Source organism: Pleurodeles waltl, chromosome 12 (assembly GCF_031143425.1).
Source record: "Pleurodeles waltl isolate 20211129_DDA chromosome 12, aPleWal1.hap1.20221129, whole genome shotgun sequence".
Classification (NCBI taxonomy): domain Eukaryota; kingdom Metazoa; phylum Chordata; class Amphibia; order Caudata; family Salamandridae; genus Pleurodeles; species Pleurodeles waltl.
In genome coordinates, this window is record NC_090451.1 from 582,487,985 (window position 1) to 582,560,073 (window position 72,089).

A 72,089-nucleotide genomic window follows, 5' to 3' on the forward strand; every position below is an offset into this window, starting at 1 on the left:
ACAGGCAGACTTGAATCAGAAAACCCAATTTTTCAACACAATTTTGGCATTTTACTGGGGCATACCCCATTTTTGCAATTTTTTGTGCTTTCAGCCTCCTTCCAGTCAGTGACAGGAATGGGCATGAAACCAATGCTGGATCCCAGAAACCTAACCATTTCTGAAAAGTAGACAAAATTCTGAATTCAGCAAGGGGTCATTTGTGTAGATCTTACAAGGGTTTCCTACAGAAAATAACAGCTGAAAAAGAAAAATATTGAAGTTGAGGTGAAAAAACCATCAATTTTCCTCTACGTTTTACTCTGTAATTTTTCCCTGCAATGTCAGATTATGGAAAGCAATATACCGTTACGTCTGCTGGACTCCTCTGGTTGCGGGGATATATAGGGCTTGTAGGTTCATCAAGAACCCGAGGAACCCAGAGCCAATAAATGAGCTGCACCCTGCAGTGCGTTTTCATTCTATACCGGGTATACAGCAATTCATTTGCTGAAATATAAAGAGTAAAAAATTGCTGTCAAGAAAACCTTTGCATTTCCAAAAAGGGCACAAGATAAGGTGCTGAGGAGCAGTGGTTATTTGCACATCTCTGAATTCCGGGGTGACCATACTAGCATGTGAATTATAGGGAATTTCTCAAATATATGTCTTTTTTACACACTCTCCTATATTTGGAAGGAAAAAATGTAGAGAAAGACAAGGGGCAATAGCACTTGTTTTGCTAATCAATTTTCCCTAAAGTCTCCCGATAAAAATGATACCTCACTTGCGTGGGTAGGCCTAGCGCCCGCGACAGGAAACACCCCAAAGCGCAACGTGGACACATCCCATTTTTTTGAAAGAAAACAGAGGTGTTTTTTGCGAAGTGCCTACCTGTAGATTTTGGCCTCTAGCTCAGCCGGCACCTAAGGAAACCTACCAAACCTGTGCATTTCTGAAAACTAGAGACCTAGGGGAATCCAAGGAGGGGTGACTTGCGGGGCTCGGACCAGGTTCTGTTACCCAGAATCCTTTGCAAACCTCAAAATTTGGCTAAAAAAACACATGTTCTCACATTTCTGTGGCAGAAAGTTCTGGCATCTGAGAGGAGCCACAAATTTCCTTCCACCCAGCGTTCCCCCAAGTCTCCCGATAAAAATGATACCTCACTTGCGTGGTTAGGCCTAGCGCCCGCGACAGGAAACACCCCAAAGCGCAACGTGGACACATCCAAAATTTTGGAAGAAAACAGAGGTGTTTTTTGCGAAGTGCCTACCTGTAGATTTTGGCCTCTAGCTCAGCCGGCACCCAGGGAAACCTACCAAACCTGTGCATTTCTGAAAACTAGAGACCTAGGGGAATCCAAGATGGGGTGACTTGCGGGGCTCGGACCAGGTTCTGTTACCCAGAATCCTTTGCAAACCTCAACATTTGGCTAAAAAAACACATGTTCCTCACATTTCTGTGGCAGAAAGTTCTGGAATCTGAGAGGAGCCACGAATTTCCTTCCACCCAGCGTTCCCCCAAGTCTCCCGATAAAAATGATACCTCACTTGCGTGGGTAGGCCTAGCGCCCGCGACAGGAAAAACCCCAAAGCGCAACGTGGACACATCCAAAATTTTGGAAGAAAACAGAGGTGTTTTTTGCGAAGTGCCTACCTGTAGATTTTGGCCTCTAGCTCAGCCGGCACCTAGGGAAACCTACCAAACATTGCATTTCTGAAAACTAGAGACCTAGGGGAATCCAAGGAGGGGTGACTTGCGGGGCTCGGACCAGGTTCTGTTACCCAGAATCCTTTGCAAACCTCAAAATTTGGCTAAAAAAACACATGTTCCTCACATTTCTGTGGCAGAAAGTTCTGGCATCTGAGAGGAGCCACAAATTTCCTTCCACCCAGCGTTCCCCCAAGTCTCCCGATAAAAATTATACCTCACTTGCGTGGGTAGGCCTAGCGCCCGCGACAGGAAACACCCCAAAGCGCAACGTGGACACATCCAAAATTTTGGAAGAAAACAGAGGTGTTTTTTGCGAAGTGCCTACCTGTAGATTTTGGCCTCTAGCTCAGCCGGCACCTAGGGAAACCTACCAAACCTGTGCATTTCTGAAAACTAGAGACCTAGGGGAATCCAAGGAGGGGTGACTTGCGGGGCTCGGACCAGGTTCTGTTACCCAGAATCCTTTGCAAACCTCAAAATTTGGCTAAAAAAACACATGTTCCTCACATTTCTGCGGCAGAAAGTTCTGGAATCTTAGAGGAGCCACAAATTTCCTTCCACCCAGCGTTCCCCCAAGTCTCCCGATAAAAATGATACCTCACTTGCGTGGGTAGGCCTAGCGCCCGCGACAGGAAACACCCCAAAGCGCAACGTGGACACATCCAAAATTTTGGAAGAAAACAGAGGTGTTTTTTGCGAAGTGCCTACCTGTAGATTTTGGCCTCTAGCTCAGCCGGCACCTAGGGAAACCTACCAAACCTGTGCATTTCTGAAAACTAGAGACCTAGGGGAATCCAAGATGGGGTGACTTGCGGGGCTCGGACCAGGTTCTGTTACCCAGAATCCTTTGCAAACATCAAAATTTGGCTAAAAAAACACATGTTCCTCACATTTCTGTGGCAGAAAGTTCTGGAATCTGAGAGGAGCCACAAATTTCCTTCCACCCAGCGTTCCCCCAAGTCTCCCGATAAAAATTATACCTCACTTGCGTGGGTAGGCCTAGCGCCCGCAGCAGGAAACACCCCAAAGCGCAACGTGGACACATCCCATTTTTTGAAAGAAAACATTGCCTACCTGTGGATTTTGGCCTGTAGCTCAGCCGGCACCTAGGGAAACCTACCAAACCTGTGCATTTCTGAAAACTAGAGACCTAGGGGAATCCAAGATGGGGTGACTTGCGGGGCTCGGACCAGGTTCTGTTACCCAGAATCCTTTGCAAACCTCAAAATGTGGCTAAAAAAACTCATGTTCCTCACATTTCTGTGGGAGAAAGTTCTGGAATCTGAGAGGAGCCACAAATTTCCTTCCACCCAGCGTTCCCCCAAGTCTCCCGATAAAAAAGATACCTCACTTGTGTGGGTGGGCCAGGTGCCTGCAACAGAATAAGGCCCAAAACCTGAAGGGATAGAAGGGATAGCACAGCAAGTTTATAAGGGCATATTCTTTTATACATCTTGAGACGGACTCTGCTTTGGGGACCCACATAAGTGAGGTGTCATTTTACTTGGGAGACTGAGGGGAAAACTGGGTGAGTAGGAATTTTGTGCTGGAGCGGTGATCCTACTAAGAAAAATCAGGAAAATATGCTTTTTTATGCAAATTTTGAGGTTTACAGAGGAGTCTGGGTAAGAAAATGTTAGGGGAGCCACGCAAGCCACACCTCCCTGGACTCCTTGGGGTGCCTAGTTTTAAAAAGTTTCTGGGTTTTGTAGGTTTCCCTACATGAAGGCCGCACCCAGGACCAAAAACATAGGTGGGCCCTCCCCCCCAAACACAGGTATTTTTGGAATATATATCACTTTGATGTGTGCACATACATCCGTGATGTGCCAAACACTAAAATTGTGAAAAGAAACACACTTAGGTTATGTGAAGAAGACCCCTCACCCACCAACCAAGTTGGTGGCATGCTTCATCATCGGGTCCCACCCGAGGCACCTAGCGTGTCACAGGTGTGCTGCGACGCCTGATTACAGCGGAGCAGGTTTTGTCATTTTTTACAACACATACTGGTTGGATTTGGCACGAGGGTGAGTGATGGTTCAGTGGATCAAATTTTATTAACAAGAGATTTCACAAAAATGAAATGCACTGCTAATAAGTGAAAGGCAAAAAAGTTAACCAATGACTCACAGCTCGTGAGCTGTAAAGCCGCGACAAGGCACCAACCGCTTTACAGTCCATTCACACACCTTTCATACATGACACGCACAAGACCATTCACACCGCCAGCCACGGGCCCAGCACATTACAACACTCACATCGACAGACCGCGCCACTCAAGGTCCCATCACTTACATACGCCCACATGCCTGATACAAGAATCACACCAGCTGATGGGAGTGTGGACTGCCGTTTGGCTGGCACCGCCAGCCAAGCACCACCCCACGCACACCGCCAGCCAAGCGCCACCCCACACACACCGCCAGCCAAGCGCCACCCCACACACACCGCCAGCCAAGCGCCACCCCACGCACACCGCCAGCCAAGCGCCACCCCACGCACCCCTCCAGCCAAGCGCCACCCCACGCACACCGCCAGCCAAGCGCCACCCCACGGACACCGCAATCACTTTTTTTTATTTATAAACAACAAAGAAACTACTAATTATAAAATAAGCACAAAACTACAAACACAAAAGCTCTAACTAAATACACAACAGATGCCAACCGTGAAACATATGAAAATATAAAACAGACAGCTTACGCTCACGGTATTTCCCAAAAGTTTTTCCTTGTGTGGTAACTTCTAAAACAGCTGGGCACACACAGCCCAGGCTTTGAAGGGCATTCGGGGCAGTACATCCGGCTCTCCCTCCGGATTGATCTCTGGGCACATACTCTACATTTCTTTGTGGGCATGTCTTTTTTGGGAGTGGGAGGAATGTGATCTGGAAAGTGCCGATCTTTCAATCTAGCCACATCCTCCACCACTTCTACTCTAGGAACTCTTGCCGGTTCCACCACAATAAGACTTTCTATCACCGACTCCTGAAATTTAACAAATGTCATCCTTGACTCGGGTGAACAATCCGTGTATACAATAAAGGCATTAAAAGTTGCCAAATGAAATAAATGTAGGGCCAACTTTTTATACCACACATATGACTTCCGAAGAGCAGTGTAAGGTTCTAACCTCTGATCTACTCTATCAACACCACCCATGTGCATATTGTAGTCCAAAATGCACGCAGGTTTGCGCACTTCCGCAACCTGACCCCAAACAGCCACAGGGGAAGTACTCTCATCATGGATGGTCGATAGCATGTACACATCCCTCCTGTCTGAAAATTTCAGAGCTAGCAGCTCATTATTCCGCAAGGCACTGCACTGTCCCCTCTCAAGTTTTTTACAGACAAGCTCCCTTGGATAGCCTTTCCGGTTAGAACGGATTGTGCCACAAGCAACAGTGTCCACCCTAAACAACTCCTTGAACAACTGCACTCCAGTGTAGAAATTATCTACGTACAAATGGTGACCTTTGTTAAACAGCCGTCTAGCAAGTTCCCACACAATTTTTTCGCTAACTCCAAAAGTGGCCGGACAACCAGGAGGGTCAATACTGGAATCCCTACCAGTGTAGACCCGGAAATTATACACATATCCTGTACTGCTTTCTGACAGCAGATACAATTTAATCCCATACCGTGCCCTCTTACTAGGAATTTACTGCTTAAAAACTAAACGCCCCTTGAAAAGGACCAACGACTCGTCCACACTTATCTCTTTGCCTGGGACATAGACCTCTGAAAACCGATCCACAAAATGATCAAGGACAGGCCTAATCTTAAAAAGGCGGTCACAATCAGGGTGATCTCGTGGCAAGGCTAAAGCATTGTCTACAAAATGCAGCATACGAAGAAGAAGCAAATACCGATTACGTGTCATAGTTGCAGGAAATATAGCAGTTGCCATCAAGGGACTAGTAGACCAATAAGAAGCCAGTGACGGCTTCCTGATCAACCCCATCAAAAAAGACAAACCTAAAAACCTTTTCATCTCTTCCAGATATGTGGGAACCCAATGAGTAGCTCTAGACTGAGGCTTAAGTCTGGCAGCGTTGTCCCGCAAATATTGCTCTGCATACACATTTGTCTGCTCCACAATCTCTTCCAAAAATACATCGTCCATAAACAAGTGAAAGAAATGGACAGGCAGAAAGTTTTCCGTATTAACTCTACACCCTGGGAGACCAGTAAATGCAGGTAACTGTGGCTGCTCCATGTTTGGGGCAATCCAGGTGTCAGGTCTTCCAATGGGAAACCCTGCAGCCCCAGGCTGCTGCACTCTTGGCACATCAATGTCCTCCTCTAACACAGGCCCTTCATCTGCACTGAGAGTAGCTTCCTCATCAGAATAATACTCTCGGACAGAAAACTCACTTCCAGAATCTCCTGCTTCCTCCTCTGCCTCAGATGCAGAGTCAGTGTCGTAATCATGGTCTGAAGACGACTCAAAGAGCATGCGAACAACCTGCTGAGCGGTCACTTTGCGGCTAGCCATGATCCTAACAACAAATGGATTGCCAACAACAACTAGCACTAAAATAAGTAATAAACAAAGTGTAGCTTTATCACAAAGAGTTATGTACTACAAAAAACTATACCACACAGTTGCCTGAAATAGCTACTCACCAAGCAACTACTCTGCACAGACAGCAATCACCAATGATATCCCACTAAAAAGAAAAAAGAAAAAAGCAATTTAGACATATGACAACACAAACACCACTGTGCTCAAATCTAAGGACAATGTCAAACACACAATACTGCATTTAGTACACCACCTACAAACATGTCAACAATACTCCTTTGGAGTAAATTGCGTTCACTTACCTAAAACATGCAACTATGCAAACCACAGGACAACTACTGCCAAAACCGCAAAGATCCACAGCAAAGGAAGCAAAAGCGTTGAACTAGAAGAAAAAGAAGAAATAAATTGTTATAATCACAAATACAAATACTTTGCCAGTTGACAAACACCCCACCACCAAGAACTTAGAAGTTGTCCCTGGTACCTAAGTGGATCCTGCCCCCCTCGGGGGAAGATGGGCGTAAAAAAATTGGCCAATCTGACCCCAAGGGGGGCAGAAATGGGCAACACCTCTGTGCCCCCTTTCAGGGGGCGACCCTTCCCAAAGGGGGCACCCCCAGCACAACACAAAACAAAAAAATCCCTGCTGTATTGGTGGTCTCTGCCCTCCTTGGGGGCAGATGGCCCTACAAAATTACGGGCAGAGACGGGCAATACAAATTTTCCCCACCTTAGGGGCCCAAGGAGTTGCCCCCAAAATAAACAATAAAAACAAAATCCCTGGTGTCTAGTGGTTTTCGCCCCCCCCGGGGGCAGATCAGCCCAAAAATCGGCTGATCTGCCCCCAGGGGGGGGCAAAATACAAATAAAAAGTGCCCCCAGGGGGGGGGGTGACCCTTGCCCAAGGGGTCGCCCCCAAAAACACACATAAACAAACATATCCCTGGTGTCTAGTGGTTTTCGCCCCCCCCCCCCCCCCCCCCGGGGGCAGATCCGCCGAAAAATCGCCGGATCTGCCCCCGGGGGGGGGGGGGGCGAAATACAAATAAAAATTGCCCAAGGGGTCGCCCCCAAAAACACACATAAACAAACATATCCCTGGTGTCTAGTGGTTTTCGCCCCCCCCTGGGGGCAGATCTGCCGAAAAATCGGCAGATCTGCCCCCGGGGGGGGCGAAATACAAATAAAAATTGCCCCCGGGGGGGGGGCGACCCTTGCCCAGGGGTCGCCCCCAAAGACACACATAAACAAAGATATCCCTGGTGTCTAGTGGTTTTCGCCCCCCCCCCTGGGGGCAGATCCGCCGAAAAAACGGCGGATCTACCCCCAGGGTGGGGCGAAATACAAATAAAAATTGCCCCCGGGGGGGGCGACCCTTGCCCAAGGGGTCGCCCCCAAAAACAAAAAAAGATATCCCTGGTGTCTAGTGGTTTTCGCCCCCCCCCCCCTGGGGGCAGATCCGCCGAAAAATCGGCGGATCTGCCCCCAGGGGGGGGGGCGAAATACAAATAAAAATTGCCCCCTGGGGGGCGACCCTTGCCCAAGGGGTCGCCCCCAAATTTAGCCAAAAAGAAAATCCCTGGTGGCTAGTGGAGATTCCTGCTCCACGATCGCGGGCCCTGCCCGCGATCGTGGAGCAGGAATCTTGAGAAAACAGACACAGGGGGAAAGGAAAAACCCTTTCCTTTCCCACCGTGTCTGTTTTCTCAACCCCCCCGCCCCCCAAAAATGGAGAGGACTCACCTTAGAGGTCCTACTCCGAAGACGCGCTGGAAGCAAATGGCTTCCAGCGCGCCGGCAACACTAGATGACGTCAGCGCGCTGTGTGCGCGCTGACGTCATCGGATTGCCGTGGAGGGGGGCGGGGGTGGAAGGGGAAGGTCTTCCCCTTCCATCCCCGCCTGGGGGGGTGCACGGGGGGGGGGGCGCGCTAGCGCGCCCCCAAGTTCCCCTGTGCCTAGGACGAGATGATCTCGTCCAAAGCACAGGGGAACTGTAGCCTTGGACGAGATCATCTCGTCCAAGGCACAGAACCGGTTAAATATGGAGGAGTTTTACAGAGTCTGAAGCATTATCTTATTACTAATAATAATAAATGTTTGACACCTCACAGTCTTCATAATCCCCTTCACAATAGACACATTCCTAAAGCCATTCAGCCAACAGATCTGTGCTACATATTGAATTACTTTGAAAACAGTATTTACAATGCTCTCTTGTTGTGCTTATGTAGGGGAAAATACGGAGGAAAACACAATACAAAGAACTTATATCTCTGTAAAGATGACTCAATATCTATGTTATATTTATCACAGAATATTAATTACTACTGTAAAGTCTAAGAAATTTCCCGTCCCTTCTGAGGAGTTTTGCTGGTCCTGTCATTCCACAGAAGGTAATATGGTCATGCTTTTTGAGTCTTAATCTGGTACAAAATTAATGAAATCCTTTATTTAAATAGTCCCCTTACATTTTACAATATGTTTCTTGTCTCTATTGCAATTAACACTCTAGGAATGGTTGGAACAAGTTTGAAGTTTAGATGATTCATAATCATTGCCTTTAAACATATTACCTTCTGTAGGAAAAATGTGGTCAGCTATCTCATGGTTCTTGGTGGAATGGGGTTTCTAATAATCATAAACCTATATTGTTAAGTGTGGTGCAAATGGCATCAGAACACCCACAGCCATTGCAACGCCTCACCATGCTAATAGAAGTAGAGGGAGGGTTGAGTAGGACAAGAAGGTGGCAACACACAATTTGGACAGAACCTACACCTAGAGGATGTGACTCAGATAATTCCCCAAACTGCCCACACTACATGTGACATGCAGGTGGGGCATAGGCCTGTGAGAATGCTAATACTAATGACAGGACAATGAACAGGAACCAAGATTACAATGTCCCATTAATAGGAAGTCAGTGATGTCACATTGCAACTGCCACAACACAGACATACTAATTGTACAATATCTCATTGCAGAGGACGATGGCTCTCCTTTGGATAAGCCTGTCCTGGACTTCCCTGATGACAACCATTAGACAGCAAACCCTCCAAGATATCCTTGGAACCCTCCAGGTCCCAACCTTCAGTCACAAGGAGGAGCACAGATGTAGCAGCCATCACAGAGGACCCACCCACCACCCCAATAGTACGATCTACCAGCTCAACACAGCTGAGGACACTGACGACACTGGTACCACCTTTGAGAGGACAGCAGTGGGAGTACAGTGGGAGCTGGCCAAGGAGGTGCGGGTGAGGATGCAAAATATGGCAGCCAGCCTTAAGGGGATGCGCATGATGTCATCTGCAGTACAGTCAGCAGCCATGCAAGTGCAACAATCCCTACTGCAAGGACTGCAACAGTGTGTGAGGGATTTCACCACAGCAGTTAGGGAGTTGCCGCAACACCTGGCATCCCAAACATTTCACTGCGTGCACGACTGTAATCATGACCCCCTCAGGGCTGTCCTGGCTGTCTACCACAGCGATGTAGCTGCTATACTCAAGAACCAGCAGCTCCTCCTTGCACCAGCAATGCCCTTAATAGCCCCACAGTTGGCAGCTACCGGGAATTCTGAGTCCACTTCTTCAAACACTGAAGTGTGTGTTGCCCCTTCAAACCCACCACCACCAAGGGCAGAGGAGACAACACACACATCAGAAGATGAAGACGTGGAACAGATCACCTTCCCCCGTAGGAGTACCCGGTAGCACCAGTCCATGCCACATGGGCACTGATTTCCTATGTCCTGTGCTTGTTAACATGCCAGTCTTGCTACAGTTGGTAACGTGTACTGTTCTCCAGCATACTGTTTACCTTACCACTATGCACTGCAATTGTCTGTCACTACCTCATTGGCAATTCATGTTCCTCTGCACTGAATGACACTTCAACAAACACAGCATGTTCAATGACATGTCCCTCACCATTGCACTAGTGTTGCTTCACAATAGAAGGCGTCACACTAATGGACTTACAATCCTGGACTATGTAAATATTGCACTACAGCACTTTAAAATAAATAGCACTTACACAACCACTTTGTCTCTGTGTAATGTGACACATCAACTGTGTAGGAGATTTGTGATGCATGTAACATGTCAATGGCCACAGAAGGTCAATACAACAGTGTAGAAAGAATGTGGGCTGATAACTATGCACAAGTGTCTGGATTTTATCATCATCTGTGCTTCCCTAGGCTTATTTCTGAAGTTAAAAGATCACAAACAGTATAATGCTGTGTAGAACTGAATATGTCAGGTCCAAAGTACGTACAAGATGAAACTCAATGTGGCCCACATTCCCTTCAAGACAATCATTATGTATGTGACATCTGACTCTAAACTTTAATCACACACACACACCATACAGCAGGAATGGATGTGTACGAGTGTATGGACAATTACGTAACCAGGGAGTACGATGTAAGAAATCATAGGTGTGAGTTATGTATACTGAACTTCATAAGATTATGACATCATTCATCTTATGAGGGTTCACATGAACATCAGGCTGCAGGCAGACGTACCACAGTGCCCAAGATTGCAACACAGGACTCAAACAATGACGGTTTTAAAACCACACCAACCTTTACAACACATTGGGAACCATAGTTACCTTGAGTGGTGGGTGCAATGGATGGCAGATGCATAGAGAAGTAGCTTTGTTGCAGTTGCCAATGTGACAGCTCATTTGGAAGTGGGAATAACTGTGTCAAGAATGGGATTTGGATGCAGGATGGAACACACAGGCAAATACAAAATTGACACTGTACACTCAAGCAAAGGCCCTGATCCCCAAGCATATGACACATACTGTAAAGGAGTACATAAAACTTCATTATATCAGTAGGAAAGGAAATTTAAACTATGGGAAACACCTAAACTAACCTAACCTATCCTATACATTACCCACAACTGGCCCTAACTACCCTAAGCTAAACTTACTTACCACATGTAACTAAACAATCGAAACATCAACCCCCCACCCCCCTTATATGATGGGACATGTGTAGGACAACATATACCAACCTAAACACATACTAACTTATCCTAAACAAATATATATTTTATTTTTTATTTTATTTTGTTTATACACATAAACCCCAACATCATCCCCCACCCACCCACCCACAAACAAACATGTAATAATATAACACCCCTCACCCCCAACCCACCCACCCACAAACAAACATGTAATAATATAACACCCCTCACCCCCAACCCACTTATCCTAACTAAACTAACAGCCTACTCTAACCTAAAACTAAGCCCCCTAAACCCACTAAAGAAAAGAACGAGGAAAGAGGAGGGAGGGGCAGAATTATGGGTGAGGATCAACAAGTCATAAATTGGCCCTCCTCAGGACCTTCTTAATCCCCCGCAGTCTTCTGCTATTGAGGGCCACCTCCTGCTGCAGCCTGTCCATCTGGCACAACATACATTGCATGTCACGTTGTAGTGTCCTGAATTCGGTCATGTCCAATACTGCAGCTGGGGTCGTCTGGGTAGCACTTGTTGGATCTGGTGCTGGTGCCGTGGTTGGAGGGGGAGGTGCAGAAGGTGCTGCTTGTGGGCCTTGGACTGACAAGGTTGAGGGACCTGCGGGAGTGGCTGTCATCCCTGGGGCCATTGTGGTCTGAGCTGTGGTGGTGGTGGCAGTTGTGGGCAATGCTGGCCCCCCTTGGCTAATTGCCCTCCATGCCCCTGTGGCTCTCTCATGACGATATCTCCTTGTCATATTACGGAACCCAGCCTCCACATCGAGTATGTGGTGGTACCGCACTGCATGCCTCTGAAATTCCTGTATCTCCTGGGCATTCATGTTGGCAGCTGTAAAAATAGAGACAGGCAAACATTAGTGACATCATTGTGTGATACATGTATAGATGATATTCTAACGCTTCATCAAAAATAGCACATGCAGTCCAAATCACAGTACAGATGATAGAATGTCCCTGAGGAATGACATGCCAACATAGCCTACCCATCAATTATCTAACAGCACAGCAATGCACAACAAGGTGTGTACTTAATTAAATTATCTGTGCATATTTGTATTGCTATTAGTCACATAACAAATGCTGCAAGTACTCAACATGTGCCAAGCTGACTAATCACTATCTTCTGGATCAAATTCAAGGCTCACAAGACCTGTGATTTGTATATGGAACTGCCAGGACGGTATGCAGTTGGTAATCATGAGGGGGCTTTGTGGTTTGGAACACATGAATGCTTGAATTACATGTCTGTCATCTACACTGTGACCCTCGCACCTAGCTACACATATTTTCTACCCCTAACCCGGTGCCTCGGGTGGGATGGACATGCAACACATACTTTCAAACTTAAAGGACAACCACAAAGCTTTGGACAGCTATACATGGGTTTAGCCAGTCCACCACAGGTAAGAAGGTCTGCCAACTAGGATTGAGTCAGCCACTGGACAATCACATCTACATTCATTTTTCTATTTGCTGACAATTGTCAACATCATTAGATATCACTGACACATTTCCAAAATCAAGCACATTGATGCAAGCACCCATCTGGCCTTGACCTGCATGCACGCCCATGACATTTCACTCAAGTGCCACGTGAATGGAGTACAACTTGTGGAGCTCGATGCAGAGGGACAGTCACCCATACAGTCCTGCATGTTCATTACTTAACAGGGATGTGCAAGTCTGTGTGTAAAACTGATGCATCACTGTTCTGTGTGAATTAGGGCTGACTAAATTATGACACTGGCCACCTCCAAATCAATTTTTGGCATACATGTAGCAACAAATCACCTTGTTCACCTGCCCATGCCTATTGCACGGCACTCGACTCCCAATATATGACTGTCCGCCACTGAATGTCTAACTCTTCCATGGAACAATATGTCAACCTCCAGTCAAGTCACATATCAGATCACGTGCCAGCACATCATATCTTGCAATGAGTCCAACACACAGGAGTCAATCATACAACAGTTGCAAACAAAACACAGGACAAACATATTAACACTTACTGGATATGTCTGGGTCTGCAAATCGAGCCACTTCACCTATTGTGTAGGGGCTGGTCCACCTGTAAAACATGGAAGGGTAATATGTGCTCAATGTCTGCTCACTGTACAGAAGCTGGAACAACAAATCACTGTTTGTGACATTTTATACGATAGAGCTGCACATCAGGCATGTAGACACCCCAACAGACATACCACTGCAAACATGCATTGACACTGTCACTCCAGTGAGTGATAGACACACATATGCACACATGCACTGTCCCTAACAATCATCTGGTGCCAAAAATGAATACTCAATTTTGTGCTTAATTCATTCCAGAGGGTACTCCATTTCATGATTTGTAATTGGGAGACACATGCAATGTCATATTCCTGGTGCACTGCAATACCAGTGACTCAAGTATTGTGGCTTGTGCATCAAGGAACAATGAGTAACTGCGTGATGTTTATGGGGGTTGATTTGCGCTCAGGAATTATTGTGCTTTCAGTGGTCCATAATAGGTGTGCCAGTGTTGTATGTCGGTTACATATGCCACTTTGGCAGTGTACCCTGAGCTGTATATGCCCCCTATGACTACATGATGGCAGGGATCCTGCGTGTTACTTGATGACAATCTCATGCTAAACATGGATTGGCCACTTTTCTGATTCAAAACAACAAAAAAATGTATGCTGACACTGTCTTAGTTGATCATCCTTGACAGAATGCATGGGCACAGGTGTAGTCATTGCAGCTGAAATGTGTTACTCTGGGCCCTGTGTACCTATATCAGGTATTGTAAATCACACTTTGGCAGAATCAGCAACTTAGAATTGGCAAGTTGGGTGATCAGTGGTAGTACAACCAAACTGACAGTGTCCGCTAATAAAAACATGGGTTAGCAAATGTCCTACTTCTGCTATCATGATGGGGTAGGTCTCTACTTGAAAGCACCTTGGGAATGGCGGCACTCACAGGAATGCTGGCCTGCTGATCTAACCAGAAGTTAACATTTGTACAAATGCTGCATTATATCAGCAGGGGTGTACCAAAAGTAACATAACAACCTATTTCGTCACTAAAATAGTATCATGGAAGCAGTCAGTAGTCCCGTGCACAACATCATGCTCAAAAATAGTTTGTGACCATGCATTCACAAAGAGCAGGGATCCCATGATGACTCATTTACTTTACAAAATAGTTTGCCACTAAAGTGATACAGATGGTAACTGCACTAGCTCAGTACCAGCAAGTGCTCCCAAGCCAAAAATGTTGTTGGGCCCTGCTACTCAATGATAGGACTTAAATGCCTACCTGTTTTGTGCTACTGCAATCTGGTAGAATCCTGGCCCATTTGGGTTTGGTCATGTGAAAGATTATCTGTCCAGACGAAAACACACAAAAACAGTGAACTTAGGGCCAGATGTGTCATTTTTTAGTGTTGCATTTGCTTCATTTGTTGACGCTACAGCTATGGAAATTAGCAAAATTAATTTGATTGTAGCAAGTGTGCTATACTTTTGCGTCCAGAAATAATGCAAATGCAGCACAAACAAAGTAGAAATATGGGCCCTAAGATAATAGAGAAGGTTATGAAGAGCTTGGTATGTATGGCCATGAATACTGTTTGGACATGGATCGCAAAAACTGGGGACTACATTGGTTCCTTGCATTACCTTGTGAAATACATCCCATTCCTAGTACAGTCAAAGACCTTGATTCATAATTTTGTTTGTGCCATGTTACCATCATCTATTGACTGAAAAGTGGCACTAAATTACAAAATAAATTTGTCTTTTGTAAGTTTGCAGGCTTTTGCGTCAACAAATGACGGTAATGCATTGCAAAACTTATATAAATCACGGCAACAGTTTGTTCCACTTGCATTCCACATGTCCACAAACATTGCATGCAGAATGTCACAAAATCTGCTCCTGTCACTCCAGAACATTGTACCGCACACATTAGTCAATTTTGTACTCAGCAACAGGGCGACCAATCACCACACCCAGGTGGTCCAGCAGGTCCTGCTCTCGGGCCACCAGGTCAGCCCAGCGATGCTTCAGCTGGTGGTCGTTGTGCTGGTTGTTGAATATGCACCGCAGGTGGAACAGCACCTTTGCCCACCTGAGCATTATTGCCTCTGTGTGATACCCCTGCATCACACTGCCCCCAACCTCCAACATCAGGGGGAGGAAGTGGCATACCAGCCACACAAATGCCCCTAGCTCCTCCTCACCCATTCGCCCCAGACGTGGCCTTCCCAACATCTCAACAAAATTAGGAAAGAAAAGGGTGAGAGGGAAAAATAGGGAAATGAGGTAGGAAAAGGAAACTTAACTAACCCACAGACAGCCCAACAATACCCCAACTAACAATACCCACAAACAGAATCCCAACAGTACAAAGACACATCTGATTACAAAAAATGACAAACAAAACACGTACACAGGATACCACAGACACTTACAAAACACCAAAATACAATATTATTAGCACACAGGAGACAAATTTACATTATTCACAGAGACAAGTCAAGACACAGCTACACAGTCTAGAATAATCACAGACTTCAAAGTGAAAGTGAAAGTACACCCACTGTACCATTACTGCAAACAGGATATCCTATTACATCATTTCCTGTCTCAATTGCGGTCCGTTTTTTTTGTATGGCGTGTGATTTTATAACGCTTACGGGGTTTGCGTAAATATTTTTTTACGCATATGCCTGAAAATTCCCACACATTCAAGGACCAATACATTTTAAATGGATAACCACATTCCTGGGGTGTGTTGGTGGAATTAACGCTGGGGACCAATTGATGTATAGTGTGTGTGAGTGTCATTTTTTAATGCAAATGCATAATATTTTGACGCATATGTGTCTTTTTTGATGCATTTGCGTCAAAAAATCTGTCTTAAACTGTGTTTAAGTGATTTTTTTATTTTTAACATGCATTCAGCCTATAACTATACAAAGATAGGATGGTATGACCTGCGGTGTGTGTTCTAGTGTTTTGGCACATGTTGCAGACCATACTACTGCAGCCCATAATACTCATGTTGTTGTGTAGGATTAGCTTTCTTAACTGACGCAACAGCAACACAAACTTTGGAAATAAAAAAGGAATTTTCTAGTTTGAGCAGGTGTTGCATCAATAGAGGACAGCAAGGCTACGCTACTAAACAAATAGACTCATGGCCTGTTCGTTTATGTCTGTGAATTGTCTGTTCCAATTATTGTTGTGCTTCTGTGGGAACGGCATGCAAAGAATTTGACATAATGTGCATGTATGAATGTGTTATAAATGGGTATTACCATCAGATGCCATTAATTGAGGTACATCAGTCATGATATGTGTTTGTAATATCTGTTGCGTCTTATGCTGTGTGTACTTGCTTGACAGTGGGAACAAAACATTTCCCATGACTAACTACATACAGGAAAGATCGAGGACGGATGATAATGGCTATGTCAGATATGTTACCCCTCACATGTAATGAAATGTTGGATACCACTTCATGGTCACTTGTGTGTATACTACCCATGAGTCAGGCATTTGAACATGCTAGGTAGGTATAGTGATTGTGACACACAGTCTCAAATCCAATCCTTAAATTGTTATGTACACCACAGTTTGAGTCATGTAAATGACCTATGTTTCTCCTGTGGCTGTGGGGGACCAGCAGACCATGCTGCATGTGTTCACATATCTCCAGTAGTTCATTGCACAAAGGTGTCTAGTTCAAGTGGGTGGATATGTGTACCCTGTGTCAGTTATGGCCTCCATGTTGTCACAGTTACGTGCAGGTCTAGACATGAGCCTGTGGAGCCAACCCTTGAATTAACAGAATATCCTTTAAAGCAGATTTGACCAAAAGCCAAAGATCAACTAACGGCACACATGTGGATAGTCCAGCTATGGCACAGCAGAACTTTTAGAAGGCTGACGACAAAGCAACCTTGGGGTGCTCAAATACGTTATGGATCAGTAATAGGAAACAGGCAGGTTTCATCACAATATTTGTACACAGGGTGGGCTCTAAAATTCCCACTGCAACAGGGAACATCAGTGTCTCTGTGCTGATTAATCTCACAGCTAGTCACCATGCAAGCCCCATCAAAAGGTGGCGGGACACAGTGAATCTGTGTCTGGACTGTCAGGGCACAAACATGTTTTGTCCTTACATACACATTAGCAACCCTTGTTTGTTGTGCTGGAGGCACAGTACCAAATCCATGCATACAATAATAGCACACTGTCACTGTTTGGCACTAATGAATACATGCAAAACCAGACAAGGGATGGGGACTGGATTAGGCCATTTGAATACATGTCCCAGAACAAAATACGATAAGAAAACTGATTAAACTATACTATATATTTGCGGATTCATCGTAAACCTACCAGACATAATACCCCAGGAGGAAACTGAGGGCATGGAAACCAACTATGAGGCAAATCTAGCCACAGAGAACGTCTCTGGTTAACCCAAAGACTGGAACCAGTCTGGCTAACAGGATGCAGGCTCTGTCAGGAACAAACATGAACAAGGCATATACACAGTGAGCAGACTCTGACTGTGACAATCAGGAACAACACTGTGGGAACAAAGAACAGTTTCTGCTGTGGTCTGCACTGTTACACAATCCCCCAAGGGCTCTGGTACACAAGTGATTTGTACGCCAATGCATAAGGAGATTCAGAAAATGGCAGCTTCTAAGTTTCAGGCAGCAGCAAGGGCAGGGCAGGTTCAAATGGCTGGTCTGCATGGAAGTGCTCACAGGTGTGTGCAGCTTCAGTCTCTCACAAGTCCTGGAGTTCAGAATCAAGTTCAAAGGGCCAGCTGGACCTTTCACATGGGAAACAATAGACAGCTGATTACAGGTCCTACCGACTACCAGGCAGTGCATAATCGGACCTGAAGTCCCTGCAGACTGATGAACTATGACTATGGCAAGCCATACTGAAGAGGGAAGCACACAGGAGTGAGAATTGGAGTCTGGGTGAGTGTAGATGAAGATTCTCAGAGTACAGATAGTCCATTCACAGCACACCCTAGGGTGGGAAGAGACTTAAAACATGGCAGTGGCAGGACTTATTACCTTGGATGGACCGCAGAGGGAATCTCTTGTGAGCAATGCTTGTCATACCTGGGGCACTTGTGCTATCGATTTTCAGGTTTGATGCACTTCTTGTCACATATGCTCCTTGCAAAGATAGCTGATGTCACACTTACTGCTGTCAAGGGTCTAGTCAAACATTCCTGTTACCAATGCAATTGCACATCCACTGCCTCATGTATGATGCACTTTTTTACCTTATGATTGATGGTGTGTTAGTTGGGTGTCATATGCTGCAATGGACCATGTTGGCAACATGAATGTGTCTCATAGCTGTGGTCTTCTGATATTGCCCTGTGAAATAGACAGGATATATGTCATTAACACTGTATGTGACATTTGCTGTACATTCATACCCATTAAATGTGATGTGGCTTTTGCAGTATGCAAATTTGTATTTCTGCAATGCTCCATGAGGCAAAACTCTGATTATGATTCCTAGAGATCATGTGGTGCATAAATAATTACCCAGAGCATGATTGAGTGACGAAGTGAGGTATTTAATTCCATATGATAACAAAGTGGTGATGGTGACTATAGTTAGAAGAAGTTTTGTACGATCTGTTGTCTGTGTCGCAATCATGCAGCTGTGTTTGGATGTTCCTCCTCATTTTCCCAGACAGCATTCTCCTCTTACTCCTCTTCAGGCATTTGTTGATCCAGTTCATAGAGGTTAATGTTCCTCCTCACACAAATGTTGTGCAGGATGGCACAGGTCAGAATGATCTTGCAGACCATTTCAGGGGAATATAGGAGGCTGCCTCCGGTGATGTCCAGGCACCCGAATCTGGACTTCAGGATGCCATAAGTCCACTCAACTATGGTGCGTGTCCTACGATGTGCCTCATTATAGGCACGCTCTGCTGCTGTGCTTGGGTTGGCAATTGGGGTCATGATCCATGGCTGGATCCTTTAACCCTGATCAGCTGAAAGAGAAAATGAGGGTAAGTATTTTGTTGTTGGTTGCACAGTGATTGTCACTTTGCATGGCAGTTGTTATCTTGTGTCATCTGTGACTCATCTGTGTTTGTGGTATTGTGTGGGATCCTAGGCTTCTGTGATGTTCTTTCTGCATTGGGTTGTTTGACTAGCAAAATTGGTATTTGGCTGATTGACTTGATATCTGTGGTCTATTTAGAAACTTGCTGTTCAGTGTGTATCTCCGATGAGTTATGTAGTGAGAAAGAAGTGTCTGTGTGCCTTCACTGGAGGTGACATGATACTTCCACACACACAATAGATTCCACTGTGGTGGTAACATGGTTGCACTATATGGCCTGAACATCCCTTCCAATTCGACATATGTAATTGCAGGTGAAATACAACAGTTAGGGCCTTTGATTTGGCTAGGTGACAATGCACAACACATCTCCATAGGTTGGCAGCACTGAAGTGTTCACAATTGACAATGCACATTTATCTCATGTGTGACAAGTTCTATACAAACCTATTTTTGTTCCCTCACCGAGTTGGCTCATGTGCAAACGTGCACCTACACTACTGAACTTGCTCCAGGTAAGCTGGCTAACTTGGTTGTGGGGGTGAAGGTTTTAGTGTAGGAAGGTCCATCTCCCTGTACATGTTATGTATATGTGGAATGTCTCAATCCGTATGTGTGGCAGTGTGTGTAGGAGGCTGGACTGGCTTGTAGTGAGTACCAAGGGGTACTTGCACCAGGCCCATTTATCCCTTATTAGTGTATAGGGTGTCTAGCAGCTTAGGCTGATAGATAATGGTAGCTTAGCAGAGCAGCTTAGGCTGAACTAGGAGACGTGTGAAGCTACTACAGTACCACTTAGTGTCATATGCACAATATCATAAGAAAACACAATACACAGTTATACTAAAAATAAAGGTACTTTATTTTTATGACAATATGCCAAAGTATCTTAGAGTGTACCCTCAGTGAGAGGATAGCAAATATACACAAGATATATATACACAATAGCAAAAATATGCAGTATAGTCTTAGAAAACAGTGCAAACAATGTATAGTTACAATAGTATGCAATAGGGAAACATAGGGGTAGGGGCAACACAAACCATATACTCCAAAAGTGGAATGCAAACCACGAATGGACCCCAAACCTATGTGACCTTGTAGAGGGTCGCTGGGACTATTAGAAAATAGTGAGAGTTAGAAAAATAACCCTCCCCAAGACCCTGAAAAGTGAGTGCAAAGTGCACTAAAGTTCCCCTAAGGACAAAGAAGTCGTGTTAGAGGAATAATGCAGGAAAGACACAAACCAACAATGCAACAACTGTGGATTTCCAATCTAGGGTACCTGTGGAACAAGGGGACCAAGTCCAAAAGTCACAAGCAAGTCGGAGATGGGCAAATGCCCAGGAAATGCCAGCTGCGGGTGCAAAGAAGCCTCTACTGGACAGAAGAAGCTGAGGTTTCTGCAGGAACGAAAAGGGCTAGAGACTTCCCCTTTGGTGGACAGATCCCTCTCGCCGTGGAGAGTCGTGCAGAAGTGTTTTCCCGCCGAAAGAACGCCAACAAGCCTTGCTAGCTGCAAATCGTGCGGTTAGCGTTTTTGGACGCTGCTGAGGCCCAGGAGGGACCAGGAGGTCGCAAATTGGACCAGCAGAGAGAGGGGACAAGGAGCAAGACAAGGAGCCCTCTCTGAAGCAGGTAGCACCCGGAGAAGTGCCAGAAACAGGCACTACGAGGATGCGTGAAACGGTGCTCACCCGAAATCGCACAAAGGAGTCCCACGTCGCCGGAGACCAACTTAGAAAGTCGTGCAATGCAGGTTAGAGTGCCGTGGACCCAGGCTTGGCTGTGCACAAAGGATTTCCGCCGGAAGTGAACAGGGGCCGGAGTAGCTGCAAAAGTCGCGGTTCCCAGCAATGCAGCCCAGCGAGGTGAGGCAAGGACTTACCTCCACCAAACTTGGACTGAAGAGTCACTGGACTGTGGGGGTCACTTGGACAGAGTCGCTGGATTCGAGGGACCTCGCTCGTCGTGCTGAGAGGAGACCCAAGGGACCGGTAATGCAGCTTTTTGGTGCCTGCGGTTGCAGGGGGAAGATTCCGTCGACCCACGGGAGATTTCTTCGGAGCTTCTGGTGCAGAGAGGAGGCGGACTACCCCCACAGCATGCACAGACAGGAAAACAGTCGAGAAGGCGGCAGGATCAGCGTTACAGAGTTGCAGTAGTCGTCTTTGCTACTATGTTGCAGGTTTGCAGGCTTCCAGCGCGGTCAGCAGTCGATTCCTTATCAGAAGGTGAAGAGAGAGATGCAGAGGAACTCGGCTGAGCTCTTGCATTCGTTATCTACAGTTTCCCCAGAGACAGAGACCCTAAATAGCCAGAAAAGAGGGTTTGGCTACTTAGGAGAGAGGATAGGCTACTAACACCTGAAGGAGCCTATCAGAAGGAGTCTCTGACGTCACCTGGTGGCACTGGCCACTCAGAGCAGTCCAGTGTGCCAGCAGCACCTCTGTTTCCAAGATGGCAGAGGTCTGGAGCACACTGGAGGAGCTCTGGACACCTCCCAGGGGAGGTGCAGGTCAGGGGAGTGGTCACTCCCCTTTCCTTTGTCCAGTTTCACGCCAGAGCAGGGCTAAGGGGTCCCCTGAACCGGTGTAGACTGGCTTATGCAGAATTGGGCACATCTGTGCCCAACAAAGCATTTCCAGAGGCTGGGGGAGGCTACTCCTCCCCTGCCTTCACACCATTTTCCAAAGGGAGAGGGTGTCACACCCTCTCTCAGAGGAAGTTCTTTGTTCTGCCATCCTGGGCCAGGCCTGGCTGGACCCCAGGAGGGCAGATGCCTGTCTGAGGGGTTGGCAGCAGCAGCAGCTGCAGTGAAACCCCAGGAAGGGCAGTTTGGCAGTACCAGGGTCTGTGCTACAGACCACTGGGATCATGGGATTGTGCCAACTATGCCAGGATGGCATAGAGGGGGCAATTCCCTGATCATAGACATGTTACATGGCCATATTCGGAGTTACCATTGTGAAGCTACATATAGGTAGTGACCTATATGTAGTGCACGCGTGTAATGGTGTCCCCGCACTCACAAAGTTCAGGGAATTGGCTCTGAACAATGTGGGGGCACCTTGGCTAGTGCCAGGGTGCCCTCACACTAAGTAACTTTGCACCTAACCTTTACCAGGTAAAGGTTAGACATGTAGGTGACTTATAAGTTACTTAAGTGCAGTGTAAAATGGCTGTGAAATAACGTGGACGTTATTTCACTCAGGCTGCAGTGGCAGGCCTGTGTAAGAATTGTCAGAGCTCCCTATGGGTGGCAAAAGAAATGCTGCAGCCCATAGGGATCTCCTGGAACCCCAATACCCTGGGTACCTCAGTACCATATACTAGGGAATTATAAGGGTGTTCCAGTAAGCCAATGTAAATTGGTAAAAATGGTCACTAGCCTGTTAGTGACAATTTGGAAAGAAATGAGAGAGCATAACCACTGAGGTTCTGATTAGTAGAGCCTCAGTGAGACAGTTAGGCACCACACAGGGAACACATACATATAGGCCACAAACTTATGAGCACTGGGGTCCTGACTAGCAGGGTCCCAGTGACACATAACAAACATACTGAAAACATAGGGTTTTCACTATGAGCACTGGCTAGCAGGATCCCAGTGAGACAGTGAAAACACCCTGACATACACTCACAAACAGGCCAAAAGTGGGGGTAACAAGGCTAGAAAGAGGCTACTTTCTCACACAACCCCCCCCCAAACGAAGGACAATAAGGCTAACCTTGGCCAGTTGAGACTTTATTGTCTAAGTGGTGATAAGTAGAGAGTAGCTCTGCAATAGACTGGTTACTCCCGTTATCATCCACTATATGGTTACTTCCCTGTGGGGATGTAAACCACCCTGTTTGAAGTTTTTTAGCTAAGCATCAATGTGAGGATGTATTTTCAGAGTTTCTATCAGTAAGTTTTAGTTTAGAGCAGTGGGAATTGTCCACTGAACCTATTTGTAGTGATGGAAATGCCAGACAGGGATGCTGTCTCAGAAAAGCCATAGCTGGACAAAAACGTTGTCCATATGGCTGGAAGAGAGAACAGGGATGCTGTTTCTCCTGGGTTGGAGCAGGGCAGGGATGCTGTCCTATGAGCTCCACACTAGGGCAGGGATGCTGTCCTAAGTGTTGTGAGGCAGTGCAGAGTTTCTGCACTAAAGTTTCTCTGGGAGTGTTGGAGGGATGCTCCATGTTAACTAAAATGGTGCTCTTTTTCTCACCAATGTTAGTTATCCCACAGAGAGGTACTTCTACCTCAGGGAGTACAGCTTTGCCAGCTGATGTTTCCCTTGGAATAGGTGCCACCCCAGGAGAGGTTTCTCCCACCACAGGAATGGTATCCTGAATGGTAGGGTGGTTAGGGGATACTGTGATACCCTTATTACCTGTTGATGGAGAGGGATCCTGAGTTTTCAGGCCTTCTCTCCTTTGCTTTTTCATTTCAGTAGAAATGAGAGGGAACAATTCCTCAGGGATGCCCAGCATGGCTGCATGGGCATAAAACTCTACATCAGCCCAACCTGAGGCCTCTAGGTCATTACCTAAGAGACAGTCTACAGGTAAGCTAGGTGATACCACCACCTGCTTAGGGCCAGTAACTCCACCCCAACTAAACTGAATTATAGCTAAGGGAAGAAACTTAGTGGAGTTATGGACATCAATCATTTTATACTGTTGTCCAATGATGTGTTGTTCAGGAGCCACTAGGTTTTCAGTCACCAAAGTGATACTGGCACCTGTGTCCCTGTAGGCCAAGGCCTCAACACCATTTATTGAAACTGTCTGCCTGTACTTATCCATTGTAAGGGGACAAGCAGCCAGTGTGGCAAGGCCAATGCCACTAGGTGTGACAGAAACTGTCTTGGGACTGACTACCCCAGTTTCTATGATGGACCCATAAGTGAACCCAACTACACCCTTTGCTTGACTGTTGCCAGCAGTCCCACCACTAGTAGCACTACTGCTAGGGGCACTAGAGCTTGATGTATTAGTGGTGGTAGGCTCAGGGGGTTTACCTGGACATGACTTATCCCCTGGCCTATGGCCTCTATTTTTACACACAAAGCACCAAGGCTTTTTAATGTGTGTGGGTTGAGAAGAAGAGGAAGAATTAGTTTTATCCCCACCCTCTGAAGAGTGTTTAAGATTTGAAGTGGGATCTTTGGTTTACCCTTATCCCCATGCTTATCTTGAGATTTTTCACCATCTTTCTTCTTATTGCCATCTTTGTCACCCCCTGTATGAACTTTTCTGTTCACCCTTGTTCTGACCCATTTGTCTGCCTTCTTTCCCAATTCTTGGGGAGAGGTCAGATCAGAGTCTACCAGGTACTGGTGCAACAAATCAGACACACAATTATTAAGAATATGCTCTCTCAGGATCAAGTTATACAGGCTGTCATAATCAGTAACTTTACTGCCATGTAACCACCCCTCCAAGGCCTTCACTGAATGGTCAATGAAATCAACCCAGTCTTGTGAAGACTCCTTTTTGGTCTCTCTGAACTTTATCCTGTATTGTTCAGTGGTTAAGCCATAACCATCCAGGAGTGCATTCTTAAGAACTGTAAAATTATTGGCATCACTTTCTTTCACAGTAAGGAGTCTATCCCTACCCTTTCCACTAAATGATAGCCATAGGATAGCAGCCCACTGCCTTTGAGGGACATCCTGTACAACACAGGCCCTCTCAAGTGCAGCAAACCACTTGTTAATGTCATCCCCCTCCTTATAAGGGGGAACTATCTTATGCAGATTCCTGGAATCATGCTCTTTTGCAGGATGACTATGGGGAATACTGCTGCTGCCACCATGGGTTTCTAAACCCAGTTTCTGTCTCTCCTTCTCTACTTCTAAAGTTTGTCTATCCAAATCCAGCTGTTGCTTCTTGAGCTTCAGTCTGGTTTGTTCCACTCTCAATCTATTGAGCTCCCTTTCTAACAATCTGTCATCAGGGTGGGTGGGAGGGACATGCCTTGAAACAGAAGTATGGTGAGAATGGACAGAAGGAGACCTGTCCCTTACAGAAGCCACCCTAACAGCTTGGCTAACAGAAACATCACTACCAGTATGGTGAGAATAAATGCTTTTGCTATGATGTGAGACAACACTATTTATATGGTGTGGCTCATCATCATTACCAACTATGCTAGACTGTCTAGTAATGGGCAGGCTAGGAAGTTTCTTTCCTGAATCTTTTCCTGGGGGAGTCCCTGGATCAGATTGAGAACCATTAGCTACTTTTTCAACAGATGGGGCACTTCTAGCCTTATCCTGTTCTCTAAGCATGTTAAGTAACAGTTCCAAGGAAGGATTCTTCCCTACACTCAAACCTCTCTCTACACAGAGACTCCTTGCTCCTTTCCAGCTAAGGTGATCATATGCAAGTTTGGACAGATCAACATTTTGGCCTGTGCCAGACATTTTTAGAGAGAGTTAAAGTGATAGTAAAAGATAAAAAGTTTGTCAGAGCTTTTAGAAAGACAGAGAAAAAAAACTTTTTAAACTTTTTAGAACTTTTTAGAAAGTTAGAAGTACTTTTCAGCACTTAGAAAAGAGTGAAAAGAGGAAATGCAAAACTTTTTGGCTATGTGTATATACACTGACCTTGTTTTGTATATTTTTCTCTTATGAAAAGTACAATGACAAGAGTGGTAAGTAGTCTCAAAGCACTTATCCCACCGCTGCACAACCAATGTAGGAGGCTGGACTGGCTTGTAGTGAGTACCAAGGGGTACTTGCACCTTGCACCAGGCCCAGTTATCCCTTATTAGTGTATAGGGTGTCTAGCAGCTTAGGCTGATAGATAATGGTAGCTTAGCAGAGCAGCTTAGGCTGAACTAGGAGACGTGTGAAGCTACTACAGTACCACTTAGTGTCATATGCACAATATCATAAGAAAACACAATACACAGTTATACTAAAAATAAAGGTACTTTATTTTTATGACAATATGCCAAAGTATCTTAGAGTGTACCCTCAGTGAGAGGATAGCAAATATACACAAGATATATATACACAATAGCAAAAATATGCAGTATAGTCTTAGAAAACAGTGCAAACAATGTATAGTTACAATAGTATGCAATAGGGAAACATAGGGGTAGGGGCAACACAAACCATATACTCCAAAAGTGGAATGCGAACCACGAATGGACCCCAAACCTATGTGACCTTGTAGAGGGTCGCTGGGACTATTAGAAAATAGTGAGAGTTAGAAAAATAACCCTCCCAAGACCCTGAAAAGTGAGTGCAAAGTGCACTAAATTTCCCCTAAGGACAAAGAAGTCGTGTTAGAGGAATAATGCAGGAAAGACACAAACCAACAATGCAACAACTGTGGATTTCCAATCTAGGGTACCTGTGGAACAAGGGGACCAAGTCCAAAAGTCACAAGCAAGTCGGAGATGGGCAAATGCCCAGGAAATGCCAGCTGCGGGTGCAAAGAAGCTTCTACTGGACAGAAGAAGCTGAGGTTTCTGCAGGAACGAAAAGGGCTAGAGACTTCCCCTTTGGTGGACGGATCCCTCTCGCCGTGGAGAGTCGTGCAGAAGTGTTTTCCCGCCGAAAGAACGCCAACAAGCCTTGCTAGCTGCAAATCGTGCAGTTAGCGTTTTTGGACGCTGCTGAGGCCCAGGAGGGACCAGGAGGTCGCAAATTGGACCAGCAGAGAGAGGGGACGTCGAGCAAGACAAGGAGCCCTCTCTGAAGCAGGTAGCACCCGGAGAAGTGCCAGAAACAGGCACTACGAGGATGCGTGAAACGGTGCTCATCCGAAATCGCACAAAGGAGTCCCACGTCGCCGGAGACCAACTTAGAAAGTCGTGCAATGCAGGTTAGAGTGCCGTGGACCCAGGCTTGGCTGTGCACAAAGGATTTCCGCCGGAAGTGCACAGGGGCCGGAGTAGCTGCAAAAGTCGCGGTTCCCAGCAATGCAGCCCAGTGAGGTGAGGCAAGGACTTACCTCCACCAAACTTGGACTGAAGAGTCACTGGACTGTGGGGGTCACTTGGACAGAGTCGCTGGATTCGAGGGACCTCGCTCGTCGTGCTGAGAGGAGACCCAAGGGACCGGTAATGCAGCTTTTTGGTGCCTGCGGTTGCAGGGGGAAGATTCCGTCGACCCACGGGAGATTTCTTCGGAGCTTCTGGTGCAGAGAGGAGGCGGACTACCCCCACAGCATGCACAGACAGGAAAACAGTCGAGAAGGCGGCAGGATCAGCGTTACAGAGTTGCAGTAGTCGTCTTTGCTACTATGTTGCAGGTTTGCAGGCTTCCAGCGCGGTCAGCAGTCGATTCCTTATCAGAAGGTGAAGAGAGAGATGCAGAGGAACTCGGCTGAGCTCTTGCATTCGTTATCTACAGTTTCCCCAGAGACAGAGACCCTAAATAGCCAGAAAAGAGGGTTCGGCTACTTAGGAGAGAGGATAGGCTACTAACACCTGAAGGAGCCTATCAGAAGGAGTCTCTGACGTCACCTGGTGGCACTGGCCACTCAGAGCAGTCCAGTGTGCCACAAACACCTCTGTTTCCAAGATGCAGAGGTCTGGGACACACTGGAGGAGCTCTGGGCACCTCCCCTGGGAGGTGCAGGTCAGGGGAGTGGTCACTCCCCTTTCCTTTGTCCAGTTTTGCGCCAGAGCAGGGCTGGGGGATTCCTGAACTGGTGTGGACTGGCTTGTGCAGAGATGGGCACCATCTGTGCCCATCAAAGCATTTCCAGAGACTGGGGGAGGCTACTCCTCCCCAGCCTTCACACCTATTTCCAAAGGGAGAGGGATTACACCCTCTCTCAGATGAAGTCCTTTGTTCTGCCTTCCTGGGCCAGGGCTGCCTGGACCCCAGGAGGGCAGAAACCTGTCTGAGGGGTTGGCAGCAGCTGCAGTGGAGACCTCAGAAAGGCAGTTTGGCAGTACCCGGGTTCTGTGCTAGAGACCCGGGGGATCATGGAATTGTCCTCCCGTGAGAATTCCATGATCTTAGACATGTTACATGTCCATGTTCTGAGTTACCATTGTGACGCTATACATAGGTAGTGACCTATGTATAGTGCACACGTGTAATGGTGTCCCCGCACTCACAAAGTCTGGGGAATTTGCCCTGAACAATGTGGGGGCACCTTGGCTAGTGCCAGGGTGCCCACACACTAAGTAACTTGGCACCCAACCTTCACTAGGTGAAGGTTAGACATATAGGTGACTTATAAGTTACTTATGTGCAGTGGTAAATCGCTGTGAAATAACATGGACGTTATTTCACGCAGGCTGCAGTGGCAGGCCTGTGTAAGAATTGTTAGAGCTCCCTGTGGGTGGCAAAATAAATGCTGCAGCCGATAGGGATCTCCTGGAGCCCCAATACCCTGGGTACCTCAGTACCATATACAAGGGAATTATATGGGTGTACCAGTATGCCAATGTGATTTGGTAAATTTAGTCACTAGCCTGTTAGTGACAAATTTGGAAAGCAGAGAGAGCATAACCACTGAGGTTCTGGTCAGCAGAGCCTCAGTGAGACAGTTAGGCATCACACAAGGAACACATACAGGGCACATACTATGAGCACTGGTGCCCTGCCTGGCAGGGTCCCAGTGACACAACGACTAAAACAACATATATACAGTGAAATATGGGGGTAACATGCCAGGCAAGATGGTACTTTCCTACAACTGTTCGAGTCGTTTTGGAATATTTTTAGGTTTTTAGGTTTCTACACAATATTTCAATCCTTTTCACCCTTGTGATCTCAGCGTGCTTCTCCTAATCTTCATATTTGTATTGCGCTTTCTGTTGGTCATGTCTCTCAAGCAACTTTTTTTAGAGATATAGTTAAGGCCACTGGAATTTTTCTGCTACATTGTTTGCTGCATAAGTATGGATTTTCCACATTTGCCACATAATCCACCAGCTGCCGCAAAATTTAGTGATTATTACCAAAAGTTTGCTTCCAGCTCACACTGCTCAAAAACTAAAAACATAGCGACTTGTGTTGCTGCACAATGGAAAGCCCTTCGCAAAGATTGAAGGTCAGATTTCTCTTGCTGATGGCTGCATCTGACAACAGACTAGTTCTAATAAGCTGAGACCCTTGCCCAGATATTGCTACCATGTGTAAAGTGCACAAAATAATTAGGTAACTGTATTACAAAATCTGTCCCATTACTCTGCATAACTTAGATTGCTTTGACACATACTTTTGTCCTTGCATGCCACATAATTCCAGTAGCCCTGGGTATAGTATGGTTTGAAATATACAGGTCCATAGAACTAGCCCATGAAACTTCAGACTTTGTTCTGTTTTATATATTCACCAGAAGTGGAACAAATACACTGTCATAGTATAAACTCTCACACATGCACAACTGGGTCCCAAACATGTGTACACTGCCCTTCAACATTAAACAGACACAACATCCATGCTTCCAAGACAGCTTCAATTCATCCCCAAGCTATTCTCTCCAGCCCGCCCTTATATTCCATAAAGTTCGCAGTTCAGACTACATCAGTCTTCATCCTATGCTTGCATACTTCAACAAGCTTAATATTTCAGCAATGAAGACTCCTGTCGAGCGCTGGGATGACAGCACTTAAGAGATTCACAAATGGTGTTATTATAGCACATTTTGGACTGGTCATATTAAAAGGAGGTTGGGGAGAAAAGGCAAAAAATAATTGTAGCACATCACATCCATCCCATGGCCAGCTTGCAAAGTATTTATTGATGAAAATGCTAGTAGTAGAATGTGAATAACCTCAGCTGTTCTGGCCTGGACTACTGAATGAACCATGCCTCAGTCAAAGTCTAAGTGTTTCACATTCTTGTGAGGCAAGTTTTTTTAATTGTGCGATTTGTAGTTATGTTTTCAGCTTTCGCCTGCATAGTGCTTGAGCTGTTTGTAGAATCTCTTGTATGTAAAAACAAATCTTAAAATTAAAATACGGTCCCTTACATCACTTACCTTTACTTACCATTGGCTGACTTTCATGTCACTCTTGCTTCCTTGCTTCCTATTGGTCAGGATCTCCTGGGCTTCGAGTCTTCGTCCTGCGGTAGAGCCTGGCAGTTACTGTCTAAAAGCCATTCTTTGTTCAGTATATACAGAGTCCTAAGTATTTAATTGTGACCGTTTCACCAAATTGTGACTGGTTCAGCCTGCAGGGAGTCCCCTAATGCAATAGGTTTGCCCCCCTTGCTGCATCCGCAATAGGGTAGGCACAGGACTTCTTCCAATTGACCAAGAGACCTGACACTGCACCAAACTGTTTCAAGGCTCTAAAAGCCCCCTGCACATCCTTCATCACTATTTTCATATATAGCAGCATATGGCAATAGGTGCCGGGGTGGCCGATAATCACAAGCCCTTGACAGGGGGGTGCCCTGACACAGGACACATGCTAGTGATTCTAGTGCTATCACGAATAACACAGGGGAGAGCTGGCAGCCCTGACTGGCATCCCTAGCCACTGCATAATACAAAATGAAACCACCCATTTTCACTCAGGCAATTGGCTTTTTGTACATCATCTTAGTTTATTTGATGAAGCCACTTCTCCAGTTAGACATAACTGTTGTTTTTTAACATTTTTGTAAAATCTTTATGATTTATCAATACATTTCACATTGGCACTTGAGGAACTATTAAATTATGACAGTTTTGGTAATAATTTAAGTTCCCAGTAGAATTCTATCATCCTCTTCAAAGCAACACATATTTTTTCATGTAAGACAGAGACATGAGTTATGTTCCCATGGGTGTAACATGTCAGCACCCTGATTAAAATATAGCTAATATCCAAGATCAACATTTATTTGTGTTGTGTTGTTTTATTAATCATGGACTTACTCTGGAACCTCAGCAACATTGGATATTGTGAGGAAAACAGGGTTACATTCATATGAATTCACTTCCTGACGAGATTCAGGGTCAAAGGTCATAACATCACTTTCTGTGATGTCTCTGAGATCAAAAGGTGTTAAATGCTGTTTCCACTAGAACAGGCATTTTGCTGAATCGGAGTCCATTGCATAGTGGGGAGTGGTACAAACGGTGGATACAGATGTGCAAGCACAGGTAGGCACAGGAGGCATGTAGAGAAATAGTGGCATGGAGATATAGTGAAAATTGACTGTAAAGAAACAGAGAGGACAGGCAGAGTGGCAACAGGAGGTTCTTGGGACACGAAGACACTAAAGCTCAATTGAAAAATTAATTGCCCTGCCTTATCTATTTTGATGCAACTGGTATCAATGGTGGGGTGATACGGGTATGGTTCTGTGTTGTGCCGGCTTGTTGTGCTTCTAAACACTAGAAGTAATATATGGTCAATAAAAGGGGGAAGTATACCTAGACTTACACAGTAAAATTAATCTCACAAGGAAGGGACTACATTTATTTTAAAATCTCTCCGCCAAAGTGGCGTCTTTCGTTGCGCTGGATTATACTATGAAAAGTTGGGAACTCTAAATCAGTCGCCACTATTGTTATAACTTGAAATATACAAAGTGATGATTTGATCGAGAGATTTTAAATATGGTGAAGACTGCAAAGATAAGGCATCTCTTAAAACGACTACAATTGTAAAGAATCGCTAGTACTGAAGATGACCAATAACTCTGGCAACTATTATCAAGAAAAGAATACATCAAATCTGAACCAATAGGTACTCCAAAAATAGAGAGATTTCCAGTCGTGATGATGACTCATTGTTGATTCATATCTATATATACAGGGTCGAAACGTAGACAAAAATTGATTGTGGATTGATGTTAAATTATGTAGTGACTTCAGGACTCCTGGATTGAAGGAGCCTTTGGAAGCTCACGATTTATTGTTTTTAACCACATATTTTGTATATATTGTATCTAATGCTGACACTTTTTTTCACAATATTCACTTTCACTGTGTTTGTATCTTTAGGAGCACCTAGGAGTTTATAATAATCATAAGAAGTCTGTGATTAGATTAAAAGATTGTAGTAATTGATTTGATAAAGGAAATAAAATATAAATTAAGCCAAGGATATTGGATGAAATAAATGTAGTACCTTCCTTGAGAGATTAATTTTACCGTGGAAGTCTAGGTATACTTCTCCCTTTTATTGACCGTATATTACTTCTAATGTTTATGTACCTAGGTCTAAGGGTTATTTGGATTTGCCTCATTTTTTGAAAACGTGCTTCTAAACACAGCAGACCCTAGTGATCTCTGCACTGTGCGGCATAACAGTATAGAGGCTAGAAAGTGACAGTTAAGAGCTCCACTCTCAAGCCAGGTGGTTACAAGGTATGTCCTGTGTGCAGAAGTGACACAGCACTGCACCACATGCATTGCTTTAGTTTTCTTTTTTGTATGAGGTCAATTTCAACCCACCCCCACAGAAACTGGCAGCATAAGCTACTACCTAGTATTACTGTAAAAACCTAGCACCTGTAAAATGTATCGCTTAGCGGTTTCTGGGCAGAAAAAGGACTCCATTACCCAGCGTCCCAGTCAGGAGGCCGGGGGCAATAAAAGGCAGCAGACACACAGTGGTGCGGACGCGCTTAGTGGTTTCGGGACAGCAAAAGGACTCCATTAACCAGTGTCCTGGTCAGGAGGCCTGGGCCGCTAAAAGGCAACAGGCACACCATGGCACTGGACGTGCTGAGCGGTTTCTGAGTAGCAGAAGGGCTCCATTATCCAGCGTCCCCTTCAGGGCTGAAAGTGAATTTGTTGTGTAGCACCAGTGTGCATGTCTTTTCTTAATAGAGACCTGGAAATCACCTTGTCTCTTGCTAGGGGGAGGTAGGGAGCCTGTAAGTCAGTCTCCAGAGGTTTCTTAAACCACTGTTTTGATTATTTTTGCATACTGAGAATTAGCTTCCTGCTAAGCGAAAAAAGGTGGAAAGTGTTTGAACGAGAGTTGGTTAAGAACATAAGCATTTCTGGAGACCCAGAACACTTACCTTTGTAAAAAAAAATAAGGAAATGCAGCCTGGTCCCTCCGGAAGCCAGCGTGGGATTTCTTCTAAGGAAACTGTGGCCAAGGCAGGCGGGCTTACATCTGATTCTGGTGAGCTTCTCACGTGGGAAATCCCGAGATGTAGAAGTGTCACAACGTGTCCTTAACTAAACGTATTACGCGTCTCTCAGCCTTGAATCGGACGATACAAACATATCCCCCTCGCTGCAGTCTGTGCGGCAAAAATAGTTATTTGTTGTTGTTACTCTGTAATATTCACAAGGCCCCTTTTAGAGAACAATCGGATCTTCAGCACAGAAAGTAAAAGTAACAAAAGTATGAGCCACAGTTTGTCGTACGTGAGTTAACGTACGAGACGTGTGGGGACAGTGCTTGGTCCTTCCTCTATGTCGGATCGCCTCCTGACGTCACGGCCAATCCGGATCGAGGATGGTCGTGACGTCGGGGGGCGGCGCGAGGGGGAAAAGAGCGGAGCGCGAAGACGCGACCGGGTCGTGTTCTTGCCGGCTCCTCGTGGGCCTTATTGTTTGTGGCATGAATAATAAAGAATGATTCAAACGCAACGCGGCTGCTTCGCATCCTTCATTCTTGCCACTACAAATGGCGACGAGGTTCACAACTTCTGACAAGGCCCACGAGTATAGCCTACCATGCCTGATGTCTCCTGATGCTAGCAGGGCGCGCTGATATGTCCTTGCCGATGACCACGTGCACTGCCCCGGTGAGCTGATGCTGGGGAGCTCCAGGCGATTGATTTTGACGACCCCTGCCACGTGGGGACCAGACAGTAGGCCCGAGCCCCGGGTTTCCTGTCCACGAGTGTACACCTCATTGGAAGTGGCCGGTGTACTGGTGGTTTCCGTCTATCCGGCGTCCTGGGGGTCCTTCCGTGCCGCCTAGGAGCCATTCAATAGTTGCTGCTGCACCTGCATCACGTGATCTCCCCCGATGTGGTGCCCGCTTTCCGGCTATGTCACAGACCAGTCATATTTGCGTGCCTCCTCTCTTCCTGGACTCTCCCGGTAAGCCGTGCATGAAATGGAAGGGATGGCTGCGCGCATTCGAGAATTATATCGTCTCCATTGATGGTAAAGGGTACAGCCCCGAGCGGAAAAAGTCACTGCTATTCGGACTGTTGGGGAAAGCTGGCCAGGAGGTTTTTGATAGTTTGCCGGTTTATGTGAATCCCCCCGGGGCTACAGCTCCTCTGAGTGAATACCAGGAGGCCGTTAAGCGGCTTCAGCTGCAGTATGCTGAGGAGTGTAACATCATGGTGGGGCGCCATAAATTCGCACTGCGGAAACAGGAGGAAGGAGAGACTATCGAAGAGTATATTGCATGCCTACGAGTTTTGGCCCAAGATTGTGAATTCGCGGAGATGACTGATACGTACATAAGAGACCAGGTGGTGTTCTACTGCCATTCAAAGAAGGTGCAGGAACGTTTGCTTTCATGCAGGAACCCTTCACTGAAGGAAGTGATGGCCATCGCAAAGGCAGTGGAACGCTCCATGGTGTCTTCTAAGGAGCTGGCGAGCACTAGTCAGGCTTCAAATGTGTTCTATGTGCAGGACAGACATAAACATGCGCCCAAGACTCCAGACAGGGCGGCGAGCGATAGAGGGGGAGGCAGGAGGCCGCTCGCTTGTTTTAGATGTGGGTCAAGGGACCACTTAGCGGACAGCAGGACCTGCCCTGCCTTGTACAAAAGCTGTTCTAAATGCAGGAAGATGGGCCACTTTGCGGCAGTATGTAAAGCCAAGAAATACAATACGGGCATGAAAGTGAGCTCGGTGAGCGAGAGCGACATGGATGCGGATGCGGACATCGTGTTGTCCATTGATGATGAGGACGGTAGAGTGAAGGGGCCCATTGGCTCCGTCATGATTGGTGCGGTAGAATTGCCATTTACGGCTGATTCTGGTTCCCCCCTTACCCTGATCTCTGATAGGACATTTGAATTGAAATGGCAGGATGTACGACTGCATGAGACGGATGTGAATCCAAAGGCCTTCAGGGAACATGACATAGTGATGAGGGGGTACTTCTGGGACTCCCTCACCTTTCGAGGGCGCACGGTAAGAACAAAGATATATGTGGCTGAAAAAGGGAGGAGCCTTGTGGGATGGAAGGACCTGGCGAAGCTGGGTGTGATGATAGTCCCTGGGGCAGATGATCCCATAGTTCTGAGGGATGATTGGATCAATTACGTGCAGCCTGAGGATTTGCATGAAGGATTGGCTGAAGTTCTCGAGGAATTTGATTCCGTTTTTGAAAACAAAGTAGGGTGTGTAAGAGGATTTGTGCATGCCATACAGTTGAAAGAGGGTGCCATACCAATTAAGCACAAGGTCAGAACGATCCCTCTTTCTGTAAAGGGGGAGCTGAAGGCTGTTCTCGATAGGCTGAAAATGGAAGGAGTAATAGAGGAAGCAGGTGCATCAGAGTGGGTGTCCGCAATCGTGGTGTCCAAGAAGAAGAGGACAGGGGACATTCGGTTGTGTGTAGACCTGCGATCCTTAAACAGAAATATCCTGGTGAACTGCCACCCTCTGCCCAACATTCAGGAGATATTGTCTTCCACATCAGGATCAAGGTTTTTCACCCTGATAGACCTGAAGTCCGCATACCACCAGGTGTGTCTCACGGAGGACTCCAAGGAATTGACCACCTTCATTACCCCGTTTGGAGCATACAGATACGTCCGTCTTCCGTTCGGCCTTGCATCGGCCTCGGGGGTCTTTCAAAAGCTGATGGACCTTCTTTTCTGCGATATGAAAGGGGTCGAAGCCTTCCAGGACGACATTCTGATACACACGGAAGATGAGGAGGGGCACCTGGAACTGCTAGGCAGAGTGCTGGAGGTGCTACAAAAAAGGGGGATGACGGTCTCCAAGGACAAATGCAAGTTCATGGAAGGGAAGATAGAGTACTTAGGGCACGTGCTTACTCCAAATGGCATTGCGCCTAAAGATGATTTGGTGAGGGCCATACGAGATGCTCCTTGCCCAGGAGACAAAGACGCCTTGCGATCGTTCCTGGGACTTAGTGAATACTATTCCAAGTTCATGCAAGGATACGCGACCACCATGGAGCCTCTAAGGAAACTGCTACGGAAGAACGAAAAATACACCTGGACGCAGGAACAAAGCGCTGCCTTTGAATCCGTCAAGCAGGCAATAGCTGCAGCTCCAATATTACAGCTGTACAACAAGGATCTCCGGAACGTAATCACGGTTGACGCCAGTGCCAAGGGTATCGGTGCAGTGTTTTGCCAATTCCAAGGGAAGAAAGAGAACACAGTCGCATTCATATCCCGGTCATTGAACGAAGCAGAGAAACACTATAGCACCATCGAGCGGGAGACGCTCGCGTGCGTCTGGGCCGTGGAGAAACTGAGGAACTATCTGTGGGGCAGGGAGTTCGAACTGGTCACCGACCACAAACCCTTGATATACATGATGGACGGTGAAGGACGTGGCAATGGCAAAGCCAGCTCGAGGCTCCTACGTTTACTGTCCAAGTTGCAAGAATATCACTTCGTCATCAGACACATCAAGGGTGGCCTCAACTGCAGGGCGGATTGCCTATCGCGCATACCGGTCACGGGTGAGGAGGACGGTTCCCTGGATGACACGGAATGCGTTGTGGCAATGGTTGACGCAACAGCCATGTGCGTGGGATCCATATCGGAGGAAGAGTGGTTGATGGCTCAGGAGAAGGACACGACTATTCGAAAGGTAATGGACCACATGACGGCTCATTGGCCCCCGGTCCGGAACTTGCACGGAGCACTCAGGAGTTTTCAACAGGTCAGCTCTGAACTCACCATTGAGGGCGGTTTTGTGAAGAGACACGAGCTATTTGTACCTCCGGAAAGTTTGAGACACAAGCTAATCAGTATTGCCCATAAGGGTCACCCGGGCAGTACCGCTACAAAAAATCTTCTCAAGCAGTACTACTGGTGGCCAGGGATGTGCAGCGACGTCAGCAGCTTCATAGATCGGTGCGGACCGTGCTTAAGGGCCGACAAGCACTGGAAGACGGCAAAAGGGGAGCTGCAATTGGTGGACATTCCTGCTGGTCCATGGAACAAGATTGCCATTGATTTCGCAGGCCCATTTACCCTGCTACCAGACGATTGTAGACATCTCATCGTCCTTACGGATTACTTCTCCAAATGGATTCACTACAAGTTCGTCAGGGAAGTCACCACTGAACGAGTGATCAAGGCGTTGACAAAAATTTTCGCGATTGAGGGGCAGCCGAAGATCATGGTGTCTGACAATGGCACCCAGCTAGTGTCCAGGCAAATGACGGATTTTCTGTCCAGGTTAGGGATTAAGCAGGAGAAGACCCCGCTGTACAGCCCGAAGAGCAATGGGCAGGTTGAGCGGATGAATAGGTTCCTCAAAGAGGGCGTGCAACAGGCAGTCGCCTCTAACATGGATGTGAAAACGTTTCTGGCGGACAAGGTGCACACTTTTCATAACACGCCCAGTGAAGTTACGGGACACACTCCGTTCTACTTGATGAGAGGGAGAAGATGCATGAGTGAACTTACCCCCAAATTCAATAAGTGGTATGACATGAGGGAGGAAATCGAGGTGGCGTCTGATGAGAGTTTGAGAGTCAAAGGAAGAATAATGGCTAAACAGGAAAGTAACAAGCGGTATGCTGACATTGTGAACAGAGCCAAAACTAAAAATATAGTGCAGGGGGATTGGGTATTGGTGAAGAAACCTAACAAGGTGATGAAAGGAGAGTCTGTGTTTCAAACCCCTGTACGTGTGCAAGGGGTGATAAGAGGGGCAGTCTGTTTGGAAGGAGGGGGATGGCGAAGCAAGGACGACATCGTCAGGCTCAAGGCTGGTCAAGAGGAAATCATCATGAGAGAGTGTGTGTGGGGCCGAGAGCACGGACGATGTGGATGAGTGGCAAAGTCACGAAGCCAGGGATGTAGTCACTGGTGATGAGGAGTGTGTGAATACGCCCCCCAGGCGAGGACGAATCGGACTTGGAAGTACAGAGCGATGTGAGAAAGCATGGCGCGGCTTGGTGGATGCCGAAGGTCAGAATGGTAGCAGGCCCGAATCAGCGAAGAGCGACTGTCGCAACGTAGTGAGTTCAGGCTTAGAAGATGCATGCGCCGTCAAGGTGTGTTCGCCCAGTATATTACTCCGAGCAGGCCAACGCGGCATATACGAGCTCCTAAGAGGTTCGAAGATTTTGTTATGAGATGAAGTCCAGAAGTTATTCTTGTTCTGTTAAAGGGGGAGATGTCGTACGTGAGTTAACGTACGAGACGTGTGGGGACAGTGCTTGGTCCTTCCTCTATGTCGGATCGCCTCCTGACGTCACGGCCAATCCGGATCGAGGATGGTCGTGACGTCGGGGGGCGGCGTGAGGGGGAAAAGAGCGGAGCGCGAAGACGCAACCGGGTCGTGTTCTTGCCGGCTCCTCGTGGGCCTTATTGTTTGTGGCATGAAGAATAAAGAATGATTCAAACGCAACGCGCCTGCTTCGCATCCTTCATTCTTGCCACTACACAGTTCTAGAATTAAAAGGCATTTCATACAGCCGATGCTGCTAGTGCGCTTTACCATTCGGGTATTTATATCTAAGAAATGTACAGTTATAGCTATTCAGCAACATGCCAAGGTTATGTGAGTGAGAGAAACTGCAAAACAACGCGATGTCATAATGTGGCTTAACGGCCCTCTGCAGCTAAAATACCCTGGGCGGTATGGGCTACTTTCTGTCAGGTCTCTGCCACAGTTAAGGCCTGACTGAGGAATTTAAATATTTCAAGAACTAACACAGGCATGTTACCAACTTAACGGGTGTTTGCCACTGGAACTCTAATGAATGTGTTGCTTTTTGGCTGGAAACATGGAGGCATTTGATGACGTCTCTAAAGTAAACTTCAGAACAAAACACAGTAACCTAACACTCAATTACATAACAACACAACCAGTGGCATATCAAAAGTGGAGAGGGTCCTTCTACAACATCGATACTCAGAGTACGGCCCGCGGGCCTCATGCGGCCTCTCTAACCTTTACATGCGGCCCCTAGAAAACAGGAGCACTGGTAGCTGTTTGCTCGACTCTGCACTAACAATAACAATATTAAATACACACACAATCATTTATTTCAAACTTAATTGGTATTAAAGAAAGGAAGTAACTAGGGACTCCTGCACTTAACTTTAGAAACGCCTTCATTTTAAAGGCATCTTGTAGCACAAGTGTAAAACTATGACAGTCTCTTTAAAATTAAAAACGTGTATTTAGTTAACATGCAGAACCTTTTTGCCTTAGTACAATTTATTTTATCAGTGCACTGAGAGGTATTCCTTTGAAAGTGATAGTTTTCAAACATACATTTGGAAACATACATTTTTAAACATTAATTATTTCCCTTATCCTGAGAACACCACCAATAGTAAATTGAAGAGGCCAGTCACTTGGTATGTGCATTTTATCGGTGGCCTGGGTTCCTATCATACATTAACAACATTATAGTTTATTAAATCAAACAGAGGCAGGTTTTGTGCAGCGCATACCATGAATCATGTATTTCGAGGTCATCTTAAATGTGATAATGCAGAAAAAGGAGTGAAGTGAGACTAAACAATTGCCTAGGATCACACAATTTGGAAAAGTGGGTAAGCCGGGATTCATACCAGGTTTTCTGGTTTTCCATTGTTTATTTCAGCCACTAGATGTATATCATTTGCTTCTCCTACACCTACCTTGCCACCAATCCCCCGAGCCACCCCACTTGGCCGCCACAGCCCTGGCATCAATGCGGCCCCCAGGCGCGTCATAGACCAAGCGTTTTGGCCCCTGGGAAAATGTTTGCGAGTACCCATGTTCTACAAGAAAGGAATGCCCCCCGGCCCCTAACTGCGTAGTAAAAACCAACAATCATAATTGGCCGAAATAAGCTCCTCACACCACTGGGCTCTGGTGCCACTGCAAACTACACTCTTGAACACTACTAAAATATAACTGCCAATGCAGCAGTCAAAAAAGAACGCAACTCAGTAACTTCAGTACAATACAATGCAATAATGCAGCACAAAAGCATAACAGCAGTGTAAGAAATTGGGTTATTGGTTTAGGGGAATGGAAAACCTCATCAAGTAACAACCACAGTCCTTGGCAGGATAAACCACAAAAGTCAGTACATTAACCTATGCTTAACCCTCTGGTAAATTGGCACAAAAGTAGCTAGACCTAACTTATAGACCCTGTGTAAAATATTTATGCAGCACACAAACAGTAATAAACACAAAAGAAGAACAATTCCATAACAATATAGAAAAATACAGAACCTTTGAATAAATAAAGTAACAAAACTAATTAAATCCAATCAGTATAACCAGAGATATGAATTGTGAAAGATTCTAATAACAAATAGTGGCTAAAAGGTAAATGCGCCAATTGCAAAAAATCTGGTCGTGCAAGACCAGGGCAAAGTCAAAAGTTCAGGCCCGCCCACAACCCATGCAAAGTGGCAGGTAAAAAAAAATCGTATAAATTAGAAAAAAAATAGAAAAGAAAAAAGGGTATAGATGCCATCCTTTCCAAGAAACACATCATGCCACAATCTCAGAGAGGCAGAGTCATGAAAACATCATTATAAGAATACAAACTTAAAAAAAAAAAAAAAAATCTTCATCAATGTTATGACCCATCAGGTAATTACCAAATAGTTCCATAATATAGCTGCATTCCATCTGTTTCAAAATTCTAATTCTATCGCCTTCTTGTGCTTTCTGTTGAACTCTGTAACATGGAATCCATATTCTTTTCTTTTTTCTTTTTTCACTTGGGTTTAATTGCCTGTCAACATTGAGGCCCTCATTATGACTTCAGCGGATGGAAAAGCCCGTCCGCCGAAGCCATGCGGTCAGAAAACCGCCAGGGGTGTGACCTGATCGTGAGGGCTATTAAGAGTTTCCAGCTGGGTCGGTGGCGGAAACAGAGTTTCCGCCCGCCAGCCCAGCAGGAAACAACCCACAAAATTGAAGCCTGCTCATAGTAGAGCCTGTGGCAATGTTGCCGTGCGTCGGGTGCAGCAGCGCCCATTGTGCTTTTCACTGTCTGTCAAGCAGACAGTGAAAAGCACAGGTGGGCTGGCCATGGGGGCCATCGGTACCCAATCTCTGCCAGCTTTTACATGGCAGTTCAACCACCATGTAAAAGCCGGTGGAGAGAGGACTCGTAATAAACAGGCAGCGCTGGGCCCGCCAGGCCACTGGCCGGTGAAAAAATATAGCGGTGTTTTGCGGTCCGACTGTGGTACTTTCTTAATCTGGAGGCCGGACAACCGCATTGGCGGCGGTCCAACCACCTCCACTAGTCTGGCGGTCCTAGACCGCCAGACTCGTAATGAGTGCCTGAGTGTTTTGCACTACATTATGGCCCTTTAGCCCACTCAGGCTGTAATCAGCTTTTCTTAAAATATTATTGAGCTGAAGCATTTTGTGGCCCCGGGGCCTGATATTTTTAAAAAAGTAGGAGGGTATCACGTGACCCCACCCCCCAGTGCTCGGCCTTCTTGAAAAAGGGGGTGGGGGTCACACACTCTCTGAAGTCCTACACTTTACCTGTTGTTGCACATTCCACAGTGGGAAGTGTACATTTAACCCCTCTGAAGTCCAAAGCTTTCTCTACTGTTGCACAGACTGGAGTGAGAATAGTAAATCTTACCTCTCCGAACTCCAAGATTTTCTTCCATAGTGTTGCTCAGACTGGAGTGGGAATAGTAATTTTATCCCCTCCAAGGTCCAAGACTTTCCCTACTGTTGCACAGAGTGGAGTCAGAATGGTAAATCTTACCCCTCCAAAGTCCAACACCTTCCGTACTGTTTCTTAGACTGGAGTGGGAATAGTAATTGTACCCCCCCTCTCCCCCCCCCCCCAAAGTCCATCACTTTCCCTAGCGTAGCACAGCCTGGAGTGGGGATAGTAAATATAACCCTTCGAAACTCCAATGCTTTCCCTACTGTTGCACAGACTGGAGTGGAAATAGTACATTTATCCCTTCTGAAGTTCCACACTTTCTCTACTGTTGCATGAACTGGAGTGGGAATAGAATTTACTACTTTAAACTGTATATGTATTCATAAAAAATATTTCTGATTATTTTAAACAATATTAGTGTGAAGCCTAATTTTTTTTATATATTTGTATTTACCATTATAAGGATAGGAAAACTATATTTTTTTAAATTACATTTTTGACACAATATTTTTGTTACACAATATTGTTGGCTCCAATATTATATCAATGATTCATTACACTTTGTGCTTTAGAGGCTCTGTACTTCTGAATTAAAGAGCACAGAAATTTAAATTAATAAGCAATGCGCCCAGTGCACTTTCAGTGCAGGGTGGCTACTAAACTCCACCCCACCTCATAGAGAACCCAAGCATTTCCCTCAAAGGACAGAGCTGGTGAACGGGTGCCAACGAGCCTGCCTCTGTCACAAGATTCTTCCACGATGTCTGCAACATTAAAGAACTATTGGGTGAGAGGGCGCAGAACAGACCACTTAATAACAGTAAAGTGTGAAAAGGCCGCTTTATCTCCGTAGGAAAAATTGTGATACAAAACTATAATCCCTCACACGTCTAAGTACCACCAATAACACCCCAACTTTGTTGACTACCTCCATACCCATTAGTTGCCTCCTCAATTTCCTGTATTTCATAATCTTCTACTCACAAATTCCTGTCTTCTGCAACTGCCAACTTAGCAAGCACCCCCAGCCTTCCAATTGCTTTGCCCACCAAAACTGTCAATATAACCAGTTAAACAATGAAAGCTTCCTGTAACTCTACTACCCAGAAAAATTCAGTGTAAGGTATTTTTCCCCATATGCTAAATTCTTAGTACCCCGTTGTTAAAAGTGGAGATCCTGGTTGGCTAGGGTATGCACCAAAGCCAGGCAGAACCCACCCATTCTAGACAGGGTGAGGGATTTACACATCCAAGATATCCCCTGCTCACCCACTTGATAGCTAGGCATGAGCAGTCAAGCCTATCCCAGAGTTCATGTGTAAAGCATTTGCACAACACACACAACATACGTGACACAATAAATACACCACAAAGTAAACACAACAACCAGTTATAGAAAAACAAACTGTATTGCATAAAACATCATTAAAACAAACACAGCATGTATAAGCAAAATACCCTGCTACCCATGCAGTTGTCAGAGCATTACACAGGTTACTAGTACTCTGCTAAAATAAGCAGTAGTCAAGTAAACATAGAGGTTACTGGTATTCTGCAACACAAGCAGTAGTGAGGTTGTCATTATCACCAAAACATGTACATGTCAGGGTAAACATATCATCAGAGATGCCAAGACACCATCAGGAATGTACATACAATGAAACATTCTCATCTGGCACATGTCTAGCACCAAAACAAAACAGAATATCGCAAATTACCCCTCAAGATGAGGCAGCAGATTCAGACACTTTCACCCATCAGCCTAGAACCGGACACATGAATCATAGGGCCAGATGTAGGAAGCCTTTTTCTCCTCGCAAACTGCTAAAAACGCAGTTTGCGAGGCGCAAAAGGCTTAACGCGATGCACAACCTCAAATTGCGAGTCGGTACCAACTCGCAATTTGAGGCTGCGACTCGCAAATAGGAAGGGGTGTTCCCTTCCTATTTGCGACCGCATCGCCATGATGAGTTGGTTTGTGACCGCGAATGCGGTCGAAAAACAAACTCGCAGTTACCATCCACTTGAAGTGGATGGTAACTCATTCGCAAAAGGGAAGGGGTCCCCATGGGACCCCTTCCCCTTAGTGAATGCCACTAAAAATATTTTTTCAGAGCAGGCAGTGGTCCTATGGACCACTGCCTACTCTGAAAAAAACGAAACCAAATGGTTTCAGAATTGTTCTTTTTGCAGCTCGTTTTCCTTTAAGGAAAACGGGCTGCAAAAAGAAAAAAAAAACTGCTTTATTCAAAAAGCAGTCACGGACATGGTGGTCTGCTGTCTCCAGCAGGCCACCATCTCCGTGAGTGCCTAGACTCGCTATGGGGTCGCAAACTGCGACCCACCTCCTTAATATTCATGAGCTGGGTCTTTGCGACTCCATAGCGAGTTGCAGAAGGTGTCTGATCAAACAATGCAGCATCTGGCTGGACAGGGCGACGCAAAAGAAATCCCAGGGCGTTATGGAGGACCTGCGCTCTTCCCATTAGAAGGGGCAAGCACCAGTCCCAAGGCACCAAATAGGGTGCTCACCATGCACCAATGTTGAAGAGGCAGGGAGCAGTGAACAGCGCTTCTCATGCGCTGCAGGGACAACAAAGCACAGCGCTGGCTCTGCACCTTAGGGACAGCAGAGTACAGTGGTAATCAGGCTCCCATGAAGTTGTGGTGCTCTCTTAGCACCAAGGAATAGAAGACATTGTGGGCTAGGGGGGCACACCACCCAGCCCCTGGAGAACACTGGTGGGGGCAATCGGGGTGCAGTAGGCAGCAGGCAAAAGAGGTCAGCACCCCAAAGGTATATATGGGCGGTTCCAGCAGTGCCCAGGGGGCCTCAAGTCAGAGAGCAGCTGGCAGGCAGGGCAACAAGCAGAAAAGTAATCCAGAGGAGTCCTTTGTGCTACCCAGCAGTCACCAGGCAACATGGCAACAAACAGAAGAGCAGTCCAGATGAGTCCTTTGGTGCTGTCCAGCAGTCCTTCTGTCAGAGGTTCAGTCCCAGGTCCAAAAGCGCTCTCCAAATGTGGGTACAGCCTGGTACTTATACTAATTTTGCGCAGCCTCCACAAAAGGGGGGGGGGTTCCAACCAGCACTAACCGGTACCAGGAATGTCCCTTCTCTCCTCCAACACTGGCTCCAGACATCAGTCGGGGTAAACAAGCCCTTAGTGTGCGGCCAGGGCACTGCCATTACAAATCCTCTCATTCTCCTAGCCCAGATGCACTCTTCTGATGCCTCCACCACCCCTGTGTTCAGGCTGTCTGAAAAGTATGCACAAAGCCAAGCTGCCACTCTGCCCCAGACGTGGATTGGAGACGAGCTGCAAAACACCACAGTCATAAGCACAGAAAAATGCTCACTTTCTAAAAGTGGCATTTCTATAATGGCAATAAAAAATCCACCTACACCAGTTAGCGGCATCTCTCACTACCATTCCAACCATATCAAACATGCCTATGCCACCCCCTATAGATCAGAAAATACCACCTAGGCACATGTAGTGAGAAACTAGATAAGCTGTTTGTCACTACCAAGACGTGCAGTACATAAATACCTATGTCCTACCTTTTACATGCACAGCACCCTGCCCATAGGGCTAGATAGGGTCTACCTTAGGGGTGACTTATATGTAGTAAAAAGGGAGTTCCAGGCCTGGCAAGTAAATTTAGATGCCAGGTCCCTGTGGCAGTAAGCCGCGCATGCACGCCCTGCGGTAGCAGGCTTGCAATGGGTTTGAAAGGCTTCTTCAGGGGGTGGCGCAAGCTGCACTGCAGGCCCACTAGTAGCATTTAATTTACAGGCCCTGGGTATAGGAATACCACTATACAAGAGACTTATAAGTAAATAAATGTGCCAACTAGGTGTAAGCCAATCAAACCAAGTTTAGAAGGGAGAGCACATGCACTTTAGCACTGATCAGCAGTGGTAAAGTGCACAGAGTACTAATATCAACAAAAAGGGTCAGAAAAAAGGAAGGCAAAAAGTTTGGGGATGACCCTGTAAAAATGGCCAAGCCCAACACCGGCTTCAGAGAACCAAACCCCTGATGCCTTTACTAAACATTCCCTCAATTGCAACAATTAATAATCCATTCCAGTGGTTGAAAAATTAACTGCTTCCTCACATAAAAAATGGGTTTCCTTGTATTTCAAATCCACATAGCAAATTCTCTCTATTCTCATCTCTCTACAAAATATGCTGATCTCCCTATTGACTTTCTTCCTTTCTTTGTCAACTGCTGTTGGCCTGTCTGCTCCTCTCCATTCCTGTCTGGGATCCATTTTGGTCCAAGGTATAGACATTCGTGACCATCTCACCATCATTTCTTCAAAATCACTCTTTATTGCCTTTATCAATGCCAAACTTTTCATTTTCACCAGATTATTTTCCTCATGGTGGATGACCAGTGAATCAGGACAACCTTCCCGATTAACTATCTTGCCCAATGTTGGCAATAGCTATTTCAACAACATTCAACCCTTTCTTGTCCACTTCACCCGAACCTTTGTCATGTCAAATCATAACTGAGTGCAATGGCTCCTTGCTGCTGCCTGTTTCTGGGCCCATTTGACAAATGTGCCCCACTATTGAAAAAGTCAAGCCCTCCCTTTCTGAGCCTGGAACTTTGCCTGAAACACACCAGCAACATAACAGTTTACATTTTTTTAACAATCATGTTCCCCTTCTCTGACATACCTTTTAGAACATTTGGATGTCCAATGCCCTAACTGTATAGTCCCGTTCCCTGACCATGTAGTGGATCCTATTTAGTTTTAATGGGAATCAGCTGTTTAGCTTAGCCTTTGGCTTGCAGGCCTGTGCCCCCGTCACCTACTGACTTTTAACCTACTTAGCTTGCTCTGTTTTAGAAGATTTATTTAATTATTTATTCCACAATGGCTGCCATGTTCAGTTAGGAAGATGTTTTAGTTTCACGTTATCAGTGCCACTCTGCAAAAACGTCACTATCAGCATCAGAGATAAATGAGATACGTAGGTATTCATATAATGTACTTTCCCACTTTCGTGTGACAGTAACATAATGTACCTTTTCAGGGAATTGTTTATATAATTGCTGCCCCAAGCATGCCTTTTTATCTATTGTTTGGGAACATACCTGTGTCAGGGGTCCTATCAGATCTGTATAAATACATCTCACACAGACAAGATAATCAGAGGGATTCCTACCAGATGCCATCAAAGCTATCTATGCTACATGTCTCCTTGATGCTGTCCCAGTCTTTGTGTCGCCACTGAGTCTGATCTAGAGACCTCATTCCAAGGTAAAGGGTTGGGGAGGTCTCATGGACCTGGTACTGGCAGATTATGTTTAGCACACCTAGCTCTCTTTAGGTTCGAGATTAGGTTCATCATGCTAGGGTTTTAGGGCCTACTATATATCTATTTCATATTCCAAGATGGTGGTGGTCTTTGTATTCATGACTTTCGGTTTCACCATTCTGTTTCTTACATTGTTCATTGTAGGAGGCTGGCCTGGCTTGTAATGGGTACCAGAGGTACTTACACCTTGTGCCAGGTCCAGTTATCCCTAATTAGTGTAGAAGAGGTGTTTCTAGCAGCTTAGGCTGATAGAAGGTAGCTATGGCAAAGCAGCTTAGGCTCAACTAGGAGACATGTAAAGCTCCTACCAAACCACTGGTGTCATATGCACAATATCATAAGAAAACACAATACACAGAGTTACTAAAAATAAAGGTACTTTATTTTTAGGACAATATGCCAAAAGTATCTCAGTGAGTACCCTCAGTATGAGGATAAGTTATATACACAAGATATATCTACACAAACCAGGTAAGTATTAGCAAAAAAAGCAATGCAAGCAGTATAAAGTTACAGTAGATTCCAATAGGAGCACATAGGTATAGGGGCAACACAAACTATATACTCCAAAAGTGGAATGTGAATCACAAATGGACCCCAAACCTATGTGAGCTGGTAGAGGGTCGCTGCAAACGCCTAATGGACCAGAAACCTATGTGAGCTTGTAGATGGTCGCTGGGACTGTAAGAAAACAGTGAGGTTTAGAAAAATAGCCCACCCCAAGACCCTGAAAGGTAGGTGTAAAGTGCATCTACTACCCCCAGAGAGCACAGAAGTCGTGATAGGGGGATTCTGCAGGAAGAACCAACACCAGCAATGCAACAACAGTGGATTTCTGGACCTGAGTACCTGTAAGACAAGGGAACCAAGTCCAATAGTCTTGACAGTGTCAAGAGTGGGCAGGAGCCCAGGAAATGCCAGCTGAGGGTGCAAAGAAGCTGCCACCTGTTGGAAGAAGCTTGGAGTTCTGCAAGAAAGAAGAGAGATAGGGACTTCTCCTTTGTAAGACGGATGTCCTAGGTCGCGATGAAGCTAGCAGAGGTGTTCCCACGCAGAAAGACCGCAAACAACCCTTGCTACCTGCAAGGGTCGCGGTAGAGGTTTTTGGGTGCTGCTGTGGCCCAGGAGGGACCAGGATGTCACCACTTGGAGGAGGAGACAGAGGGGGGCGCCCAGCAAGTCAGGGATCCCTCACAGAAGCAGGCAGCACCCGCCGAAGTATCTGAACAGGCACTTGGAAGAAAAGTGAACCTGAGTCCACCCGAAGTCACAAAAGGGGGTCCCACGACGCTGGAGGACAACTCAGAAGGTTGTGCACTGCAGGATAGAGTGTCGGGGACCCAGGCTTAGCTGTGCACGAAGGAAATCCTGGAAGACTGCACAGGAGCCGGAGCAGCTGCAAATCATGCAGTATCCAGCAATGCAATCTAGCGTGGGGAGGCAAGGACTTACCTCCACCAAACTTGGACTGAAGAGTCACTGGACTGTGGGAGTCACTTCGACAGAGTTGCTGAGTTCCAGGGACCACGCTTGTCGTGCTGAGAGGGGATCCACAGGACCAGTGATGCAGTCTTTTGGTGCCTGCGGTTGCAGAGGGAAGATTCCGTCGACCCACTGGAGATTTATTCAGAGCTCCTGGTGCAGAGAACAGGCAGGCTACCCCCAGAGCATGCACCACCTGAAAACAGTTGAGAAAGCCGGCAGGATGAAGTGATAAAAGGTTGCTTGTAGTCGTCTCGCTACTTTGTTGCAGTTTTGCAGACGTCCTGAGCAGTCAGCGGTCGATCCTTTGGCAGAAGGTGAAGAGGGAGATGCAGAGGAACTCTGGTGAGCTCTTGCATTTGTTATCTGAAGAATTCCCCAAAGCAGAGACCCTAAATAGCCAGAAAAGGAGGTTTGGCTACCTAGGAAGGAGGATTGGCTACCAAGAGAGATAAGAGCCTATCAGAAGGAGCCTCTGACGTCAACTGCTGGCACTGGCCACTCAGAGCAGTCCAGTGTGCCACAGACACCTCTGTTTCCAAGATGGCAGAGGTCTGGGACACACTGGAGGCGCTCAGGGCATCTACCCTGGGAGGTGCAGGTCAGGGGAGTGGTCACTCCCCTTTCCTTTGTCCAGTTTCGCGCCAGAGCAGGGCTGGGGGATCCCTGAACAGGTGTAGACTAGCTTATGCAGAGATGGGCACCATCTGTGCCCATCAAAGCATTTCGAGAGGCTAGGGGAGGCTACTCCTCCCCAGCCTTCACACCTATTTCCAAAGGGAGAGGGTGTTACACCCTCTCTCAGAGGAAATCCTTTGTTCTGCCTTCCTGGGCCAGGGCTGCCTGGACCCCAGGAGGGCAGAAACCTGTCTGAGGGGTTGGCAGCAGCAGCAGCTGCAATGAAACCCCGGGAAAGGCAGTTTGGCAGTGCCCGGGTCTGTGCTAGAGACTCGGGGGATCATGGAATTGTCTCCCCAATGCCAGAATGGCATCGGGGTGACAATTCCATGATCTTAGACATGTTACATGGCCATGTTCGGAGTTACCATTGTGACGCTGTACATAGGTAGTGACCTATGTACAGTGCTCGCGTGTAATGGTGTCCCCGCACTCACAAAGTCCGGGGAATTTGCCCTAAACGATGTGGGGGCACCTTGACTAGTGCCAGGGTGTCTCCCGCTTTTAAAAGTGTCTTTAATCTGGTCTTCCCTTTATTTTATGGTTGTCCTAGTCTCTATTTGTGGCCAAAAGGATATCCTTATTTTAAACTTTTATAACAATATCCCTCGGGGCCTCCTTATGGGTCATTTGGAAGAGGTAACGGATTTTATAGATTCTTCACATGCTTTGCAGAATAGTGACCTAATTATTATATGGGTGGGCGATTTCAACACTCCTCTGTGCAGCAAAGAACACATGGACCTGTGTGCCTTTCCTGCTGAGGGCAGAGTCAGTATTTCATTTTAACCATACATCTGAAGGAGATGCCTTAAACCTTTTTACTTGTAAATTTGACTTGGTCCATGTTACCGAGAAATTGGCCCCTGACGCCTGCAATATACGAACCTTTACAGGGAATTTGAGGGGAGTATTATCGATTTCATACTTATCAGCTCCTCTGATTTTTACGTAATTCAAGAATTCAAGATTACGCCCCACTGTGCGAGTGATCATAACCCCCTTAGTATTATATTGGACCTAAAAATTATTCAGGCAGCCAATAATAAAAGCTTGAGCACTGCTACTGTTTATAATCCAAACTGTGGCATACGTTTAAAATGGGACAAAATAGATCCAAAACTTTTTAACCAGGAAATTGTAAGAAGTAGGTCGGACTCGATTCAGATGTGTCTCTCCCAGCAGTTAGATTCTGACCGCATAGTGCGTGAATTTGAATTTTTAAGCACTGACATTTCACGCGCCTTGGCGGTGGACAGGCCTGCGAAGGGGCCGGCGGCACACAGATGGTTCGACTCCGCGTGTTCATCTGCCCACAAAAAACTCAAAGATGCACTTAAAGCAGTTCCTCTCTCCCGTCAATTAGTTAAAATAGCCAGAGTTGATTATAAGGCTGCCATTGACAAACGGAAATCAGAAATTAGGTCCAGGGCCTGGGGCGATCTTTTGGCTGCATCTGAGCAGAAGGACACTTCTAAATTTTGGAAAGTGATTAATCACTCATACTTTTCTGGTCACCACTCTTTGGCCGATGACTGTCTTATTACTGAGGATGTCTGGTTAACTCATTTTAGGAAAGTCTTCTGTTCAGGAACCTATGAGAATTCGCATGTAAATCCTTCTGCACTTTTCAATTTAGATTCCAAAACTAAGGCCCCAAACATTATTTTTGACCTCCACGAGGTCAAAAATGCTATTAATAGATCAAGGCAGGGAAAAGCTACCGGCCCCGATGGGGTTCCCGCTGATCTTTTCAAATCAGAAATTGATCTTTGGGGTCCGCTAGTTACAAATGTTTTGAATAGTGTGGTAAACAGTAACGTGCCCCTTTCATGGAAATCGGCCATTATTGTTCCTATCTTTAAAAAAGGTAATAGACAAGATCCTTCCTGTTACAGACCAATCTCTCTTATTGATTCGACGGCAAAGATTTTAGGTAGTGTGATCTTGTCCCGGTTAGAAGACTGGGTGTCCGAGGCCCAGATTTTATCCCCTATTCAATTTGGTTTTAGACCTGGTGTAGGCACAGTTGAGCAAGTTTTAAACTTGCAGCTGATACTCAGCAAATATGTGACAGTCAAAAAAGAGTCTATTCACATGGCTTTCATTGATCTAACCAGTGCCTTTGATATGGTTAATAGGTCAAAGTTATGGCAAATTTTGGAAGCCTTAGGCTGTGATCCGCCTCTATTGGAGCTTATTAAACGCCTACACACAGACCTAACAATTTCTGTTCAGGCCGGCTCACATGGGCAGAGAACCTCCCCCATCCCGTCAACTAGGGGCGTAAGGCAGGGATGTATCTTAGCCCCTTTTCTCTTTCTGATTTATATAAATGGGCTCTATGATTCACTTTTAAAACATGCAAAGGACATACCGAAGATGGGTCAGAGACACCTTCCAGTTTTATTATACGCTGACGATGCAGTTTTAATTGCCCGTACTGCAAACGGTTTACAGGGACTACTGGATGTATTTTACGATTTTATGCTGAATCTGGATCTGAAAGTAAATTACCCAAAGACTTTTGTTATGACTTGTGGCCCACGCAATACAAAGTCTAAACTATTTTCTATGGGAGGGCACACTCTTAATAAGGTCAAAGAATTTTGTTATCTAGGCATGTACATGAGTTCTTCTTTGTCCTGGAAGACACACATTAATTTTAAGCTCCAACAGTTGATAAGGAACAATGAAGCAATTTTTCGCTTTTCAAATAAACTAGGTCACAGACCCCCTGCTCAGTTGAAAACTCTTTATAATTCCAAATGCACTGCATCAGTCCTTTATGGGGCAGGCGTCTGGGGCTATAATAAAATACCGTCTCTTCAGAGTGTAGAAAATAAATTCCTGCGCAGATTATTGTTGGTTCCAAAATGCACCGCAAACATAATCTGCCATGAAGAACTGGGTCAGTGCTTTTTGGAGGACAGGGTCTTTATGGCTCCCCTACTGCTGTGGATCAAATGTTGGTCAAACCCTATGGCAAGTTTGGTCCAAGACTGTATCACTGATTGTCTTCAATTGGAATACTCAAATAGGATTCCCTGGCTTATGTTTCTGCAAAACTCCTTTGAGAACCTAGGGCTTAGATATATGTTTGATGATCCCCATCTATTAACCACAAACTCTAGGTCGGTTTTGAAGTCTACTTATTCCAAGCACATATCAGAGCTGAGATTTCATAGTTCCCTGAAATTGAAATCTTTCGATTCTTATTCTCGGATTGTGACTGTTCCATGCCTTGAACCCTATTTGTCTTGGTTTTCAAGTTTTAAAATAATTTCCTTTTTAACACTTTTTAGACTTAATCTAATTCATTTTAAGGTAGCTTTCCCTGAACCATGTTTCTGGAAAAATAATTTACCGCTTTGTCCCTGTGACTCCAAATCAACCCAGAGCACTTTGCATTTTTTTCTTTTTTGCCCTTTATATGCTGCACCTAGAGGGGCCTTTATTTTACCCACGTTACGTCTTTTTAGACCTATTCATTATAAGGAAACCCTGCTATACCTTCAGAGATTGCCTAATATCCAAATTTGTCACCATGTATTAGACTTTGTCACAGCTTCTTTACGTATTAGGAAAAGGCCTACTCCTTTTTAAATATTTTATGTACGTATAGTATATCTTTTTAACGCTAACATTTGTACTTTTCTGACTTTGTGATTTTTAATCATGTCTAGTATATTTATCTATGTATGTCAAGGGGTTTCAGATTGGATGTTCATCTGGTGCTTCCAGTAATGGTTTTAAAGTTTTATTTTACTATTTATAGATTGGGAAATGTGTCTTGGTTTGTACTTTTATGGCAATTGCCGAATAAAGTTATTTGACTGACTGACTGACTAGTGCCAGGGTGCCCACACACTAAGTAACTTAGCACCCCACCTTTACCAGGTAAAGGTTAGACATATAGGTGACTTATAAGTTACTTAAGTGCAGTGGTAAATGTCTGTGAAATAACGTGGACGTTATTTCACTCAGGCTGCAGTGGCAGGCCTGTGTAAGAATTGTCAGAGCTCCCTCTGGGTGGCACAAGAAATGCTGCAGCCCATAGGGATCTCCTGGAACCCCAATACCCTGGGTACCTCAGTACCATATACTAGGGAATTATAAGGGTGTTCCAGTATGCCAATGTGAATTGGTGAAATTGGTCACTAACCTGTTAGTGACAATTTGGAAAGCAAAGAGAGAGCATAACCACTGAGGTTCTGGTTAGCAGAGCCTCAGTGAGACAGTTAGTCATCACACAGGGAACACATACAGGGCACACTTATGAGCACTGGGGCCCTGGCTAGCAGGGTCCCAGTGACACATACAACTAAAACAACATATATAAAGTGAAATATGGGGGTAACATGCCAGGCAAGATGGTACTTTCCTACAGATGACTATAACAAGAATGGCCAGGTTAATGTTGGTGATTTGCAGTATGAGGAAGATAATGGTGAGAAAGAAGGAAATTACCTCAGACAAGAAGCAATTGTCAACTTCTGTGAAGAGGATATGTTTTGATTTTCATAGAAATACAGTTTTTGCATTATTTTATGCATATGGATTTTTGTGTCAGTACCTCATGATTGTTGCCTTAGTTTATGTCTTTTTTAGGTGGCTGGACATGATAAAAAAAAATTATGTTTGGAAAATATAACATTCTCATAGGTATTTTTTGTAAGTTTTGAAAGAAAAGGACGTTTATATATGCATTAGAAAAGATTAGTTGTTATGTGAGGCTGTTAATGTCATATATTTAATTTTAAAATCTCAACATGTATTTCCTTAATATCTTCATAGGCCTCATCACACTGTGATCTCCTCGAGCACTAAAGAATCATTAGTGAATCTCTAATTGTTTGAGTAATACTAGTGAAGTATATATCTAGATGGTAAGATTCCTACATACTGATGTGTTTGTGTGTGTTTTGTTCTGCCAACAATATTTTCAGAGTCATGGATTGATTCCAACATGTGTATGTTTTCAGAAATGATAACAGCAAATATGGGTGTTTCTCAGAACCCTTACTTATGAACATGGGGCCAGATGTATCAAATCGGCAATTTGTGACTTGCAAATTGCGAGTCCCTGCGACTCGCAATTTGCAAGTCGCAAATTGCTATGCAGTACGGTGTCTCAGACACCGACTGCGACTCGCTATGGGGTCGCAATGACCCACCTCATGAATATTCATGAGGTGGGTCGCAAATTGCGGCCCCATAGCGAGTATAGGCACTCGCTAACATGGAGGCCTGCTGACATCAGCAGACCTCCATGTTCGTGACCTCCTTTTAAATAAAGCAGTTTTTTTTTTTTTAAGTGTAGCCCGTTTTCCTTCAAGGAAAACGAGCTGCACTTAAAAAAAAAACGAAACCTTTTGTTTCGGTATTTTTTCAGGGCAGGGAGTGGTCCCTTGGACCACTCCCTGCCCTGAAAAAATATTTTTGGGTCCAGTCACAAACTGGAAGGGGTCCCACGGGGACCCCTTCCAATTTGCGAGTGGGTTACCATCCACTTGAAGTGGATGGTAACTGCGATGCCATTTGCGACCGCGTACGCGGTCGCAAATGGTATTGCATCCCACTGCGACTCGCAAATAGGAAGGGAACACCCCTTCCTATTTGCGAGTCGGAAATGCATATTGCGAGTCGGTAACGACTCGCAATATGCATTTCTGCATGGCAAACCCACGTTTGCGACTTGCAAACGGCGATTTTCGACGTTTGCGAGTCGCAAATGGTTTGCTACATCTGGCCCATGGTGTCAGGGGAATGTTGGAATTTCCACATAATCATAAATATTGTGTATATGAGAAGTAGAAGTAGGCTCCAGGGGAAAGTTGTGGATAACCAAGGATTGCCTATAATTGGTGCACACACATTTATATATAAAATTTTCTTTCTGTACATTATTAAAACAACCTAATTATTTCACAAATAAAATGTGTGCAATGTGTGTAATATAATAATTTTCATGTTAATTTCAGAAGATTTTATTTTTCAATCAGCAAGTGTTAAACAAAATAATTTATGTCTGTAGGAGAATTACACTAACTCTCTAACATAAAAAACAAAATTCCAGAGACAGAATTAATTAGTTGGTTGGAATGAGATTAGTAGGATAAATACACAGTTCTTTGAAGAACATGTCCAGAATAAATACGTTTTTGAAAAGGCAAATGTGATCAAGACAATGTCCAAAAGTGAATGTTGACGACTCACAGAAGGAAATTAGTGTTTGTGCCTCTTAGTAGAAGTATGGTTTTGAGTCATCTCCTACTGGTCCAGATGAATGACCGCTCCTGAGGAGGACTGATGTCTCCTAAGTTACAGCATAAGAGGTGATAGCAGAAGTCTCAGATCTTTGCTGGGCTCTCTTTCTGTGGAGTGTACCTAAATCCATCCTGCATTATCCCCAAAATGATCAGAGGATTAATAGCTGATGCCCCATGATGGCATTGTGCTCCTGCTACAACTGATTTTCCTCTCCCAGGAGGAAATTATTTATCTGGAGGAGAATTCTGATATGCAGGAGTTGGAGCAATTAGTGGAAAAAATGTAGTGGTTTGCTGGAGTTCACCTCTGGGTGAGGGTTCTACAATGATAATGGAATTGTGAATAAAACATGATCTTCTGTGTATAACGCTTTTTACAAAGATGGACCTCCAAATCTGATAAATATTATCATGTTCCTTTATGCGTGGCTAAGGGACAGATATGGTATATGTTTGTGGAGAAACATGGACTGATTTTTAATTGATATGATAGGATACTCCATTAGATAGATGATGTATATACCATCTCATGATACAGAAGTGAATTATATCTTAGTGACAAAATTGATGGATTTCCTGTCTGCTTTATTTCAACTGGCCTGTGCATGTTGTGTACAAAACTTCACATTGGGCCAGGGTCATGTTCGACAAAGCTTAATTATGGTTTGCTGCAAAAACAATTTTTTTCAAGATTACAATACTGATTTGACTACCAGTTTTTGGGGAGTAAAAATAATTTTAAAACATTTGCAAATGTTACACAGGTTTAACATAGCAAATGTACGTGCTCTCACTCTAAAAGACAAACCCTTTGCCTAATACATGATTGTCATAATTAGTACAACGTACCACTAATATCTAATTGATTGTAAGTGTTAAAGCCTGTCCATGTGAGTACAAATCTCATAAGAAGGGGGCCTACTCTTGGTGGTATGCCACTGGAATGGATTCAGAGAAATAGACACAAATGTTGCCCTTGAGCCTGCTAACACTGAAGACAAATGGCCAGTTTAATAATCCAAGATTGACATAGCAAAATGGGGGTAAACCTTCTGTGCCCATCTGTGCTTAGATTGCGCCCAGCGTCAGGAACCCTGGTCAAAACACCTCCCACAACTACACAGCTGAAAAACTACACAGGCTCAATCCTGGACGCCTCCATGAACTCTGCTACCGAGCCGCATCTCAGACCAGGATGGGCCCTTTTGCCTACCCGCATTGTTACTTCACCAGCCTCCACGTGCCCACTCACACTGCCCACACACACACCGCACCCCTCATCAAGCCAGAACTCAAAACCTACACTCTCACAGCACCACACACCTACCTTGCACAACAACATTGACTCATTCACATACACGCTCCTCAACACACGTTCACTACACAAGCACTCCACTGAGATTTGGGCCTTCATTGACTCCAATGCACTGGACCTCCTCTTCCTCGCCGAAACTTGGTTCAACCCCACATCGGCGCCAGACATCACCTCAAACATCCCTCCTTGATACAAAATCCTGCACCATGCCTGACCCCATAAACCAGTAGGGGAACTCGCTATCATCTACAGAGGTGCCGTCAAGTGTATCTCGTACATTGACCCAGAAGCCACTTTTATGGAACTCATGCACTTAATACTTAAGACAGACAGTAAAATCAATATCAAAGCTACTCTCACCTACCAGCTCCAGGGCCTCTCACCCACTTCAGCAACCTCCTCACTGCACCCCTCGCCATGGGCATCAAAGACTTCATACTTCTAGGCGGTCTCAACTTTCCTAACTTTCATCTCGATGACCCCACAGACTCCAACTCCACAGACTGGTTTGAAAGTCTATAAAACATTGGCCTCATTGAGCTCATACATGGTCCTATCCACAGTGCCAGACACACCCTAGACTCTGTCTTCTCCTCTAGCGTCACGGTTAAAGTCAGACACATCACTCCACTCACATGGACGGACCACTCCATCGTCCACTTCCACATAACTGGGCCACCAACCACCCCTATGAAGTCTAGCAACGTCCCAACCCAATGCTGGAATAGTTATAGAAACAGAATGGCTCGATGTCTACCAACTAAACTACGCTGACCCCACCAATGACCTCATCAATGACACAAATAACTTCAACAACTGGATTACCACCTGTGCCAATACACTGGCAACCCTGAAAAACACAAAGCCCAAAATATCCAACAAACAATCTAGCTCGTACAACTGTGACCAGAGAATCCAAGAGTTTACAAACAACTAAAGTAAAATGGAGTGCAACCCGAGGAACCACTGCAAGAAACACACAGAAGGGCACACTTAGACACTATCACCATCAAGTAAAAGAGACAAAGAAAAGGGCCCTGACCCTGAGAATCAAATCTAGCACCAACAACAACAAAGAACTTTTTGCAATTGTCAACGAATTCACCAACCCAACTGAAGGAGAACGCTACAAAAAACCTCTCCGACTTCTTCCACTAAAAAATCACCAAGATCTACAGAACTTTTGGACCCCAGCCACCCCCATCGACTTTCTCAGCCTGCTAACCTCATCAACCAAAGACTACCAACTGACAACATGGAACCCTCTATCCATCGAGGACACTGTAGCAATAATGAAGGCAGTCCAATCAGGGGCCCCACAGACCCCTCTCTCCATCATATCTGCAACCTGGGAAAAGACACGATCAGCGGTGCCTTCACTTCCATCATCAACACCTCCCTCAAGAAAGACATCTTCCCAGATAGCTGGAAACACACCAAAGTCACCACTCTCCTCAATAAACCCTTAGCTGACCCCAAAGTGTGCAGCAACTACTGACCCATCTTGCTGCTTCCCTTTGCAGGCAAATTCATCGAGAAGACCATCAACAGACAACTCTCTGACCACCTAGAATGCCACAAACTCCTGGATGACTCACAATCAGGATTCCAAAACAACCACTGCACTGAAACGGCCCTCATTGCTTCCACAAATGACATACGTACCATCCTCAACTGCGGACAGACCACCGCCATTATCCTACTAGACCTCTGCACCGCTTTGGACACTATCTCCCACCACACTCATCGTCAGACTATGCACAGTGGAAAAAAAGTGCCAACACTCACATGGACAGCTTCCTTCCTCTCCAAGAGAACACAGAGTCAGGCTATTGCCGTTCACATCAGGACTGCAGGGATCATCACTCAGCCCCACCCTTTTCAACATATATATGACTCCTCTGACAAACATATTCAGATGCCCCAGAATTCACATTATCTCCTACACCAACGACACCCAGCTCATGGTTTCTCTCACAGACGACACCGTCACCACTTAGACAGACTTCAAACAAAGCAAGACCAGTTGGCGAGTTATATGAAAGAAAACTTCAAAACTGCAGTACTGATCTTCAGGAAAAAGAGCTCACCTTGAGACTCCACCTGGTGGCCTGCTGGTCTTCGACCCCCACCCACCTCAACCAACCAGGCTAGGAACGTAGGCCTCATCGTGGACACCAACGTCACCATGAAGTTCCAGGTCAGCGTTGTTATCTCTTTATGCTTCCATATCCTCAGCATGTTACGGATAATCTTCAAATGGCTCCCACTGGACACCAAATGTACTATCACACAGACCCTGATCACAAGTAGATTGAACTATGGCAATGCTCTCTATGCTGATATCCCACCTCATCTTCTTCACAGACTTCAAACTTTCTAAAACTCTGCCGCCAGACTCTTCCTTGACTTCCAGAGCTGAACCCACACCACACCACTCCTCAGAGAGCTCCACTAGCTGCCCATCCATAAGCATTGCCAATACAAACTTATCACGCAGGTATTCAAGTGACTACCCTACATGGGACCCACATCCCTCAATCACTGACTTCACTTCCACCGACTCACCAGACAAATTTACTCAAAATCACTTTCATTCAAACATATACCCCTCATCCACAGAAGCAGCACAGGAGGTCTACGGCCAAGCCGCCAAATCCTGGAACGACTTCCCCCAAGACACAAGGGCCTCCTCCTCACTTCTTGCATTCTGCAAGAAACTGAAGACCTTGCCATTCAACTAGTTTCCTCCCAGGACCATTGAGACTGCCTGTATTCAGGCCCAGCCTCACAAGATGCCTACACTCAACAACTCAGGGACTGGATATCCTCTCGGGTGACAAGCAGCACTCTACAAATCCGCCTTCCAGTGTGGTGGTTCTGAGGGTACCCATGAGTTGGCAAGTATAGACATTACTTTTGACACGCTATAGTGACTAGTGAGCACATGAATTCTAGACAAATGTTGGAGACTCTCAGAGTAACTTCAAAAGTGGGACATTGTTGACATGCAAAGTGTAACATATACAAAACTGTGAATGGAAAACATCCCTAAAGCTGTTATATGTAGAATATATGGAAGGACGATGTTAAATAATTTATACTGGAAACATGGCCAACCATGTGGCACTATTGGCCATGTAGTCTTTGTCCACAAATTGTGTTCTCCAAAATGTGGGCCCTAAGGAGAAGTCATACAGGATAAATAAATAGCAGGGTCGTACAATAAAATATGTACTCAATGTAAACATAATAAGAGGATACAAACGAAACTACAACAGGACCTACAACTAACAGATGTCAGGGCACTCATGAATAAAAGTTCAGTCCTCCATATGTGTCAAGACTTAGTAAGCCATCGAATATAAATCGGACCGGGGTAGTAGGCAAAGGTTCAATTTAATCTTGAAATGCAAAATCCATTAGAGCAATAATAACAGTCCTTGGAAATCAATATCCATAATGCAATAACAGCCAACACATGTTTCGTCCTATGAGACAAATATTCTCAAAGACTTCATCCAAGACAGGCAGTGCGCAGGACCGGAAAACAGATCGCTCGAGGCATTGGAAGACAGGCAACGTACATCAGAGGAGGACACCTGAGTTTAGTTTGCTTGTGATGGGGATTCCAGAAGTGCTTTTTAAGCTTATCGGGTCTGTATTTTGGAAGCCCTGATGAAGTCTTTGAGAATATTTGTCTCATAGGACGAAACACGCGTTGGCTGTTGTTGCATTATGGATATTGATTTCCAAGGACTGTTATTATTGCTCTAATGGATTTTGCATTTCAAGATTAAATTGAACCTTTGCCTACTACCCTGGTCCAATTTATATTCAATGGCTTACTAAGTCTTGACACATATGGAGGACTGAACTTTTATTCATGAGTGCCCTGACATCTGTTTGTCGCTGTTTGGTTTCCTGTGGAAACATTGGAGGAGGGAGGAAGATCCCCCTGCCAGGAGCACCATGCACTTAAAACTTTATTAAGTTTGATTTGGTGAGTGACTGTGGGCGCTATTTCCTATGATTCTCTTCCTTTTCGTTAATCTTGTTTTCCTACAACAGGACCTAGGCTAACAATAGCAGTTGAATTTTTTTTAAAAAGTTTGAAATATTTTCAAGACGCGCTAGGTCACTGTGTCTATATACCAGCCTGTGTTGGTCAGCTGATGTATATTTTAAGCATGCTTACACCATTACAGTTGAGGCTAAAACTAATATGATACTCATGGTACGGTCAAAAAACAACTTGAGACACATTGCTCATCACATTACACCATGAGCATGGAGACATCATATCTCGACTACCACCCTTTAATTTTATACAATGTAGGCCTCAATGCTGGATAGCTACATTACATTTTATTATACTACAAAAAAATGGGTTAAATAATTAAACACAATTTCTAAATAGGGTAAAGAGTAATGATACAGTGAAATAACTTATCAGTCTCCACTCCACCAGGGATTCTTGCAAAACATTCAGTGTGCAGGATTTCATAAACCTTCTACTCCCAGTGAAAGATGTGCATGAGTCTGAGGGAAGCACAACCTGTCTGTCAGGTCTCTACATGTACTTTGAGGCCAAATAGCCTATATTCTCCCACAGATCATTTCAGACCCTACTAATTTCCTCCTGTGTGCTCCTGGTGTTAGTGCATTCACTTTTGTGACAATTCTATCACACATTTTCCTTTCTGTATCGTAGTACTATTGGGAACAAGGGGTTCAAACTGTGGCTGTTCCCTAGAAATCTCTTCAAGCATGACTGTTAATTTTCTGTCTGAAAATCTAGGGTTCCTTCTCCCTCCCATAATGTGAAGAAAGACCAAGCAAAATACAAGAAAACTTAGAAAAAAAATAAGGTTTGGAAAAGGTAAGAGCAAAAAATCCTGTTTCTCATGATACATGTAAATTTGAAATGCAAAGGATTTTTGGCTAGGATGAGGTGTGTTTTATAGTGTGGTTTATAGGTGCGATTAATGTGGACATCAACCTCAGGTGTACTTGACATACTTGTCCCCCATGAAGACGGAAAAATGCGTCAACATAAAACATTTCAGCTACAAAATTACTCTGTCGCAAAATGCCTGCAATCCTGCTGATATGATGAACTCACACAAACTTGGCAGTCACTAAACCGCTACTCCAGCTGTGAAGGAGTAATAACCAATTCCAGACAAAATGTACGCCACCGAAGGAGCACAACCAATGGTCTGACAAAGTGGTTCCCAACCTGTGGTCCAGGGACCCACCGGGGGGCCATGAAGCCTCCTCAGGGGTCAGCGACTGTTTGGAAAATTAAATGATATTAACGTATTAGAGGCCAGATGTAGGTAGGTTTAAAATTGCAAGTCGCAATTTGCTATGCAGAAATGTGTCTCAGACACCTTCTGCAACTCGCAATGGGGTCGCAAAGACCCACCTCAATAATATTAATGAGGTGGTTCGCAGTTTGCGACCCCATTGCGAGTATGGGCACTCACGGGGACTCACACTGCTGGAGACAGCAGACCACCATGTCCGTGACTCCTTTTTAATAAAGCAGTTTTTTTCCATCTGCAGCCCGTTTTCCTTAAAGGAAAACGAGCTGCACTTGGAAAAAAATACCGAAACCTTTAGTTTCGTTTTTTTTCAGGGCAGGCAGTGGTCCATTGGACCACTGCCTGCTCTGAAAAAATATTTTTGTTTCCATTCACAAAGGGGAAAGGGTCCCATGGGGACCCCTTCCCGTTTGCGACTGGGTTACCATCCACTTCAAGTGGATGGTAACTGTGATTTCATTTGCGACCGCTTTTGCGGTCGCAAATGAAATTGCATAGCGTTGCGAGTCGCAAATAGGAAGGGAAAACCCCTTCCTATTTGCGAGTCGGAAATGCATTTTGCGAGTCGGATCCGACTCGCAAAATGCATTTCTGCATCGCGGAGAGGCTTTTGCGCCTCGCAAATGGCATTTTTCGCCGTTTGCGAGGCGCAAACCCTTTCCTACATCTGGCCCTTGGTCTCCAGCTTTCAATAATGGCTTAGTGGGTGGTCCCTGGATTCCAATAATGATTCAGTGGTGGTCCCTGGGTTCAAGTAATGATAAAGTGGGGGTCCATAGAAGTCAAAAAATTGGGAACCGCTGGTCTGTGAGATAGACCTTTATCACAATACTTTTACAAAACAAAAAAGATTGCAATCTGTCTTTTTATTAATGCATGCAGGTACCACTTTTATGAGTATTCTTTTCTTATAGCTTTTTTTGTTTTGACTATATCAGTTTTATGAGGCTCACAGGAAATAAGCTAGTGGACATCAGAAAAGGATTTCAACACTCTTTTTCATGTGGAAGTACGACTTAGGCCAGGGTTCTGCAAAATCGGTCCTGGAGAGCCGGGTCTATGCCAGATTTTTAGCCTATCCACATTTAGAAAAAAGGACCGACTTTGCAGAACCCTGACTTAGGCTTACCCAAAGACTACTCTTGCTTTTGTTAAATAAGCTAGAAGAGCTCAGGCTATGAGACTGAAGCTATACAATTTCTTAGTTAAAGATTTCTCTGTTAAGACCTTTTCCCTTACGTCTTTCATTTCTCTTTTTTCAGAATTTGTTATATGTGAAGTGACTTATTGTGTAATAGCAATGGAATTGTCTAATACAAAATTGCATTCCACACACGCAAAGTGACAGGGTTGTAGCCATTTACAAGTGTGGGAGCCTCAATGTTGCTATTGTTATATGTATTTTTGGGTCATTTGCCAGTGACAATGTCTCTGACCACAGACAAAAAACTGTGTACTCCTCCGTTAGAGATGACAGGCCCAGGGAAACAATTGTAATACTTTGTGTAGTATCTGTATTTGTGATGACAGTACTGTGCACATTTGTGGGACTGGAAATTGAAACACTTGGTGCCTAAGGGTTCGGTTCTGAGTCTCATTTGGAATCTCACAAGTAACATACTGCCTAGTAAATGACAAAACTGACTCACCTGTATCATGTCTGAATGTGGGCACACCTCTTACTCACAGTAACGTGTGAATATGTAGAGTGCCTCTAGTTTGATTTGTTTGCCTTCAAAAGTTGTCAAAAACTTGACGAAGTGGAGGATTTTTTTTGCTGAAGCGAAATATGGCTTGAATGAAGAACCTAGAGACATTTGCTGGATCGACAGAGCACAATTCTTCAGGCATTTTAAAATTTACACCAGCATTATTTCAGTTAGTTTGCCTAAGAAAGTCATGGAGCTCATCCCAAGCATAATGTGCTCAGCTGAGATATACAAACGGGGTAGGTGTACTTAAGTAACGCAGCATGCACTTTAACGTGCCAAAGGAACCAGTACTCATTTGTAACACAGTGACATGCCTTGAGATTCATGGGGTCTCAACTTAATAATTTCATCTTTACCTAAAACTTTCTTGAGAAATTCTTTAGCATTTATTTTAAGGAATCAGACTCCTGTTTTGAGAATATGCCCTACAGCATAACACACCACAGCCAGTTCACTTTCAAACAGAAAAAAAATATTCAACATTCTGGCTGAAAGGTGGACTTCAGAATACAGTCTTTGACCTAGCCTTAGAAGCAGAAATCTGTACTCAATGATCATGGCATTAATGTTCTCTTGTAGGAAAAAGAAGAAAAAACTGTGGGCCTCTAAACCCTTTTCCCATACACAAATTAGTAATTTCTGTGCCTGCCTTATTTGAGGTGACTTTAAAGAAGCACCCATGACATCTCTTGAGTATTAAGGTTGAATTCTTTAGTGCTCATAGATGTCTTCTGTGCTAACAGAATCTACTCTCTCAAACTGACTTTGAAGGGGGCGCGTCAAGTGAAGTCAAGTATTGTTCTATCGCTACATCTTTGTAAAACTTGTTTTGATTTGTAATGCTTTCTTCTCCTTATCTAGCCTACAAGGTTCTTATAAATTTGTTTGTCTTTTTTAGCATGCCATTCACTAAAACCACCAGTAGTTCTTCAATTTCCTGGTTTACACCAAGAGCTTCAGCGTTCTCCTTCAATTCTAGAGAAAAATATACAACCTTCCCTTTCTGACCTTTTGTTAACTCCGGATATATGTTTTTGGCTGAAGACAAACTATAGCTTGAAATGGGTGCACAGTTTGAATGAAAATACTCTCATAAACATTCAGCCGCTGAAGCTCAGCAGGAATTTGAGAGATTTCTAATTGTTGTGAATGCTTCTTGCACGCATTTTAGTGTTATGCAGTATGCTAAGACAATACTTAACACAACCTCGCTGATACATAGATCAAACTGCTCCCCAGCTATTAAGTACAGAGCAAGATTAAACCGCTGTACTAGATCTCTGTCTTCAGCTTTAGTACAAATGTCTACCTTCTTTGTTTATGCTTTGTGGTATCTACGACAATAAACACAAACTTTATTTGAATTTTCTGCTAATGTTGCAGTAAATTCAGCAAAACCCATCTTGAAGCTATCTAGAACGTACTCCCCAGTCATTCTTTCATTCCTAACTTCCACTTCCACTTCATTCTCGTCACTCTCTTTCAGGTCCGAGGTAGGTCATTTGAATTCCATCTGTAATACTTGTTTCATCAGAGAGAGTCAGATGGAACAGTGCACTATTCATGGCTTCTGAATGAATAGCTTGCCTTTTGACAAAATACAACCTTATCACTTGAATGAGAATTGTGTATGTTTGAAAGACAATATTCCAATATGGTAAAAAGTACTGTTACTTACCTACTTTGACAAGCAAGCAAAAAAATGCGCTGGCATATCTGAAAGTGTTGTTACTCTCTAGGGATCAAGATTTATTCTTTGTAGTTCCTCTGCTAGATTTAAGAAACATCTTTGTTTGGCAATTGTCTTACATTGCATATATTACTCCACTGCCACTTGTACACAAGAGCTAGAGGGCATTGTTTTAAAACTTCACCTCTAACAATATCCTCACTGTTTGTAGGCACTAGATTCTCCTTTGGTATTTGTATACCTTCTTTGAGTTCATATGCATATACATCTGTGTCCACAGCAAAGACTGAATAATGCTGCTGGAAATAGCTCTTTCCATTAAAAGAAGCTTCTGTACTGGAGGTATATTTTCAGTCTCCCTAGGACATGGCACAAAAGTTTGACTTGTTGATATGCTGCTTTTGGCAGCATTGAACTCACTAACCTGTCTAATGTTGTTACTGTATTAAGAAGAAGAACAAACAACTTACTCTTCAGGCACATGACAAACTATTTCTTCCTATGTCTAGCAAGTATTCTCTTTATCTGCTACATTGACATCATAATGTTGTTCACTGCCCTATTGTGGAAGAACTTTTTATGAGGTTCTTTAAATTTCTTGGTCCTTGCAGAAGAATCCTCATATCTATATTTCAGCACATTCTTTCATTTTCCTAATCAACCTTGAACTGCTTTTCTCTATGAAGCTACCTGTCTCTCACTATCACCTTGATTACTTGCTTGTGCTTTCTGTAGTATCCTTTTAATATAAGCTCAACGCCTTTCACCAACACTCCAAGTTGTGTATACACTTCTACCTGAGGCTTTCCCTCTCTTAGGGCCAGATGTACCAAAGGATTTTACCCATTCTGTGTCTATGGGAAAAAGCTTTCGTACATATGGCCCTTAGTGTGAATACAATTTTCATAATGGTTGTGCTGACTTTTTCTTATCTCCTGCTCTTTTGTAGACATTTTTGCTGAAATTGAAAACCTGCAGAATACGGATGACAGAATAAAGAGTACAATATATATTTTTTACGTGTGTAAATAAAAAGTATTAATTATTAAATTTGAAACATAATTTGAATTAAAATTTTATAGATGTAAAAACCAGAGTCACATTATCAACAACTTCCCACATTATAAATTATTTTTGAATTTTACAATGGTCACAGTTCTATTAGAATATTGGGAAGTCCACTGAAACCAATAGAGTTAGTCAGGGCTACTAATGGCTGGTATACGCCTTCTGTGCCAAAATTTAAATGTTTGTCTTTTTGTTTCTCCCTTTTTAATTTGGAACACTGTACCCTCAGTGGGTGGAATGTTCTAATACAATTACAGGTTTTCTGCCTCAGGCTACACTACTTGTTAAAGGCCCCTCCCTATTTATAGGCCTTCACCTGTGGGTTGGGCCTGAAATTCTAAGGTTCAGGGCCTTTAAAAACTGGTAATGGCCTCTGCTGTGTACTATAAGGCTATATTACGTATTGGGATGTTAGAATGTTGTATATTCCATAGAACACAATGATGTAGTTCAGAGCTCACAATGTCTAGTATAAGCCGTCTACTTTAGATCTGCCAAGTGCTACACATCACGGGTCAGACTAATGTAAATCTATTATGATGGCAACATTCCCACACTTAACTATTTTGGCATGCAGTTCTGCGCTCAGCAGTTTTTCGCTATGTACTACGAATAAAACAGCTATTTACTTTAATTCAGGAAACCCCTGCCGATCGGCATTTAGCTGGTGTCAAAGCTGACAATTCGTTAGATTGCCAGGGGTTGAGAATAGTTCAATGAATCTTGTTGGGCCTGGCCCTTTCGACAGGGACATCCCCAGACTTTTTGCCTTTCTCCTTCCTTTTTTACTGAATTTGTATTTGTTGGTTTTAGGACTCCGAGCACTTTACCACTGCTGACCAGAGCTAAAGTGCAGGTGTTCTGTACTCTAAACTTCGTAATATTGGCTTATCCGCAATTGGCATATTTAATTTCCTTGTAAGTCCCTAGTACAGTACACTATTGTTTTCCAGGACCCATATATTATATGCTACTAGTGGGCCTGCAACACTGATTGTGGCACCCACTACAGTAGGCCTGTAAACATGTCCCAGGCCTGCCACTGCAGAGCCTGTGTGTGCAGTCTTAGGGCCAGATGTAGCAAGATATGCTTTTGCAAGTCTGAAATTGCGAGTCGTGCAACTCGCAATTTCAGACTCGCAAAAGCATGTGCAGAATGGTGTCTCAGACACCTTCTGCGACTTGCTATGGGGTCGCAAAGACCCACCTCATTAATATTAATGAGGTGGGTCGCTTTTTTGCGACCCCAAAGCGAGTCCCTGCACTCACAGGGATGGTGGCCTGCTGAAGTCAGCAGACCTGCATGTCTGTGACTGCTTTTTAAATAAAACAGTTTTTTTAAATTTATTTTGCAGCCCGTTTTCCTTAAAGGAAAACAAGTTGCAAAATGAAAAAAATACCGAAACCATTTGGTTTCGTTTTTTCAGGGTAGGCAGTGGTCCATAGGACCACTGCCTGCTCTGAAAAAATATTTCTGTTGACATTCACAAAGGGGAAGGGGTCCCATGGGGACCCCTTTCCTTTTGCAAATGAGTTACCACCAGTGTGACACTGGTGGTAACTGCGAGTTGCTTTGCGACTGCATTCGCGGTCACAAAGCAAGTCTGAATTGCGATGCGAGTCGCAAATAGGAAGGGAACACCCCTTCCTATTTGCGAGTCGCATTCCCAAATTGCGAGTCGGTACCGACTCGCAATTTGGGAATGAGCATCGCGGGAGGCCGTTTGCATGGCGCAAACTGTGTTTTTCTCAGTTTGCGACATGCAAAAGGCTTGCTACATCTGGCCCTTAAACTGCCATTTCGACCTGGCAAGTGTACCGACTTGACAGGATGAAACCTTCCTTATTATTACATATAAGTCACCCCTAAGGTAGGCCTTAGATAATACCAAGGGCAGGGTACAACGTATTTAAAGAATTGTACATACACATTTAAGTTTAACATGTCACTGTAGTGAAAAGTTATCAAATTCGTTTTTCACCACTGCAAGGCCTATCTCTCCCATATGCCAACATTGGGATTGCCTTAAAATATCTCTCAAGTGTAATTTCCAATACGGACAAGATAGAAATGTGGAGTTTGGTGTCTCTGGACTCACAATTTAAAATCACAACTTATGGTGAAGTTGGATTTCAAATTGTAAGTCTAAAAATGTCACTTTTAGAAAGATGGCATTTTCTTACTTTGACCATTCTGTGCCTCTGCCTATCTCTGAATACATGTCTGGGGTGGATGACAGCTAAGCTTTGAGCATTCCCTCTAGACAGTCACAAACAAAAGGGGCTGGGGGTGACATTAGTACCCTGTTGTCTAACTACGTGTGGGTGTATTGTACTGGGAGAAAACTAGGCGCTCTGGGTAGCGAGGTGACTATCAACGAAGAATGTTGAATCTCAAAATGGTGCACTCTTGAAAGACCACACCCAAAAGGTCTTGATAGACGCTAAAAGCACTATTGCAAATATAAAGTACAAGAGACACTCATTATAACATGAAATATAATAGTACTCATGAGTCAGTATACATAGGTAATGTTTTGTCATATATTTCTGAAAATTAATAGGATTATTTCCAACATAATCCCCAATTACAGTATCACTGTCCAAATCCAAATAGTAGAATTAATTGATCTGTTTTTCCAAGATTGCTATGATCCAAAGTCCAAGTCCAGATTTCTCTAATCAAAGTTCAATCATATTCTTCAAAAGATGATATAGCTTATTATTTAAACTTTAGCAGCTGCATCCAAATTGATAGCCAGTCCAGATTTTCTCAAATCAAGGTTCAATCATATTCTTCAAAGGATGATATAGCTTATTATTTAAATTTTAGCAGCCGCATCCAAATTGATAGCCAACACGTGTTTGAGCCCTAGTGTGACCGTAGACCTCAGATTAGAAGTGCAAGTACTACCCTAACAGTTTGAATTCAAACCTGCATCACTTTAAAAGTATAGATATGACTCTTCCCATTACGATCTTGCCAACTTCATGATAAGACCTGCTAACTTTAAAGTTCCATATTTCTAGATCTATTTATTGTTTTTTTGTCATTGTGGTCTCATTGTACTCAAATCAATATCCTATATTTTCCTAAGCTGGTGTGGAGTCTTTTTGTGGTCTCTTTCATTGTGTTACTGTAATCAAATGTTGCACAAATATTTTACACATTGCTTTTAAATTAAGCATGACTGCTCTGCACAAAGCTACTCGAGGTTGAGCACAGGTTAATTTAGGTTGTGTATTTGTCTTACCCTGGCTAGCATTGTGGTCCCTATTTGGACAGTGTACATACCTCTGCCACATGAGACCCAATTTCTAACAAATGTAATTAAGGCTCTTGGTGAAACTTGGTCAAGCAGTCCATCCTATCTCACATCTCTTGAGGATGTGCTGGCAGCAGCAGATGCAAAAAGAGCAGATAATGGCCGGCATGCTGAACAAATCAAACATTCACCCCCAGATGCACAGATATGGGTTAAATCCATTGTTTTTTGTTTGCCATCCTATACCATTTTGGGCCCAGCCAGATGCATATCAGCATTGACCCTGCTTACTATGGGAACAATCCAGCCCAAACTGCCAGGCCAGGTCCTCCCTGGACCAGAAACAAACATCCTGGGACCCGTTTCGGGGTATCACCCCTCATCAACCAGGCTAGCTTTAATCAGGTGGCATAGAAAGCACCAGGCCCACGTTTTGGCATACCCTTCCCACTTAGGGTGACAAATGCAAAAAGAACAGATGATGGACAGCATGATAAACAAATCAATCATTCACCCCCAGTCACAGATCTGGGTTCAATCCATCATTGTTTTGTTCGCCATGCCATCCCGGTGTGGACCCAGCCATATGAAAACCAGTCTTGACCTTGCTCCCCAAGGGAACAGTGCAGCCCAAGCTTCCAAGCCAGGTCCTCCATGGACAAGAAGCAAGCATCCTGGGCCTGGTTTTGGGGTATCATGCCTAACCATCTGGCTAGCTTGAATCTAGTGGCATAGCGAGCACAGAATCCACATCTGGGCATACCCTTCCCACTTAGGGAGGCAAATGCAAAAAGAACAGATGATGGATGGAATGCTGAACAAATCAATCATTCAACCCCAGTCAGAGATCTGGGTTAAAAACATATTTTTTTTGTTTACCATACCATTCCATTTTGGACCCAGCCATATGAAAATCAGCCTAGACCATGCACCCCATGGGAACAGTCCAGCCCAGACTGCCAGGCCAGGTCCTCTCTGGGTCAGAAACAATCATCCTGGGATCAGTTTCAGTGTATCACCCCTCATCAGCCACACTAGCTTGAATCCAGTAGCATAGCAACCACAGGACCAATGTCTGGGCATACCCTTCCCACTTAGGGTGACAAATGCAAAAAAAAGCAGATGATAGACGGAATGCTAAACAAATCAAACATTCACCCCCAGTCACAGATCTGGGTTAAATCCATTGTATTTTGTTCGCCATGCCATCCCAGTTTGAACCAACCATATGCAAATCAGTCTTGACCGTGCTCCCCATAGGAACAGTCCATCCTGAACTGCCAGGCCTGCTTGACACAGGAATTAATGCATGCGAGATACAGGATTCCACACAAAATGTAACTCTACATTAAAGCTGTGGGATTTATTAACATATCAGTGCATGACAGAGCATGATGCAGTGTAGTGCAACTTTGAAAATGCATCAGAATGCTATGATAATTCTGGTCTGTCATTTCTATTTTTCTGTAACTCTTTTACTATCTCTCTTATCCCTGTTCTGTGCTTGATTCTCCTCCCCTCTTTTTTTGTGTGATAAGGCTCCCCGCGCAAAGATAACAGAACTGGCCACAGCGCATTTTTATAAATGTTTAAATAAATACATAAATGCTACATGTGGCCAACAAAGTGCAAGCAACAATACAAGGCCATCAGTATAAAACGCTCTCAACCCAAAACTCCATGGCAAGCTCATTTATGCCATAGAGCTAGCTATTCCGCAACTGGGAGTCAGTGTGAGACAACAACAGCAACAGCAAAGGAGGAAGGAGTGCATATTCAGAATAAATATCACCCTCATTGATCTCAGGGAGGGGAAGATGATCCATCCATACAGAAGAGAGTATCCTGGAGTGATTGGTAAAGTTT